The 67,723-nt window shown below is 40.8% G+C and overlaps 1 protein-coding gene across 1 annotated transcript; it reads left to right on the top strand.

The window, feature by feature from the left end:
- The first annotated feature begins 10,360 nt into the window (after positions 1 to 10,360).
- On the top strand, positions 10,361 to 29,605 carry VCF2 (VCP nuclear cofactor family member 2). The gene is made up of 3 exons (XM_074391491.1): positions 10,361 to 10,454; positions 13,570 to 13,666; positions 26,034 to 29,605. The coding sequence occupies exons 1-3, from the start codon at positions 10,435 to 10,437 to the stop codon at positions 26,259 to 26,261; spliced, it is 345 nt and encodes a 114-aa protein (XP_074247592.1). The 5' UTR covers positions 10,361 to 10,434; the 3' UTR covers positions 26,262 to 29,605.
- The last annotated feature ends 38,118 nt before the right edge of the window (positions 29,606 to 67,723 follow it).

The raw sequence follows: 67,723 nt of genomic DNA, 5'->3' as shown, positions 1-67,723 counted from the left end.
ATGATGCACACATAGGCCTCCTCCCCTCATAGGAGGCCTTTCTTTCCCCTCCCAGCACCTTGAATCTCAGCTGCACCCTGATCTTCTTCTCTCTCCTGACCAAGTGTAGGATCCTGACTTTCAGTGGGTGGTTCCCCTTCTTTAGATTCTTCATGACTGGTCTCCTGGGACCAGGAGGAGTGAGAGTGTGCAAATAAAAAGTTTTGTTATTCATACATGTCAATAATATAAATATACAGAATACATAGATATCTCTGATCATAAATAAGTCTAAAGACATTTCTCCAACACTATTCCATATTCTCTCTTTTTCTTCTTCTTTATATGGAGTCTCGATCTATCACCAGGCTGAAGTGCAGTGGCGCGATGTCAGCTCACTGCAACCTCCGACTCCCCAGTTCAAGCAATTCTCCTGCCTCAGCCTCCTGAGTAGCTGGGATTACAGGCACAACACCATGCCCTGCTAATTTTTGTATTTTTAGTAGAGAAGGGGTTTCACCATGTTGGCCAGAAGGGGCTGGATCTCCTGACCTTGTGATCTGCCCCTTGGCCTCCCAAAGTGCTGGGATTACAGGCATGAGCCACCGCGCCCGGCCCACTATTCCATATTCTTAATGCTTCATAAAGTTACTCTTCCCACGGACAGTCTACTCTAAGACAGTTACCCTCAAGGGCTTTGGAAGCCATTTTAACTTATCTTGGTACAGATGTGTGCAATCAGCTATCAATAAGCATGAAAAGGAAGTCATGGGCAAAAACTGGGGAACAGAAGATCATCTATCCAGACAAAACCAGAACATAATCCTCTTGGATTAGTCTGTCCTTCATGAGATGCCATGATTATTTTTTCAGCACGGAAGCCTGATAAAAACTATACTAGTTCAACAACACTATCACAAAAACAACTTTCTGCTAATAAAAAAATGTCGAATCTTAAGACACTCACAAGCAGACACACACTGAGCTCAGAAAGTAGTAAACTTAGTCTTGGTATAGGCCTATATATCTTCCTTGGCACCTCATATTTCACTCTGCAAACAGAATACTGTGATTGGGAAACTGCAATTGAGAGGATAGCTATATTTAAGCACTTCTATGGACAAATGTTAACTTGTAATTTTCTTTTAATTTGGAAAAATGTTGAAATAACTCCCAGGGCAAGTATGTGTGTATGCCTTGTGAATCGTATGCTTGCAAAGCTACTTACGTTGGTCAAGCTAGCACAGCAATGTCTTAAGGCTCCTGGCAAAGATGCAAGAAATTTCCAGTGAGATTTGCTGTCACAACTGAAATCTTCATCATAGAGACATTTAGGAAAATACAGCTAGAAAATTAAAATTTGAGTGACAACGGCTTTTCTCACACACCCATTTGCTAGGCCCATTTGCACCCTAAAATCAAGTTTTGTTGGAATGCAGAGCCCCGCCCATTCGAACCTCCATGGTGGAGTTCAGAAACTGCGACACAGCGCTGGGTGCTCCTCACTGGCCACCTCTGCCGGGCAGTCTACAGAACTCAGGACTGTGGTCACTAGCCCACAATGTTCCAAATTTCTAGGCTCCTTCTTTACCACCCACCTCTTCCCTTCCTATCTCTTCCCACCCACACAGACCCCCCCACCTAGGAGTCTGGCATCTGCCCTCTGTTGGGGGTTCCAGGTGCTTCCAGGACTCAGATACCTCCAACAGCAACCCTAGCACTCGCCCCATCTCCAACTGACCTCCCGTCCACTCCGTGGCCCTCCTTCTTCCCTAGTTGTGGCCCTGCAAACACAAGAAGGCCCGCGGCCGTGGTGCCGCTTGAGAAGGATGATGACCTCCAGGCGGTTTTCCCTCTGAGCGGCGGAACATGCTGCCTGTCCCATTCAGAAGCTTGCTGGCTCCTCACACTCATTTTCATTTCACCTCCTGGTAGGACTGCCCTGTGGACAGACCTACCCGCTACGTTTCAGTAGGGGAGAAAGAGTCCAGAGAGCAGGAAAGAGTCCCTCACATCCTCACAGCTCCACAGCAGCGGCGACGTGCTGCAAAGGGGTCGAGGGAAGAAGCCTAGAAAACAGGCGCACTGAGGCGGCCACCCAAGGAGCATGCGCAGTGAAATCTGAGGGTGTCTTGCGGCCTGAGTTGCCTTTCATTGTCCCGCCATGGCCACTCCTCCGCTTCTTCCCAGGTCCCCACTAAGGATGTTGGAATCCGTCCTCTCTGGGCGGATTCATATCCTTTAAGGACTCAAAGACCTCAAATAGTGTACCCCTTCACAACTCACTCTGTTCAGCTGACCCCCCTCCCCTCTAGGGCCCTCGTTCCTCCCTTGTCTGGGCTCCCCATGATGACAAGGCCATGGCAGTGTCGCCTTTTAGTAGAAGGATGACCACCTCGAAACCCTTTTCCCTATGTGGCCATGAACTCAGTCACCTGATCCACGCAAAGACCACCCGCCCCTCCTCACACTCACTCCCCCTTCAACTTCTGGGAGGACTGATCTGGGGACCTACCAGCTGGATCCTAGTTGGCAAGAATGAAAGAAGTCACTATCTGTCAGGGCTCTGCAGGGACAAGAGACAGACATCAAGGCATATGGGCAACAAAGGACTTGCTCAGCAAGGGGCATGCACGCTGTTAAGTCAGGCACATGCAGGGCCAGACAGGATTTTCCCACTGTCCCCAGACTGTCATCTACCTGGTCTCAGGAACACAAAGAAAGAGACTTGAGAGATCTTTTTTGCTTTGTTTTATCTCTTGCCCAACTATTCTCATGCATCCAGAAACTTTGGAAACAGACAGTCCCACGTTACTCTTAGCGGAGGACGTGTCTCAGAAAGACCTTTTGTGAAAGAAATAAATTATTTTCTTATCTATATTTATAAATGCTTTTCTTCAGACAGGATGTTGCTCTGTCACCCAGGCTGGAGGCCAGTGGCATGACCATACCTCACTGCAACCTCAATCTCCTGGGCTCAAGCAATCCTTAACATGCAGTCCCCCAGTGACTGATACTACAGGTATGGACAGCACTACAACTGGGCAATTTTTTTTTTTTTTTTTTGACAGTGGTCTTACTGTGTTGCTAAGCCTAGTCTTGAACACCTGGGCTCAAGTGATCCTCCCACCTAGGCCAATTTTTATACATGCTTTGATTAATCCGTTTTTATTTGGTTCTGTTTTCTGTCATGCTTGCAATGAATTTAACTAAATAAATTCTAATGCAGACTAAATAAATACACACCTGTTTACTTTTTTAGGTTGTGTCACTGCACAGTTAAGTCTCTGGACTAGTAACAGATTTACCTGAATATATCTGTAGGTCATTCAGGCAGTGTACAGTTCAGAAATCTCCATAGATATTGATGGTAGGATCTAGGCTCAGTCTACCGTGACATGACGCACAGCAGTGGTGACTATGCTCATCATAAACTGTACTCCCCAGATAGCAGCCAAATAACCTGTTCATAAGACAGCTCTGAAATTATTTGCATAACACTGTAAGGAAGAGCACTACCTCAAAAGAGCCACTACTATGTCAGTTGTGGACTGGCTTTAGGTACATTTTTTCTGATTTTGAAATCTAGTGTAAAGTGGGTCTTTTAAAGTCAGGAACAGTTTTGTTAGAATTGGGTAGGAATCATAATGATTTAGGATCAATGGAGCCAACAAGACAAGATTTTTAGGCTAGAGTTTCAAAGAGTTTGGAGATTGAAAAATGTCATTTCACACTTTTTATTGAGGAGTTGATGGATCTTTCAGGCAGTTGCTGAAACGAACGGTAAAGTTCTTTGCAATGTTTATTTTCCTAGGCAAGAGATTCTTGTATTAGAAAACTTATTTTGATGAAGCCAGTGGAGTATAAACTCACATTAACATAGACAGTAAGCTGTGTGCATGATTCCTGTTGATGTGGGAAATAGTATATGAAAAGGAAGCATAGGAAGGGGGCCCTGATCACATGTATCTTTCTGTAAGTAAATTAGGAAATACTGTTGAGCTGACTCCTTTATATTCCATCCAGCTGGGATTCCCTTAAGGAAATACCTTGAGTAGAAAAAGAGAGGTTTCTCAATTTCTCTGTCTCTAAAAAGCAGCTTGAGTCGGAATTGTAGTTCTTCAAGATTTGGGGTTTCTCTTTTAGGAGTAAGAGCAGTCATAATCCTGATCTAATATTTAGTATATCTTTTATCTTTCCTGTACTTTCTTGACAAGGACACTATCGTTACTAAATTTTACTTTCTTTTTTCTTTTATTAATTATAGTTTTTAGTATAGTGCACTCAGAAGTTCTCAAAGAATGGGAGACAGTGATTTCTGAATTTAGACTTTCCATGAGCAACTGATTAGCACATGATCAAAGTCACGGCATCAGATGGCTGACTGGTTGTGCTTCACTGGGACCTGGATTTTAATGATTGCTGAGTAGCCGCACTCCAGCTTCAAAGGGCTGTGTTTAACTTCATACCAAATTTAAGCTTCTTCCCACCATTCTTGTGAGAGATAAACCTTGACCAGCTGGATGAATTCAAAGAATGATAATTTTAAAGAAAGTAGATAAAATAATTAGTAAATAGTGTCCACTGCATACAGAATATACAAATACACTGCACATTCACATCCACATACTTATATTTATTTGTGTGCTGAAGTATATACAAACTGTGTATTTCTCATGTGTCGTAATGAAAGAGTTTGAAGGTCACTACCTTAGAGGTTGTGAGACAAAATGTTTAGAGGCCCTTCCTTTAGCCATCTGTGAAGATGATGGATTAAGACTTGCCCAGAGTAAATTCACTGTTGTCTGTAGCTTTCTACGTAATGCTTTAAGTAGCCCTCAGTGACGTTTAAATTGGTCAGTTTTATTGTGGGCATATAACGCTTAGCGAACTCATTTGTGAACTCATGAGTTGGTGAGAAGAAGTCTGATTAGTGGTGGGGCTTTAGTTCCTAGTTCCTACCATGTCTTTCTGCAGCTGCAGGGTGTTTGAATGTGTGTGCTTCTGCACTCGTCTGATGATGCTTTGATGTGTTCCCTTTCATTTCACCCCTTTATTATTGACTGTCTCTTATGGCTCCTATTAGGTACTTCGTTAGCATCTTGTGACAGTGCCATCTGTGGTATTCAGATTTGATCTATTTTGCACATATTCCAAAATATTTTCAAGCATGAATATTTATTCTTACCAACTTTCCTGTAAGTACCTGGAGGAGTCCAGTGCAATTAAATGTGCATATCTGATGTTACATCTTACTGGGCAATAATTATACTGCATTTCTAAGCAGGCTAACAGTCATTATGCTTGAGGTATATGTCACCATTATGTTTAGATAAATGACACATTGACCAAGACATAGAATGACAAAGTCTGATATATTGAAATTTTTAACAAATCGCCTTGAGAAATACACAATCATGAAATATTTGGAAAAATTCTCCCTTTGAAACTGATGCACGATTTGCCAGCCCCAAAACTGAAGCTTAGCCTGGGAGGGCTCTTGGCTTTGCCCAGGAGAGATTTCAAGTGTGAGCTGGTGGGAGCAGGCAGCAATATTTTACTGAATGGAACTGCTCCTTGCAAAGCAGGGCTAACTCATAGGCACTACACCCAGAGTCAGCAACCTATGGGGTCTTTGCAAATACATTTCTATTCACTTATACCCACTTTCAATTATATGTACATTAAGGGCAGGTTAATGCAAATTGAGGGGAGAAGTATTTAGAACTTTCTATGAAAGAGGTGGTAACTTCCAGGCCATTGCCATGGGAACCTGTTGTAACTTCCAGTTCATTGCCATTGCATTTGTAAACTGTGACGGTGCTGGTGGGAGTCACCCGTGCTAATAAGCAAAGAGGGCAGCCAGGGATCACCTTTGTGGCCATCTGCTGGTTTCTGCCAGTTTCTCCACTTTATTCTGTCTGAATCACATCCTGTTTTAGTCAGCAGGGTTATGACCAGAAACAAGTCCTGCCAGTTTCCTACCTCAGATATATATTTGTGTATTCATCTAAAACCTGGGACAAGTTTCTCAGAGTGGAAACATTGTTTGGTAAAGCTGGATGCTTTTCTGAGGGGATAGGGTAAGATCAGAAAGTAATCCACACTTTTCAATCTTTAGGTAAATAAATTAAATAATGGATGAAAAACGAAAGCCTTAATATGATGCAGAATAGTAGATATTAGATTAATACAGGGTCATGGATTTTTCTTTGATAGGCTTGGCAGTAAAAATTTTAGTCTTTGTGGGCCACATAGATTCTGTGGCATATTGTTGTGTTTTTTTAAAAAAATAAGTGTTTAAAATGTAAAAAAAAAAAAATTATTATCTCAAAGCCTATGCAAAAATGAGCCATGGGCTGGATTCAGCTTGCAAGTCACAGTCAGCTAGCCCCTGGATTATCTTTTAATTCAAATATTTGAATGCTGCATTTTCATACCAGTAGTCAAAATATTAACAAAGGAGAGCTCTACCTCCACATAATATTTAGAAAGGCTCAAGAGAAAGCCACTTTAGCCCTGGAAATAAGAAAAAGCCTAATAATCGATATTATCAATTTCTTAGATCATGAGAGAGCTGAGGTAATAAGGTAGCCACAGGAACTGATATAAGAGGGTGACAAGTCCCTCTGAGGTGAGATGAGACACAAACTGTCACCTCTGGCAGAACATGTGTGCAAAAAGTGGGTAAGAAGAAAACACTCAAAATTAACAAATTCATAAAGTTTAAGCATAGGCTACTGAGAGAGCTGGAATCCCTGGAAGTCTCAGACATAAGTAGAATCCACATTCACAGACAAGTGAGATCCTGTCTCAAAGAAAATAATAGTCAAACTGTATAAGGCTGGATGAAAAATCAAGAACAAAAATAACAGATGCTGGGCAGTTCGTGGAGAAAAGGCAATGTTTATACACTGTTGGTGGAAGTGTAAATTATTTCAACCATTTTGGAAAGGAGTGTGGAAGGGAGGGAGGAAGGGAGGGAGGGAGGGGAAGAAAAAGAAAAATAGGGCTGAACAAATGTGTCTGTCTCTACCCAAACAGGTCTTCATGAAAAGGCACTTTGAGCAACTTACATGAGAAGTAACATAAATCAGAGGATGTATTAGTCCATTTTCGTGCTGCTGATAAAGACATACCTGAGACTGGGAAATTTACAGAGAAAAAAAAAAAAGTTTAATGGAGAGTTCACAGTTCCACATGGCTGGAGGCCTCACAATCATGGCAGAAGGCAAGGAGGAGACTTCCGTTATTCTGTCTGTTGTTTCTCAGCAATTCAAACTTGCCTTGGGCCCCAGTGAATCCACGCATTCTCTTGAAGGGCACTTTTTCCCTGGATTAACAGCGCAGCTGAGAACCAACACAGACTGGTTAGTTTAGGAAGAAAAAGAAAAGAAAAATACAGGAGACCAACATTTCCTCCCCCATGATATTATTGTTCTCTTTTTACTTTTCCCATTCAATCTAGAGAAGGATATTTAAATCCCAAAATTTCTAAGCTGAGAGACCGCTGAAAGATCATCCTATAGAGTATAGCCATTTTCCAAATACTGTTTTAGCAACAGAACACTTTTGTGAAATGAAATTTCATCTAAAACCCTACTGCAGAAAACGGGGCAATAAAGTAATATTTTTTTTTTCATATAAATGTGTCACCTTAGTTTCAAGTTGTCTTTCTATAACGGCTGTCAGTAAATTTGACTGAGGTTCTTTTGAGGCACCTAAAAAATTGTTCTGTGGATTTCTGCAAAACACTTCAGTTCCACATTGACTTCTGCATCTAATTTTTTGGTATTTTTATTGTTATTGTTTTACAGGTGCAAGAAGATCTTGATTTTAACAATATATTGATCACTAATCTGTATCTTGGGGGGAAAAAAAGAACCCCACTTTAAAACTAAACAAGTTGCAAGTAAAGGATGGAAGAAGATATACCCTGCAAATATGAATCACATAAAAATTCAATGTGTCGGCCAGGTGCGGTGGCTCAAGCCTGTAATCCCAGGGCTTTGGGAGGCCGAGGTGGGCAGATCACGAGGTCAAGAGATCGAGACCATCCTGGCCAACATAGTGAAACCCCGTCTCTACTAAAAATACAAAAATTAGCAGGGCGTGCGTCTGTAGTCCTACCTCCTCAGGAGACTGAGGCAGGAGAATTGTTTGAACCCAGGAGGCAGAAGTTGCACTGAGCCAAAATCGCGACACTGCACTCCAGCCTGCATGCCTGGCGACAAAGTGAGACTGTCTCAAAAAAAAAAAAAAAAAAAAAAAAAATTCAATGTGTCAAATTAATACCTCACAAAGCACACTTCGTAATGGGGATTATTACAAGGGACAAAATTGAACATTATATAATAATCATGAGATCTGGTCATTAAAAGTGTGTAGCACCTGCTTCCCCTCCCCCAGCAATGTCTCTTGCTCCTGCCTTTACCATATGAAGTGCTTGCTCCTGCTTCACCTTTTCCCAAGAGCAAAAGCTTCCTGAGGTCTCCCCAGAAGCTGAGCAGAAGCTGTTACCAGAAAGGGATCCCAATCCAGATCCCAAGAGAAGGTTCTTAGATCTCATCCAAGAAAGAATTCAGGGTGAGTATACCGTGCAAAGCAAAAGAAAAGTTTATTAAGAAAGTAAAGTGGTGAAAAGTACAGCTACTCTATAGACAGAGTAGGGTGTTCCCAAAAGTAAGAGAAGGAATGTGTCCACCCTATGTAAAATACTCATTTATATGCAGGATAAAAAAAGATCATGGGGAGATATGCTCTGCTACAAGGGTTTGTGATAAAGGATTAATTTTCTTAATTACTGTATTTTGCAAGAATCAATATTATGATCTTTAAAGCAAATTTAGGAATGTTTCTGTTCTCAAGGTATCAGGATACCAGGACACTCCTAAGTCTGAGTCTGTTCAGTAAATGTTATCAATCTGTTCCCTTAACCATAAACCTCTAGGGGCTAGAAATAATTAACTTTCTGAGAATGCAGCTAAGCAAGTCCCAGCCTCATTTTTCCTACCCCTCACTCAGAATAGAGTTGCTCTGGTTCGAATGCCTCTGACAAAGCCAGCGCCATGCTTTCTGTAGAACCTGCAGAGCCATGAGCGAATTAAAACCTCTTCTCTTTTTAAATTACCCAGACTCAGGTATTTCTTTACAGCAATGCAAGATGGCCTAATACAGGATCTGCATTGCTGAGGAGTCTCATGTTGATTGCAGTGTTTTCAGTGGTTCCTGAAGGAAGGATAACTTATCTCCCAAATCCTGTTGATGATGTTCATTTGCTCACACATGTCTGTGGCTGGTGTAACTTGCATTTTTGTCTCTCTCATCTTGGTCAGAATCTGGTGCTCCTTGGCTGACTCAGCCTTAGCCCATCTGTGCTGGCTTCTGCAGACCCCTCTGAATCTGAGCTTCATCCTCCCTTCCGCCCCTGGCCAGGGTTGTCCACTCCACAGCCTCAGCTGCCGGGTAACCTAGCCCCTATCTGACTGAGGCTTGCTTCATGGTAGCACTCTTGGCTCTTGAATCAGCCACTTTGCATACCCTCCAGCGCCCCCCACCCTCAACCTTCCTCAGATAATTCAGCCCCCTGGGTCTCACCTACCACACAGCAGTAACCACGATCAGCTCTAGAACACAAAATCCCTCATTTCTAACCATCTATTTGCCCACTTTGTAGATGATAGCATGATCCGATAGACATGGAGAACGTGGTGACTGAAATAAAAGGAATAATCATTACAAAAGCTTATTCCTTGAGAATGGTGGAAGGGCATGGGATCCAAGTGAAGGGTGTTAAGGAAAAAAATTATTCATGACATTTATTAAAGAACGGTAAGGCAGACTTTATCCATCAGGATAGGTGTAGGGACCACTGCAATGGGGGGTTATGTAGTGAAGGGAGAGAAACTTGCTTCCACTCCAAATACAACAAGGAAAAGCGAGGATTTATAGCCAAAAAGCAGGGTGGGGAGCAATGGTTGGAAAATTACTAAGAGGAAACACCAAAGGTAAGGGGGTATTCTGGCTAAATTGAACTAACAGGATTCTTGGTGAAGGTGGACTCCGGTGACCAGACATCGCTGGTGGGATGAGGAACCTGAGATATTGAGGATGGAGAATTCTAACTAAACTGACTTAGCAGGATTCTTGTTAAAACTGCACAATGCAGAGACAAACATGGAAGTCTAAAAATCCCCTGTCCAGGGCTGTCTGCTCCGCAGCCTCGGCTGCAGGGTCACTTAGCCCCTCGCCGGGTTAGGCTTCCTTTATAGTATGGATCTTTAGCTTTCGAATCAGCCACTTTCCACATCTGCCCCCAACCCCCAGGGACCTCCCCGGGATCCGTTGCGCAGGCCCAGAGCCCGGCAATCGTAGGCCAGCCCCGCCCTCCGGGCTGCGTTTTTCCGGCGGCGCAGAAACTTCTTGCGCGGTTGCTATGGTTCTGAGGGCAAGACTATGGGAGGCTGCCCTGTACGGTAGGTTCGTCGGGGCCTTTCCGGCCGGTACCAGTCCATTCTCTGGTCCCCACCGTCATCACGCTTTGCTTTCTCAGCCAAGATCTCGGGGCTCGGGGCGGTTACGCAGCGGAGATGTATTTTCCTCCGGGGTTTGTGGCGCTCGGCTCGTAAGACTTAGGGGTAGCAGTGTTGCTCCGCGAAGCGGCCCTGCTCGCCTCAGCCCAGCCCTTCGTACTTGGAAAAAAATGCTGCGAAGCATTCTCTGAAAGAAAATGCTGGTTCTTTGGTGGTCGGTGCCTTACAAGCCCTAGAGGCGGGGGGGCGGGGGGGGGCGGGTGAGGTGGCGAGACGTGGTCCCTTGTGAAAACTCCGTCAGTGGACAATACAATTCTGTTTTTCAAATTGGCATTTCTTCGGTGAGGCTGCTAGGTACCCTGGCAACTAGTATTTCTGTTTCTCTGATTGGTTTTGTCATCTTTCTCCAGGTGATACTTTGGTTCTATGGACCTTTATCAATGTATTATTTCATTACAAACGTCTCTGAATCTTATTGCAGAAAACTTGGTTAGACTGTGAAGTGTAGTAAAGAAAGCCAATCTTACCCACAATCTGATCACCCAGCCGTGACCATTAATCGTATTTTGTGATAAATTTCCTTGAATGTTTTTCATTCATAAAGTTGCATTCTAAACAAATGAGATTAACATTGTATCATGATTTGAACATTCCGCTTTTTAAACTCAGCTTCACACTTTGAGAAACCATTTTCATAGTATTAGTCTGTTTTAAAAACAATGCAAACATATTGTGAGCTCTTGAAAGTTTCAGTAAAACTTGAGCGCAAAATACTCAAAATACCATGATCAAAGACAACCATCACCATGCTCCCTAATGAAGGCGGGAGCTGTGTCTTGTGTTTGTTTTACTCTCTTATCCTGGGCACCCGGAGGAGTGCCTCGCACTTAGTGCATGCTCAGTAAACATTGTGAAATAAAATAATATTTACATCCAGTCATTTTTTTCTATATGTAATCAATCATTTCGTAATGGACTATAATATAGCAAAAGATTTCTACATGATTTTTTATTTGGCATTTTGTAGTCAGCATTTGCCTCTGTCATTAGGATATCTTAAAAATCCGTTTTATTGGCCTCAGCCAGTTCAGTTGACAAAGTGCATTTACTTGGTTGGTAACAGACTCAGGACAGAGGATCTTTCTAGGTTCGAAGCTCTTTCTTTCATTTCATAATAATCTCACTGAGGCTTCCGTAAGATGTAGCCTAGAATTTCCTTGGTAGATGCGGTGCATCTTTTATTGTTGCTCCATGTTTTGATCAGCTGTTAATATATTGCCTATCTTTCAGAAAAAAAAGACCCTACCCTGGATCAATTCGTAGAACTGAGATTCTGGAAGGCATCCCTAAGGTTATTTTCTGAAAGGCATGCTAAGGTTATTTTCTGGAAGGCATCCTAAGGTTATTTAGGCCGGTGGTGAAAAGCTAGTCAACGGAGCCTGCTGCACTGATTAAGATCATGTAATGAGGAGCTTGCAATATAAAGGAAAATACACTAACTATGAATTCAGGGGCCAAATTACCAATATGCTCTTGGAATTAGCGGCACAGACATATGACAGTAAACAGTATATAGGAAGCAAGCCTCATCTGACTACAAAGGTCTTTCCCCAAATCCGACTAACACTGCTTTGGCATGCTTCACACATGTCTGGGAGAAAATCACATTTCCTGCAAAAAAAAAAAAAAAAAGTGCCTTTTTAAACAATGTATTAAACAATGTATACAAATAAGCTGGATTCATTTGTACTGGCAAGTTCCTTATCATAAAGATATTGTTTGATTGGGACATGCAGTTCTTCATTAACTTTTACTTCCTGAAAACTTTTGTGGAGGACCTAGGGCCAAGGCTAAAGAGAACTTTCCTTCCATCCTTAGCTCTACCACCCTTACTCATTTTACTGTCTGAGTAGCTGGGCTTCTCTGGGCCTGCTCTTTCCTCAGTTTTAAGAAGAGTTCAGGCTATGTTAGTGGGTGTCACAGGAAAGCAGATCTAGGGAGAGATGTGGTTAAAGAGCCCCTGTTCCCAGTACAGGAACTCCTTTTTTTCCTATTATGTGTTGCTTTTAGTTTCTTAAAGAAAGTGGTTTAATTTAACAGAGTGTTAGAAATCACTGCACTACATGATCAGTACTCAGCCTCCCAAAGGTGAGAATTGACTAAAGAGTAATGAAATTATAAAAATGGGTAAACTCAGCCATTCTTAGAAGTATCAAAAACTCAAAAGTAGTCTCTAAGCAGATGGCTGGGGAGAATGTCTGATTCATAATAGAGTGCTGTGAAAGTTATATCAAATGCTGCAATCTGATTACTTATTGACAAGGAACTTGAAACTGAAGATGTAATCTTACCAATCATTGAAAACAATTTTGAAAAAAGAATATTTCAAGGAAGTAATTGGCCACAATCTCAAGGAAGTAGTCGGTGACAATCTAGTGGAGTAACTACTATGTCATAATACTAGTTGGTATAGCAACAGTAAGTGCCTAACCACATTCAACATACAAGAAATAGCTCTTCAGTGTCTCTACACCATTACAAGTATAATGACTTGTATTTAGCATGATATAGCTTTAATTGAGCTATAATTACTAGTAAATAGACACTGGCAGTTATACATGTCTTAAGTGTTATCTTATGGAAGGAGTTAAAACATCACTTACCCTGGAATTGTAACTTCATGGAGTCAAGACAATGAAACTAATCAGGTAGATTTTGAAAACTTAGCTATTAAATTCCTCATGTTCTTACTTTATTTTCAAGGGTCACTGAAAGTTATGAACATTATTTCTAGAAATGAAATTTACAGCCTGACTTTACTTACAGTTCTTATATTACATTTTTTATCTTCATGCCTGGTAATGGTGTACTTAAGACTTTTATGTCTTGGGATAGCAGATAGTGACATACTTTTTCAGGCAAGGTCTCATATATATATATATATATATATATATATATATATATATATATATATGTTGTCACTGCTTTACAGTTTAAGCGTCCAAAAGATTAATTGTTAGATGACATATTTTCCTCTCTCTTTGCAATTTATTTTCAGGAAAAGAAGAAATGGCAATAAAGAGGGCAACCATCATTCCCCCCAGCCCAAAAGGAGTAAGAGAAGCCCTGTCTTTCAGGATTCTCGAGATACAGAGGTAGGAAGTATGATTAGGTAACCTCTATTTCATTCATTGCCTACACTAAATTATCCAATTTGTGCTCCCTAATGAAAAGAAGTGTATTATTCCAAGAAACCTTCATGAAAGTGTTCTTGCTTGATTATGGTGGCTTTTGAGCTGGAGCTCTTAATTATTATATATAGTATCTCACAGAAGATGGAAAAGAAGCACAGAAAAACTTTGCTAAACATAATCAGGAGGAATTAGGCCCTGTAATTTTGCCCCTCATATGAGCAGGGAATAGTAGTCTTACTCGCCTTCTTTTCGTATGGAAAACATATTTTCTAGTATGTAGTGGTATGTTATTAGCTGGAAGGTAAGTCTTGCCTTCTCAGTGAAAAAGTGAAAAATCTGGGGCAGTCTCATGATTTTGCAAAACTTTAATGGTGCTGGAAAAAGCTTGAAGTTTTTAATTTTTTATTGATATAGAATAGTTGTACATATTTTGGGGGTACGTGTGATATTTTGATACCTGTATATAATGTGTAATGATCAAATCAGAGTAATTGGGATGTCTGTCACCTCAAACATATATCTTTTTTTGTGTTGGGAACTTATAATTCTTCTTTTCTATTTTGAAATACATAATAAATTATTATTAGCTGTAATTTTCCTACCATACTATTGAATACTATAACTTATTCCTTCTTTGTAACTATTTTTATACCCCTTAGCCAACTTCTTTTCATCTCCCCTTCCTCTTTTCTAACCTTCTGGTAACTACCATTCTAAGGAGCTTGAATTTTAACTTCAAGGTGCTTCACTTTAATGACTTGTATTCATTAGCATAATATAGCTTTAATTGAGATATAATTACTGGTAGAGTGTTAAAGGAGCCTCATAAAGTCTTTCTGAGTTAATCCTTTTAGTTAGTAACTAAGTATGGCTTACTTTTCCCTTTTTTGAGCAAGATGAGAAAAGATTATCAATCCATGTCCTCTTCCTGGTACCTACCTATACACAGGTATGATTATCCGAGATCCTGGGTAGCTACTTGGATCGGTAAAATGTAACTATATTTAACTTACGTAATTTGTTCTCTTAGGTGCTGGGGGATTTTTGTTGGATAAAGACCCAAACATTTCTGTACAAGTGCCTCTTACTTACCAGGAGCATTCATTGTACCTTTTTTTTTCCCTGGTCATCTTTTATTCTTTATTATTTTTTTATGATACTTTAAGTTCTAGGGTACATGTGCAGATTGTTCAGGATTGTTACATAGGTATATGTATGCTATGGTGGTTTGCTCCATCCATCCCCCCATCATCTACATTAGGTAATTCTCCTAATGTTATCCCTCCCCAGTCCCCCCACCCCTTGCTATGCCTCCACTAGCTCTCCCACCCCCCAACAGGCCCTGGTGTATGATGTTTCCCTCCCTGTGTCCATGTGTCCTCATTGTTCAACATCCACTTATGAGTGAGAATATGTGGTGTTTGGTTTTATGTTCTTGTGTCAGTTTGCTGAGAATGATGATTTCCAGCTTCATCCATGTCCCTGCAAAGGACATTAACTTATCCTTTTTTATGGCTGCCTAGTATTCCATGGTGTCTATGTGCCACATTTTCTTTATGCAGTCTATCATTGATGGGCAGTTGGGTTGGTTCCAAGTCTTTGCTATTGTAAACAGTGCCACAATGAATATACGTGTACATGTGTCTTTATAATAGAACAATTTATAATCCTATTTATAATACTTTGGGTATATACCCAGTAATGGGATTGCTGGGTTAAATGGTATTTCTATTTCTAGATACTTGAGGAGTCACCACACTGTCTTCCACAATGGTTGAACTAATTTATACTCCCATCAGTTTACTGAGTAATAGAAGAAATTAAGAGTGGAAAATTATGTAGATATGCACACAAGTGGCTTATCTGGAGCAGATCTCTGCCTTTTTCGCTTCCCTACTGTATAGATTAGGAAAAGATTTTCTGTCCTAATGCTACAATTCCAAGGGGGCAGCAGAAGTAAGACAAATGAGAGAAAAACAGAACCAGGAGGCCCCATATACTTTTAAAATTAAGAGTTCTATGAATCCTATTATTTTTTTAACTGATAGGAAATCTCCCCTTGTCAGATTATTTTAAGTAATATCAATTCAGATGACAACTGAGACTTTTTTTTTTGAGACAGAATCTCACTGGGTCACCCAGACTGAAGGTGCTATGGCATGATCTCCGCTCTCTGCACCCCCCACCTCCTGGGTCAAGTGAGTCTCCCGCCTCAGCCTCCCGAGTAGCTGGGATTACAGGCATGCACCACTGTGCCTGGCTAATTTTTGTGTTTCAGTAGAGATTTTTCCATGTTGGGGTTTTTCCATGTTGGCCAGGCTGGTCTCGAACTACTGGCCTTAAATGATTCTCCTGCCTTGGCCTCCCAAAGTGTTGGGATTACAGGTGTGTGGCACCATGCCCCGTGTTGGTGAAATTTTTTGAAGAACATTTTCTCTTAGGTTCTTTCTCATTTTAAGAAGCCCGGTTATACTAAATATCCCAAGCACTTTCATATTGCAGTTGAATCGTACAATCTCAGTTGTTTTAATGAATTGAAGATGAATATGTCCACATGTTTTTTTCTGCAGGTGAGGATTACCTATTAGTCTTTTTTTTTTTTCATTTCTTTTTGTTTGTTCAAATCCCATTTATTGAATTGAAACAAGATGAGTTGCATAGATTTTTAAATAATTGTATAGATTCTATTATAAATTGAATTTGTAAGCTGAAAAATAACTTACAACTCACTGTCTGTTCTAACTTCATCTTATGAGAGAAGCTGAGCTACAAAAAGCGTAGATTATTTACCCCACCAGCACAGAGAAGTTAACACATGAATATCATTGCCTTGCTAATTTGGAAAGTGGTTGTAATTCAACAACCTAATTCACTTGGTATTTTACGGTTCATAAGATTCCACAATGTTTCTAGTATTAGGGAATGTGGACGTGTCATTATAAATGCACTGGAACTTTAGGAGCACATATTTTAAATGCCCTCTGATGGATTTGGTTAGGATCATCTGTTTTACTTACTCAAGTTTCTACAGGTGCCTTTGAATAAACATCATATTATTATTCCAGGGATAGAATATGTATTAGGAATGAATGTTTCGTTATGGAGGTTCACATAAAGGAAAAGCTCTAAGGCATGGAGGGATAGAATTGAGAGGAAAGCTAAGGTTTGAAAGAAAGTATGCTACCAGGTTCATCTGCTTTTACAATTAAGAAGAGTTATATAATTTTATATCATAAATGCATGCATGAATTTCTGCTGTATTTTTATGAAGATATTCTGTAATTGATATTCCTTCTCATCTCCTCAGTTCTATTTATCTACTGTTTCCTTCATTCGCCTGCTAAGGTTCTCTTTTTACTCCCTAACAAATCTTGCGTCTGGTTTATTTTTCTCTCAAGTACTGTGTCTTTTCTCTCTCTTCTAAATCCAAACTGTAATCTGCATTCACTCCCTTTTATTTCTCACCTCCCTTCGTGCAGCTGCTCACTAAACTTTACCTCCTCCATCCCCTCCCGACTCCTTTGCTATAACATATGTCAGGAAACATCTGAGACTTCCTAAATTTTATTACCAAATATTTACTGAGCACCTACCATTTGGCAAGCATTGTCCTGCGTGCTTGGCATCAACTTAGATGTCTCTGTTATTTCCTCAATGACTCCTTTCTGTTCTACCTCCGCATGTATCAAATGCATCTCTTTCTTTACATTTCCACCATCCTAATTCAGGCTTGCATTGTCTCTTGCTTGATACATTGCAAAATTTCCCAGTGGTTTTTGTGGTCTCATCCACCCCCTATTTGATTCATACATTACAATGCTCTTCTTAAATACAGATCTGAGCATTTATCTTATGCTCAAATACCTATTTGTACAGACTTCTTAGAGTGACATTCAAGGGACCTGATAACCTAGCCATATCTTCTTTTGCATATTTTGGCTGTCACTAACTCCTCTCTGGGAGATATCAGCCACGTCATCTGTGGCTTTGTCTACTCAAAATCTCTTCTTCAGCTTACTTGTGCTCTTACTGTTCCCTCCATTTGTCACACACTTCCTGTTAATATTTTCTGTATCTTTCAAGGCTTAGCCCAGATGCCTTTCATTTTAAGAAGCCTCCTCTATTTCCCCAGTCAACATTCATTGCTCCATTTTTGTCATTGCAATAGCTTGACGCTGTCATTCTCAAAGTATTGTATTTTTCTTGATTAGGCTCAAGAATTCCCTGTTGACTCCCTAAGTAGCCCAAGCAAAGTGCTTCCTTATACATTGTATAATAGACATGCAAATATTTGTTTAGATACTGGTTGGACATCAGAACAATCTGTGCCTACTTGAGAGCCTCTCAGAGGTTGGGCCCCACAGGTTGGGCATGTGAATCAAAGTGTCAGAAAGCCACACAGGTGGTTCTGATGCCTATTCTAAAACAGAATATGTTATGGCAAATCCCTGCTGGCCTCAAAGTTTCTTTTGTTACAGGTAAGTATGCAGATTTCGTTATGGCCCAAACTAACCTAAATCTTGCTTTTTCACACAAACCTGGACTCCAGGGTTTTTGTAAAGTGCCTTTGTGAATTTTGCATAATGAGATACCCTTCTTTAGCGTCTTCATAAATATAATTTTATTTTGCTATGTATGTAAATCTGCAAGGGCTCTGTTCTTCATTTGCCTTGCACAGATACCAGCATTAAATCTATATTGAAAATGCAGAGAAAACAGAATGAGCTTTGGAACTGTCAGATAGAATAAGCATTCCAGTAAGACATTTTTATGAGGAATCAGGAGGATGATGAAAATGTTTTATATATTATGAGTCTTTCCAAACACTGGAGTGCTTAAAAATCTTACTTATTCTCTGATAAAAGAATTTGCAGTTTGCAAGGCTGAGGCAGGAGGATCCCTTGAGCCCAGGAGTTCAAGGCCACAGAGAGCTGGGATTGCAGCAATCCAGCCTGGGTGTTCCAGCGAGAGCCTGTCTCTTAAAAAACAAAGTGTAGTAAGGTTAATGCTTCTGTACTAAGATAGCAGTTTCAAGTGTCAAAACCATATACCATCGAGAAGCAAATTTTCCTCTCAATCATTCTGACAATACAACAATCCATTAAGTGGGATATCTCACATGAAATAGATTCACAGGATAAGTGTAACAAAGCCCAGATTGCATGATATAGGCTATGTTTATTAAATGAACAGCATTATTGGCCTAGAAAATGCTAGGGTATGTGACTTTTTAGATGCTCTTTAGTAGGCTAACGGAGATTAAACCCTCTTCCCAATATCTCCTTTATGGAATCATAGTGCTTTTTTAAGTCTTTGCTTTGAAGTCAGAAGTCACTGAATCCAAAAGCAGATTTTACTTCATTTTGTAGTAGCATTCTTTAGTTTGCTTACTTACAAATAAAATGTTTGTTTTTCACAAAAGAATTATATTTGTAGTAGATGAGTTAGAAAGCGAAGATACAAAACTAAAAGTTAAAAAGAAATATTTAAAGTCCCAACTATATATATGTGAACTCAAAATATCTGAGACAGGTCTCAATCAATTTAGTAAGTTTCTTTTGCCAAGGTTAAGGACACACCCTTGACACAGCCTCAGGGGGTCCTGACAACATGTGCCCAAGGTGGTTGGGGTATAGCTTGCTTTTATACATTTTAGGGAGAGAGAAGACACCAATCAATATGTGTAAGATGTACATTGGTTCAGTCTGGAAAGACAGGACAGTTTGAAGCTGGGGCTTCCAGGTCATAGGTAGGTAAGAGACAAGAGGTTACATTCTTTTGAGTCCTTGATCTGCCTTTCACTCAATATACAATTCAGTCTGGCTCAGTGAATATGCATTTTTACATAAACAATAGGGCAGAGGGAACAATCAGATACACATTTGTCTCAGGTGAGCACAGGGATGACTTTCTGTCTGGCACCTGTGAAGGTAAGTTATCAGTTTACATTACCAGGATAAAATTCAATAGAACTGTTTTAGGGCAAGATCTTAAGGCCCACAAAGGATTTTCTTATTGGCAAATTGTGAGAAAGGTATGTTGCTTTAAAAAAAAATTTTTTGTAGCTATTGGATTTAGGAATAAAATGGGAAGCGGGTTTGCCTGATGTAGTTCTCAGCTTGACTTTTGCCTTGGCGTAATGATTTTAGAGCCCTGAGATTTATTTTCCTTTGCAATTCTCCTACTTTCTTAAATCTTTTGGAGAAAGCATTTTAGAAGAAAATGAGTCTCTGGTCTCAGATTTTGTTTGATCTCTTGTGGCAAGAATGGTTTATTTCTAGATGGGTAGTCACACATTATTAGGAAATCTCATTTCTAGCAGGTTGTAAAGTATCATGTCCTATGAAGTGAAAATAGGGGGAGGAAGAGAGAAGGAATACAACAAACAAACAAGAAGATGGAGAACAATCCTGGAAAATCAATATAGGCCATATTACTCTGAAGTCCATACATCAGTAGGCAGGTATGAAAGTGTTTTATATATGTACATAGGTTCCTGTTATGTTTTCTGAAGCTTAAATTGTCTGGCTTCAGTCCACAGGGCTTTAAGAAAGCACAGGTTAATTTTTAGTGATTTCAAATCAGGAAAAATGGAAAAAAAGGAAATGAAAGAAGTAAAAAAATAAAAACATTGTTTTTGGAGACTTGTAGCCAGGAAAAATTTTAGAATTCCGTCTAAACTAGAAAATAATAAAAATTGAAAAAACATTAGGCAAGACTAGAATCTAACAACAGGTATACTATAGTTCATTTTGAAACGTATTTTTTCTCTCTCCAACCCCCATTTTCACTAAAAACAAATCATACAACAAATTTATGTGTAAAATAAGTGTTCGTTTTATTATACTTGGCCTGAGCATTTGCATAAAGTCAGTAAGAACAGCTATTGGCCATGCAGGCTCTTTTGTTTTTTGAGTTGGCTTTGCTGGAACTTTATTCCACAAGGAATCTCAGATTACACTTCAAAGCCTTTAGCCCAGCCATGGATTTATCTATGCCTGTAAATACCTGTATTAATTGGGTGAATTCCTTTCTGAGTCCCAAGATAATCTGGGACTCTTTGGGCCTATCAGAAAGTGCTGTTACTTACTTACCACAGGTCAGGAACCTGTACAGGAACTGTATAGACAATATATGAGGCCAGCTTTCTCAAGGGGATTTTTTTGGTTCTGTAAGTCAACTTTGATTCCTTAAAACAATCTGTTTGTATCTGAAAGTATACCATCCCAATCAAAGCCTCAGTAAACTAACCAGTGTCTTCAATTATGTCATGTTACAAAAGAAAACAGAGTCTTCAAATTTTTGCAAATAACTATACTATCATAAACTACATGTAATTGCAAATAGTTTTCAAATTTTGGAGAAATCAGGTAAAGAAAAATATGCTTCAGATTTTCTCACAAAACCATAGTTGACCCAGTTGTTAAAAAGCAGTAAAATAGCTCAAAGAGAAACAAAAGGTAGAAAAATAAACAAAGTTAGAAATTCAGAAACAAAAGTTTCTGAGTTTCAAACAATGTTTCAAAGTCACAAAAAGATTCTTTCAGTTTTCCATTGTCTAGTCTATGTAATTAACTCCTGTTCTCAATGTTTATGAACACATTAGCTCTCTATGGGAGTCTTGGAAGTTTTTCCTCTATTATAGTATCACAATCTCCACAGTATCCAAAACCTGCATTCAAGAGCACCTGTCAGATTCCTATACCTGATTGTAAAACCAACTTTTGAAAATGATAAAAGTAAAACAACCATGAATGACAAGAGTTCTAAAATTGTCATAATTAAAGACACAATTGACAAGGAAATTTGGTTACTTCTGTGGCATACAACAATTTTACATAATCATAATTACTACTGACAACACATACCAGGGATTCCCAGTCCCCGGGCTTGCAGACTGGTACTGGTCCATGGCCTCTTAGGAACCAGGCTGCACAGGAGGAGGTGAGTGGTGGGCAAGCGAGCAGTACTGCCTGAGCTCTGCCTCCTGTCAGATTAGTGGCGGCATTAGATTCTTATAGGAGCACGAACTCTATTATAAACTGCACGTGTGAGGGATCTAGGCTGTGTGTTCCTTATGAGAATCTAATGCCTGATGATCTGAGGTAGAACAGTTTAATCCTGAAACCATACCTTCCTTCCCCTATCTGTGGAAAAATTGTCTTCCACAAAACCGGTCCCAAGTGCTAATAAGGTTGGGGACTGCTGACATGTACCAAAACATATCAGTATCACAGGAATTTCATAGAATTTTGAAACGCGTACTAGTAACACATTTATATAAATGTAATCCAAAAAAGGTTAAATGCTGTTTCATACTTGACACTACTTCTTATATGATTTTATTATATCAAATAACCTGAATATGTCTCTTTTGGACTTCAGGGAACCTAATATCAAAAGATTAATGAGGACCAAAGTTAGAATGTTATTTTGGAAAGTTCGTCGACTATAAAGTGTTAAAAATACTTGATATCACAAAATAGAATCAAAGGTCATTGTAAAATAAGTTATTTATTTAGCCAAATGATAACTCAAAGATTTCCCCAAAAAAGACAAAACCCTTTATTTTTTCAGAGAGGAGACTTAATTTCCCAAACAAGAAGCCTTAATAAAGATGGTGTAAATCCCATTAAATCCTCTTTTAAAATTTTATAAACAAATTTATTAAGATTTGGTCATCTTGAGCATAAGATACAATTTCAATAAACTTTTTTTTATAACCCTTATATTTTTTAAATTAAGAAGTGGGTTAATACTCCAAGAGAACCTTGCTACTGTGACTTTGGGGCCCAGATGCTGGTCTTGCATCAGTGTGCCTTCAATGTTAATGATTAATTTATAGAGAAACTGAGCTAATTTATCTCTGAAAATTGGCCATTAGAATCTCATGCACCCACCTCTTCCATGATAGTCCCTGGGCCTTGAGCAATTGAATAGTTTTAATTTCTGACCCTGTGTCTTATGAACAGTTTATTTTTATTGGCATCTTCTACTGGGTCTGAAGATAAGGCTTTAACTACTGTCATTGTTTAAGATTTAGCAGGACTTGGTGTTCTTTTTAATACTCAGGAGTCAAAGCCCTATGACTTAAAGGCACAAGGACTTTAAAAGCAACAAAGTTACGTGGATGTAATAACCTTGATTTAAAAAAACAGTTTAACCTCAGTTTTTTTCTAAGCAAATCAAAACTTAATAACAATGGCATAGGAGTTATTTTGATAAAATGTAAAATTTGTTTGTTAGGCCAGTTGCCAAAAGGCAAAAAAAAAATCCTCTTGCAGTACAATTGCTGTTCCCTGTGGAGAGTCCATTTAAGTAACCTGCAAATCAAACTAATGGAAAGGATACTTGAATTATTTAGACATAGGGAGAGTCTTTCCTGGGTAATTAGTGAAAATTTTGGGATTTATAGAATTCAAAGCCAAGAGCACAGAGTGTTATGTTGGAAGAAAACATTTTCTTTAGACCTTTAAGATAAAACATTTTTAGCATCAGGCCATGGCAAACAGTTAGAACCTGAGGAGAAAAATTACGGAAGCTGAAAATGAGTTGAAGGAGATGGTTATTATCTAAGGCTTTTCAAAGTGGAGACAAAGCTGAAAACAGCAAGATAATAAAAGTTAAAAATTCGGTTAAAAAAATTAAAATCCCTTGTAAAACAGTACCTTAAGAAAATTTTGTTGTTCTAACCAATTCTTTAGTGTATAGGTGTTTTTTTTTTTAATCAAAACCTAGTCTCTAAAAAGACTATAATAAATAATTTTCCTTTAATTATAGACAACTTGATACAAATCATTAATGAGATGCTTGGACTTCCTGTGTTATCTTAGACATCTCTCTTTCTTAAATAACCAGTTATTTTAGGACAGAAATTTACCATACAAGATTCTTTCTCATATAAAATTATTTTCCCTTTAACCTTTCTTGCCAAAAATACCTTTATATTTATAGAGGTGAATATATAGTATGTAAAGAAAGCAATATTTCTTTACATTGTTCTTATTTACTGGTTACTTTCACCTTGTTTCACAAATAACTTTGAAATAACCTTTGAATTAGACAAAAATTATTTTCTTTTAAATAACAAAACATTTATTAGAAAAATATTTTCCTATATTTTTTTAAAAATCGGAAATGATCCAGAACTTTAATGAGTATTTATTATTTAACTTATTATAACTTTAGATTTTAAATTATATGATAAGTTTATTTATAGGCATTTATTTCATTACATTTCCCTAATTAATTAATTTTTAAATGGTTTACCCAGATGAAAGCTGTGAAAGTCATTTTTTAGTTATTTCTGTTAACTATGTTTATAGCCTATAAATACAGGTTTTTTAAGAACTTGAAATGCAAAGACTTCTGATATAGAATGATATATTATTATTGTTAATGGCTGATGAGATTCTGTTGTATGACTGCATGTACTATAACTTAACTGCTTTGTTTTTAAATATTTCGTTGTTTCTGATTTTTAGCTATTAAAAATATTGATAGTATACAAATGTGTTAATGAGCATTCCTATTTATATGTGTACACAATTAAGTTTAAAAACTTTTTAAATGAAGCAAATTAAAGGTAGATCTATTTTTTCTTAAATTATTCTAAAGAAATATTTTTTCTTAATTATTCTAAAGAAATCCCTTCTAGCCTATGAATTATTATTCTAAAGAAATACACTAAAATTAACTCCAGATGGATTAAAGACTTAAACATAAGACCTAACACCATAAAAACCCTAGAAGAAAATCTAGTCAAAACCATTCAAGACATAGGCGTAGGCAAGGACTTCATGACCAAAACACTGAAAGCATTGGCAATAAAAGCCAAAATAGACAAATGGGACCTAATCAAACTCCACAGCTTCTGCACGGCAAAAGAAACAGTCATTAGAGTGAATCAGCAACCAACAGAATGGGAAAAAATTTTTGCAGTTTACCCATCAGACAAAGGGCTGATATCCAGAATTTACAAAAAACTAAAGCAGATTTACAAGAAAAAAAACAAGCCCATTCAAAAGTGGGCGAAGGATATGAACAGATACTTTACAAAAGAAAACATACATGAGGCCAACAAACATGAAAAAATGCTCATCATCATTGGTCATCAGAGAAATGCAAATCAAAACTACATTGAGATACCATCTCACACCAGTTAGAATGGCGATCATTAAAAAATCTGGAGACAACAGATGCTGGAGAGGATGTGGAGAAATAGGAACACTTTTACACTGTTAGTGGGAATGTAAATTAGTTCAACCATTGTGGAAGACAGTGTGGCGATTCCTCAAGGACCTAGAAATAGAAATTCCATTTGACCCAGCAATCCCATTACTGGGTATATATCCAAAGGATTATAAATCGTTCTACTATAAGGACACATGCACACGAATGTTCATTGTGGCACTGTTTACAATAGCAAAGACCTGGAATCAACCCAAAATGCCCATTGATGATAGACTGGACAGGGAAAATGTGGCACATACACACCATGGAATATTATGCAGCCACCAAAAACGATGAGTTCATGTCCTTTGTAGGGACATGGATGAACCTGGAAACCATCATTCTGAGCAAACTGACACAAGAGCAGAAAATCAAACACCGTATATTCTCACTCATAGGTGGGTGTTGAACAATGAGAACATATGGACACACCCTATTAAATCCATAAATATAGAAGAACAATGAATGCTAGTCATAAAATGCTAATAAGTAACATGTAACTTTGACTATAAGTAGGTCAAATGCCTTTCAAGATATGTATGTAATATTGAATTGATATAGGAGGACCATACATGTCCACTATCAGGATATGTGTACGAAATCATTGTTTATTTGTATCTATGTGTGTATGCATGTATGTGTCTTATTTGCTTCATTGTAACTTTTGCCCATAGTCCATCTTACTTGTTATGGTCATTATTTCTACTACATCCTTAATATTAATTGATACTTCAGGTGGAGGATAAGTATTTACTTCTCTGATATAGTTACTGGAATAAATGGTACAAGCAAGGGTAGGGAGTGTGTGAAGAGATTTGGAATTGGAGGCCTGTGTTTGAATGCTCACCCTGCCACTTCCTAGCTCTGTGATTTTGGACAAGACAGTGATCTGATTCCTCATCTGTAAAATGGGGGCTGTTAATCCCAACTTAATTGAAGGATTGTTGTGAGGATAGAATGAACTATCTTAAATGGCTGTACTTTATAAAAACTGTTAAGCCCAGTATAGAGTTTTTATGCTACTATTCTCCAAGCCAAGTAGAAAAAATATTGTAATAGCATAATAGCAATCCCCTTTCTGTCTTTTTCCTTCCAGTTTTCATGCAGTGATAAGGAAAGGAGCAGCAACTACATTAATATGCCTGAGAGAGGAAATGGACCAGAAGGCAACTTAAACCAGATTGTTACTGAACCCAATACAAACATTCCCCAGTTCTTGCACGAGGGGTATGTACTATGCCAAGGTCTTTATTCCCACATCAACCAGATCTTGAAGGAGGCTCACTTCAACAGCCTGCAGCAGCGAGGACAAGCTCCAGCATGATGAACTAGGACTTCCTTATTCCCACCTAACCTGTGTTTATAAAAGCAATTGCATACACACCAAAAAACGTCTATTGGTTTTTAAGTCTATATTTTAAATAACAAGTTAATGAGCAATTACTTAATTGGAGTTTCACTGAACTATTGCAATTTTAAATGGGCCATGAAGAAATTTTATGGGGTTGTTTTCAAGTTGGGTATCAAATTCATGTTGAGGTAGCAATATGAGAAAACTTACCCTGTGCATTGAAGCCATAGTATGTCCAATCCAGATTGATTTCCAGATCTGTCAGTTAGAACCTCTATGTTAAACACCTTTTTAAAATACAAGTAAGTCATCATTTTAAAAAATGCAATGACAATAGCCTAGTAAAGTGTATGTAGCTTTCATTTAAAAAACAAAAAATCCACACTCAAAAACCGTAAGTTAGTATTCCCAAATATGCAAAGCCAGATTCAGTCTTGCACTGAAATGAACTGCCATACTGCCCCTCAGAAAGTAGCTGTTCTATTGAAATTGCTCTCTAGTTGTAATGGCAACAATTAGACCCAGTTTAGACTGTGAACATGAAAACCTCCCTCTAATAACTGTCTCTACTCTTTGTATTTCCAGGGAGAATGTTTCTAAGGCTCTTGAATACTCAGATACCTTCTGTATCATTTCTCCTCTAGAGTGTGCACTTCAGACCTAGTAGGAAGCACTGTACAATTCTGTCAGACAAGAAATATGTAATAACATTTTGTCTTACACAAAAATTTATTACATTAGCACATGTGATCTCATAATTCCATCTATTACGTCTAGAGTTAATGCTAATACAGTGTAAGGTACTAAACTGATGTGTCAAGTAACAAGAATTGTGGAAGTGGGTTGGACAACTATATACTTTATGCTTCAAGGACCCTTTCACAGAGAGTAGGGAGCTAGCTTACATTATTAAAATTGCAAAGATTTCTATGGCTTATAAACAATGAGCTGATATGTCATTAGAAGAAACACGCAGTACTATTTATTTAGAGATGAGTGTGTCCCCATGTTTTAGTCATACTAAAGAGCCAACCAAATTTGAATAGGGAATTCATAGATGTGCTTCCTCAGTGGTGAGCTGTGTGAACAAGGAACCAGGATACATCAGGTTATCTGCCCTGGAGTATGCAAACCTGTTGCTAGATTTAAACAAAAATGCTTTAGAGTCTTAACAGTCCTCTCTTCCCTGGTCACATTCTCTTTTCCACTGTATTTGGAGGTCCACACAGTAGAACCTAGCAGATCTGAGCACTATAGATAGCTCTGCAAAGAGGTGTTTGCCAATTGGCAAGGTTTGGAAAAGACGTAAGGTTACAGGTTTACTGAAAGGAGAATGAGATTTTATTAAATGACAAAATTAACATATGGAAATGAACACTGTCCTAGGAAAAGAATACACACACACATGCACACACATTTTCATGTTTGTTTTCTTGAATATGGATAGGATTTTAAGGAAGATACTTGTAGTGGAATTTTAGTGTTATGGGAAAAAATTATAGCACCACACTGGCCCTGAACTTAGGGAGTAGGCATGAGTCAGTTATTTCTCAATGAGATGGTTTGAGTAAGAACATTTTCTCTATGGCCATTGCTTCCAAAGTCAATATCAGATGTGTGCTGAGAAGAAATTTGAATTCTAAAAGGCTTTGTAGCAGAATAGAGAAAGGATACATGGCTACCAGTTTCTCTAACAATAAAGTGAGCAACTAAATACTAAAGGAAATGAGATGTTTGAACTTTCAACCCACACGTACACAACAGGATTCAGAAATATCCAAGAAGAATTTTGCAGGCTTAAATACACAACATCCTACTGAAAGAAAGTATTAAAAACACAGTATAGTTGAAAAGCTGAGAAAGCAAATTTCCATTCATTCTCCCACCTATTTAAATATATGAAAGATAAAACTATCACCATGACAAAGCATTATTTTTTCAAAGTAAAAAAATATATATAATAAAGCAATTACATATACACAGAAAAAGTCTGTTGGCTTTTCAGTCTATATAAGACTTTTCAGTACTTAGTTGAACTAAGTACATACAATCTTATTCCAAAGTGGTCAGTGTAAATCTCTTGTCCTAGTAAATACAATATGCAATCTCTGTCCTGTCTTTTACAGATGGTCTAAACCTGTTTATGTCATAAACCAGTTTATGTCCTTTGGTCCTGAAATGAAGCTCAATATTTCACAGCAGGGAAGGAACCAAGCTGTTTAATTATCTTTGCTATGAAGGAGAAGTATTTTCAAGGAATATCAGAAGAAAGTAGAAAGGACTACTCTGGCTTTTTTTTTTTTTTCCAAAATTAGGAATTTGAAAAAAGGGACCCAGATTAGTTTAAGAGGTGAAATTGGACCCTGATATATTTTTTTAAATGAGAGTATAAAGCAAGGGCAGAATGCCGAACCAATACTGAGGTGGGGTGGTGGTTGGGGAAAGGAACTACCCTTAAATTCAAACCCACCCTTGTGCCACACTCTGTGTGAGTTATTCATAACTCCTGAGGTAGTTGGTGTGGGCTCTCCACTTCATAGGTGAGGAGAGGGAGGCTGACAGTAAGTTATCCCTATGACTACATGCGATCCTGAGAAAACAGAGTGGTTAATGATTTGCTAAAAGGAACACAGTGGCCAAGCAGCAGTGCCAGGGCATCTCTGCTTTTATAGTGAAGACCAGGGCTGCCAGGCCACCTTTTCTTCTAGGGAACAATTCCCTGTTTATATAACCAAAGAAACAGTAGAATGAAACATAGTTTAAGCTCTTCATCAGAGTCTACATGTTGAATGATTTTCTAAATGCATTCCTTTTTATATAGCAGCATTTTCCCCATTTTCAAATGAATACTCTGTAATATTGTCACTTAAGTCCCTACAGAGTGAGTCAGATCTTAAAAGCTGACACGGATACCAGACTCTGTCTCCTCCTAGATTTCTTGTTCCTTCTGGCTGGAGGCTTTAGTCAAAGTATAACCTACATCATCTGAATGGAACAACTAATTGAATATATGAACTGAGGCTGGGAAAAACAGGCAAATATTCTGACCAGGAAGCCATTCAGATCTATTTTATATTTTGTTTAAACTAATACAGTTATCTTGAGACCAACAGTACAAAGATGGTGTACCTACCTAAATCACATGTGGGATTCTACACTGGTGCACATTTGACTGGTTGGTAATTTCCATGCATCTTCTGGCCACAATGTTGTTATAATAAGTAACAATTTTCTGGGTACCAGCAAAACTACAAATTCAGTTGCCAATTATTAAGATATTGATGGACACTATAGGGAAAATGATATTTATCTTGAAGCACAGAAAATACATAGCCTTCTCCAGAAAGTCATTCATTCATTCTCATCTGATGAAAAGGAAAAAAATCCAACTTTTTGGTCTATAAAATCTAATTGAAATGAATAGAAAAGATTTTATATCTGTGCTGTTTCTTAGGGACCAAGTGAAAGTAATTGTATGGAATTAAGGTTGCTCTTCCCTTACTACTAAAAGACTTTTTTGAAGTAGGCAAGAGTGTAACATAATAAAATAAATTGATGATTAACTCATCAACATGGAAAGTATAAATTTACACATCACTCACTTTGACAATCCCGAGACTCCAGATTTGGTATTCCATTAGACTAAGGCAGGCATCCCCAAACTACGGCCCGTGGGCCGCATGCAGCCCCCTGAGGCCATTTATCTGGCCCCCCGCCACACTTCAGGAAGGGGCACCTCTTTCATTGGTGGTCAGTGAGAGGAGCACAGTATGTGGCGGCCCTCCAATGGTCTGAGGGACAGTGAACTGGCCCCCTGTGTAAAAAGTTTGGGGACACCTGGACTAAGGAGTAGGTCTTTAACTTCCTGTCACTTGGATTAAGTAGGATCAATTTCTTCCATGTTTCATTGGCCCTGGTTCTTTTTTTCATATTTCCTGTGGTTTATCTGAGCTCCTTGAGATGCCCCAAATGCATTTCTTTAGATGGTGTATTAGTCTGTTCTCACCCTGCTGTAAAGAAATACCCAAGACTGGGTAATTTATAAAGGAAAGAGGTTTAATTGACTCACAGCTCTGCATGGCCAGGGAGGCCTCAGGAAACTTACAGTCATGGAAGAAGGGAAATGGCAGAAAGGGACTGGCAGAAGGGGAAGCAGGCACCTTCTCCACAAAGCAGCAGGAGAGAATGTGAGTATGTGGAAGAGGAAATGTCAAACACTCATAAAACCATCAGATCTCATGAGAACTCACTATCAGGAGAACAGCATGAGGGAAACTGCCCCCATGATCCAGTCACCTCCAACCAGATCCCTCTCTAGACACATAGGGATTACAAGGATTACAATTCAATGGGAGATTTGGGTAGGGACACAGCCAAACCATATCATTCTGCCCCGGCCCCTCCCAAATCTCATTCTCAGTGCCTCACATTTCTTTCTTTTTTTTTTTTCTTTTCTTTTTTTTTTTTTTTTTTGAGACAGTCTTACCTCGTCACCCAGGCTGGAGTGCAGTGGCACAATCTCAGCTCACTGCAACCTCTGCCTCCCGGTTTCAAGTGATTCTCCTGCCTCAGCTTCTCAAGTAGTTGGGACTACAGGCACCTGCCACCACACCTGGCTCATTTTTGTATTTTTAGTAGATATGGGGTTTCGCCACATTGGCCAGGCTGGTCTCAAACTCCTGACCGCAAGTGATCCACCTGCCTCAGCCTCCCAAAGTGCTGGGATTACAGATGTGAGCCGCTGTGTCTGTCCTCAGGTTTCAAAACACAATCATTCCTTCCCAGCAGTCCCCCAAAGTCTTACTTCAGCAATAACCCAAAAGTCCAAGTCCAAAGTCTCATCCAAAACAAGGCAAGTCCCTTCCACCTAGGAGCCTGTAAAATTAAAAGCAAGTTAGCTGTTTCCAACATACAATGGGGGACACAATAATTGGATAAATGCTTCCATTTCAAACGGGAGAAATTGGCGAAAACAAAGGGGCTACAGGCTCCATGCAAGTCCAAAATTCAACAGGGTGGTCATTAAATCTTAAAGCTCAAAAATAATCTCCCTTGACTCCATGTCTCACATCCAGGGCACACTGATGCTAAGGGTGGGCTCTCATGACCTTGGGCAGATCCACCCCTGTGCTTTGCAGGATACAGTCCCCCGCTCTGGCTGCTTTCACAGCTGGCATTGAGTGTCTGTGGCTTTTCCAGTGTACTATGCAAGCTGTCAGTACATCTACCATTGTGGGGTCTGGAGGACAGTTGCCCTCTTCTCATAGCTCCACTAGGCAGTTTCCTAGTGGGGACTCTGTGTGGGGGCTCCAGCCCCTCATTTCCCCTGCACACTACCCTAGCAGAGGTCCTCCATGAGGGCTTCACCCCTGCAGCAAACTTGTCCCTGGGCATCCAGGCATTTCCATACTTCCTCTGAAATCTAGGCAGAGATTCCCAAACCTCAATTCTTGACTTCTGTGCACCTACAGGTCCAACACCACATGAAAGCCACCAAGGCTTGGGGCTTGCACCCTCTGAAGCAACAGCCTGAGCTGTACCTTGCCCCTTTTAGCCAAAACTGGAGCTGAAGTAGCTGGGACACAGGGCACCAAGTCCTGAGGCTGCACAGAGCAGGGAGACCCTGGGACTGGCCCATAAAACCATTTTTCCTTCCTAGGCCTTCAGGCCTGTGATGGGAGGGGCTGCTGCCAAGATCTCTGAAATACCCTGGAGACATTTTCCCCCTTGTCTTGGCAATTCACATTTGGCTCCTAATTACTTATGCAAATTTCTTCAACTGGCTTTAATTTCTCCCCAGAAAATGGGGTTTTATTTTCTAGCACATCGTAGGCTACAAATTTTTCAAACTTTTAGGCTCTGTTTTCCTTTTAAACATAAGTTCCAATTTCATAACAACTATCTCAAGTTCAAAGTTCTACAGATCTCTAGGGCAGGAAAAACAAACCACCAGTCCCTTTGCTAAAGCATAGCAAGAGTGACCTTTGCTCCAATTCCCAGTGAGTTCCTCATTCTCCATCTGAGACTACCTCAGCCTGGACTTCGTGGTCCATATCATTATCAGCATTTTGGCCAAAACCATTCAACAAATCTCTAGAAAGTTCCAAACTTTCCCACATCTTTCTGTCTTCCCACTGAGCCCTCCTAACTGTTCCAGCCTCTGCCTATTACCCAGTTCCAAAGTTGCTTCCACATTTTTAGCTATCTTGAGAGCAGTGCCTGCCCCACTCTCCACAGGACCAATTTCCTGTATTAGACCATTCTCACACTGATATGAAGAAGTACCTGAGGCTGGGTAATTTATACAGGAAAGAGGTTTAATTGACTTACAGCTCCATGTGGCTGTGTAGGCCTCAGGGAAGTTACAACCGTGGCAAAAGGGGAAACAGGCACCTTCTTCACAAGGCAACAGGAGAGTATGAGTGCATGAAGGAGAAAATGCTGAACACTTATAAAACAATCAGATCTCATGAGAACCTACTCATTTTTTTCTGTTGCATTTTAGGTTTTGGGGTACATGTGAAGAACATGCAGGATTGTTGCATAGGTACACACATGGCAGTGTGGTTTGCTGCCTTCCTTCCCCTCACCTGTATCTGTCATTTCTCCCCATGCTATCTCTTCCCACCTCCCCACCCCCCGTCCCTCCCCCATTTCCCCCCAACGGACCCCAGTGTGTAGTGCTCCCCTCCATGTGTCCATGTGGAGAACCCACTCATTATTATGAGAACAGCATGGGAGAACCACTCCCATGATCAAATCACCTCCCACTGGGTCCCTCCCTCAACACATGGGAATGATGAGGATTACAATTCAAGATGAGATTTGGGTGAGGGCACAGCCAAACCATTATCAGATGAGAACACTGTTTCCCCAGTGACTGGCAGCATCTGACCGTGGAAAGAACTACGGGCACTTCAATATGGTTATGGACATCTTGTCATCCTTGCATAATCTCTTCAAAGCACCGCATTTCCGTCCACATGCAGTACAAGATGTGCTTGATGAATGGGAGTGATTCTGGAGCAGCATTTCCTGCACAGTCCTAGTGGCTACAGATCTGTCAATGGCAGAGTTTTTTTTTTCTTTTTTTCTTTTCAATTTTTTTATTTCATTTTAGTTTTTGGGGTACATGTGAAGAACATGCAAGATTGTTGCATAGGTACACACATGGCAGAGTTTTTAACCTGGGTAGTGAGGGCCTCCTTGTGTTGGGAGGAGTCATCAGAGGGAAGGCAAGTCAGAAAGTTATCCAGTTTAACCTTCAACATAAAATCTAGGGTTGAAGGGAAGCTCTGCTCACAAGGACTAACAGCTGAGCATTAGTGGAGAAGCCACTTTTGGCAAGTAGACCCTGCCTTGTCATATTGACCCGGGTAGCATTAGAAGGCAGGTCTTGAGAATTCTCAAACTGGAGAAAGAAAGATATGCTTGATCTGCTTATTTAGGTCTGTTTATTTGAAGTAGAATTGCTGGCTCCGGTGTCAAGAACCTGCAAAGATAAAACCAGGAGCTCTTTGAACAGAGCTACTGGAGAACGAGTCTTGGCATCCTTTTATCAGAGCCTGAAAGAATATTAGAGAAAAATTCTCAGATAAGTCTTTCAATGAGGTCTCAAGTCACTCTTTTTCCTAGCAGCCAGAATTCCCCCATTCCACACTGAGAAGGATAGAATGGTTTTGGTAGAGAAAAAAAAGAGACCAATAGTAATGGATGTGGGCTTATTCCCAAACAACTAAGTTGGCCCTTTTCTAAGACTGATTTTTCCAGAACACAGTTCTTGGAGTAAACCGATTTGCTGAGGACAAATGACTCCTCAAGAATAGAGCTGCACTGAGCCTTAGAACCCTAGGAAGCCCCATTCACATTTCATTCTATGTGAACAGTGCCCTCTGGAGTTGTGTAACAGAGACTCTTTTAACATCCCTGGCACTTCTCTTATCTAACACAATGACAACTTCATCAATACTCAGCTTTTGAGAGAGGGCAAAAGCTCTCTCTTTTTTTTTTTTTTTTTTTGTTGTTGTTGTTGTTATTTATTATTTATTTATTTTGTGATTGGTTTGGTTGGTTGCATTTTGCCCCCAAATCGGAAACTGCAGGGGCAAGTGATGAGTAATGAACAAAAGCTGGGCGACGTTCTGCTTCTTTACTATGCACGAGAGGGGAGCCGGCGGCCTGGACGGGATGCTCTGGAATGAGTCCTGGTTTGGCCATCCGGGGCTGGGTGATCTTGGACAGATGTCCTTACTTCTCTGAGCCTCGCTTTCCTCTGCTTTGACTGCACCACTAGTTCCTTCCCTCGAAAGATGCTAATGGTGACAAGGCACCAAGGGGCAATGTAAATGTGACACCCTAAAATCATCCTCACCTGCACACACAAACGAGAGGCAAAGCCCACCGTCGCCTGGCGCGCAGCCCTTCAGAGTCTGCAATATGCTTCTCCTTCCCAACAGCGCCCTGGCTCCTCTGAGTAGTCTCAAAAGGCAGGCAGGACAGGGATTCTTATCCCCACTGCACAGATGAGGACCCTGAGGGCAGAGAGGACCAGGAGGACTACACAGAGATGAGGGGAACATCGTAGCTAGGTTCTGCCAAAGCCCTGCCCACTTTTTTTTTTTTTTTTTTTTTTTTTTTTTTTTTTTTTTTTTTTTTGAGATGGAGATTCGCTGTGTCTCCAGGCTGGATTGAAGTGGAGTAATCTTGGCTCACTGCAACATCCACCCCCTGGGTTCAAGTGATCCTCCCACCTCAGCCTCCTGACTAGCTGGGATTATAGGTTCCCGCCACCATGCCGGACTAATTTTTGTATTTTTAGTACAGACAGGGTTTCACCATGTTGACCAGGCTGGTCTTGAGCTCCTGACCTCAGGTGATCCACTCACCTGTCTCGGCCTTCCAAAGTGCTGAGATCATAGGCGTGAGGCACCACGCCTGGCCTCAAGGTTTCTAAAGTAAGTAAGTAGGTATCAGTGGGACCTGGGATAATTATGATTTGGGTTTGGGATGAATTCCGAGTTTGAAGTGCCTGTGGGAGGGAACACAGATAAGCAATTGGAAACACTTACAAGCCTGGGGAGGAAAGTTGGGGTTAGATGGAGCATCACAGGAGTCTGGGGCTGGGGGAGCCGGGGCAGAATCCTGTACGGGATGAGGGAAAACTTCCCTTTGCTCTCTGAAGATTTGCTGAAAAAGTGACAAAAGGCAGATTAATAAGCAAATTAATAGAGAAGGCATACAGATACCTTAGTACGCACAGCAGTCTTACAAAATGTAAGATCTCAAAGAAATGATCAAATAGTTGACACCTTTATACCATTTTGAGGGGGCTCAGAGCAGGGCCCAGAATAGTTTATGGTGGTGAATCAGGAAATGGTGGCAAGACAGGTGGTGAGAGGGAGAGAAGAGAAGTCCTGGCCAGTAAAGAGGGTCTCAGGATGTAAATGAAATGTCACATGTAGCAGCCATCAGAAGAGATAAATGTTTCCATCAGACCTTTAAAGGTGTCAGACTTGGCTGGGCATGATGGCTCACACCTGTAATTCTAGAATTTTGGGAGGCCAAGGCAGGAGGATTGCTTGAACTCAGGGGTTGGAGACCAGCCTGGCAAACCCCGGCACCACTATAAACAGCTGGGAGTGGTGGTGCGCACCTGTGATCCCAGCTACTGGGGAGGCTGAGGCATGAGAATCACTGGGAGGCAGAGTCTGTAGTGAGCCAAGATCACGCCACTGCACTCCAGTCTGAGTGACAAAACTGTCTCAAAAAAAAAAAATTTCCATCTTAAAGGTGTCAGACTCAGACTCAGTTAATCTTTTCTAGATCTGGACAAGGGAGGGCTCAGAGAAGGCCTGGCTGCATCCAAGTAGTGTTTTTGTTGTTTGTTTGTTTGTTTTGAGAGGCAGTCTCTCTCGTTGCCGAGGGAAAAAAAAAAAAAGAGAGAGAGGGACATAGGTAAGGGTATTGAGGAAACAGACATCAGAAAGTCGCATCCTAGTTTAAGGGCAAAGGAACCTTGGAGTTAGATTATGCTACCGCATCTCTCTCACAAAATGATTACATGGCTTTGTCATCCCATTCTGTTTTCTTCGTGCCATTTCCTTTTCCTTTTCAGTCAATATAACCAAATCCTCCATCTGACTTTTGAATTGTAGAGTTCTCCAGGGCACACTCCTTGATCCTCTTCTCATCAGGGATGTCATTCATTTTCACGGCCTCAAGTAATAGTCCTATGCTGAGAGAACCCAAATGTGTATTGCCAGGCCTGAGCTTTCGTTTCTCTCTTTGAGACCCATACAATCCCCTAGCCTGTTCCTCCTCTCTATTTGAGAGTCTCAGCCCCCTCAAACTTGACATTTTCATGTGTAATCTTACCATCTTACCCTTCTGACTATACAGTTTCCTCATGAACTCTGACACCTCCTTTCCCACACCCTCCACAGGCATTACTAAATCCTCTCCTCAGAACTAAACCTACAATTGGTTCAGTTAGCTTCGTCTTCACTGCTAACACTAATCCAGTCCATGATCACCTCTCACATGGATTAAGGTAAGAGCTTTGCTGTGACCTCCCAACATCTACTGCAGCCCCACTGTGATCCACTATCACATGAATGTAAAATTAAATTTTGACTTTTACATTAAAATTTAAGTTAAAATTGCAGTTTTGATTATGTTACTCTCCTCCGTTTGGAGAACAACTGTGAAAATAGTTGTTTAATTGTGATAAATGTCGCTAAATACAAAATAAGATATTCTGGGGATATATAGTGAGGGATCTCTAAGGGCCTGGATGGCTAGGGAAGGCTACCCATTGCGTTTAGGACAGTGTGCAAGACACTTACTCTGGCCCACAAAGCTTTGCTTGATCTAGCCAGGCACAATCTCTATTTCTCCAGGCTCATCTCATGCCACTTCTTCTCTCTGTGCACAACTCTCAACCTCACTGACTCTTTCACGTCCTCAAATACACCAACATCCTCCTTGACTCAGGCCGTTAAACACACTCTTCCTTTTGCCTGGAATTTCTTTCCTTGTCTTATTCACCTGTATAACTCTTATTCATCCTTCAGGCTGAAGTTTAGACGTCACTTCCACGGGAAAGCCTTCTCGGACCCTCTAAGCTTGGTGATGTCTCTCTGCTGTATGTTTCTAAGGTAGATTATAAATTTGTTTTATGGCAGTCATCAATATTGATATACTTATTTGTGAGTGAAACATCTGCCTCCCCTCCAGACTAAGACCTCTATGAAAAAGGATCCATATGGGTCTGGTTCATTGCTATATTTCCAGAACACACAGTATACACACCCTCAGTAACTGCTGGTTGAATGAACCAGAAAACAAACATGAGTTAGGGCTTCCACCTGTAGGATGGCCTCCAGAATGGATTCGAGCAACTCACAACAGGGACAGATCCAGCAGTAGGCCTTTTGACTAAGTGTTGAAAAGAGTTTGATTCAAGTGGTGGCCACCAATTAATCTAGTAAACAAAGCTGAGTCTTGATACCTTGAGTCTTGTTGGTAATTAATTGAATGACTGCTTTTCTGGCCAACAGTAAGTCTGATATGACTTAGCAAGGAGAACTCTCTTCTAACAGCATGATAGAACATGGGGCCTGAACTGCAGCTTGGTCAGATACAGCTCAACATTTGAGAAGTACATAACTTGCTTTCATTCAAAATTGCTTCCCTAAAGAGGACCAGTAAAAGGATATGCTGGATGATAAAGGCAGGCCAGGGTATGATGAAGGTCATAGGAGAAGGACCTTGGTATGTCACAAAAGAAGGCACATACCACAGAACTATTGTGCTAAAGAGTGACTGTCATCAGAAATCTTTAGGCTACACCCACTCCTGGAAGTGGTTGGCTCCTGCCACCTGCTGGATGGACATATGGAATGCGAGTGGAACGGAAAGGATGGTAATGAACTAGAACACAGAGGAGCAGGCCGTGAAAGTTGGCAGCACAGCAGACACGGAGATAGGGAGAAGAAATGATCCAGCTCCAGATTGTTTCAAGAATTTCTGATTGTAAGTTGATCCGGTGGCCCAGCTATGGAACTTGTTTCATGGCTGCACGGAAAGGCAACGAATGATGTCAGAAGAAGAAAGGAAAGCAATGCCCTATCTCTGCATCTTTGGTGAGCAATTTCGGGCTATTTTTGTGTGATGACTTTGCATTAAGTTTCCTAATTCTCAGCGTGGAAGGTCAGTATGACTGAATGATGGCTGACATTACAGCCGTGCTATAAAATTCCACTGTTTATTTTCTACTGCTTGATAGCACCTTCCTTCACTCCCATGGAGAAGCAATCTTAATTTGATCAGCTCACGTGCTAGTTAACAAATATGGTAGAAGCCTTTTCTCAGTTTTTTTTCTTTCAGCTCTCCACAGCCTGGAGCCTTATTAACCGTCACTCCTGGAAGCTTTCTCCTACCCTTCTCTGATATTCTGCCTTACTACTTTTTCTCTTGTCTCTTTGAATACACCATGAAATTCTTTGCAAGTTGTTTCACTTTGCCACATCCCCACTGCAATGGACTGAATGTTGTGTCCCCTCAAAATTCATGTATTGAAACTCTGATCCCAATGTGATGGTATTAGGAGGTGGGGCCTTTAGGAAATAATTAGGTCATGAGAGTGGAGCCCTCATGAACAAAATTAGAGCCCTTATAAGAAGTCAGAGAGCTAGCTAGCCTTCTATTCACCACCTGGGAGTACAACAAGAAGCCAACAGTCTGCAACCCTAGAGGAACCCTTCCAGAACTCTGACCTCAGACTCCCAGCCTCCAAAACTGTGAGAAATATATTTCTATTGTTTATAAGCCACCCAGCCTATTACCTGTTACAGTAGGCAGCCAAACTGATGAAGACACACACCCTATCACATATTTCTTGAATTCAGTCCTCAGGCCTCTACTCATTTTAGTCTGTCCTCTCTGCCTCAGGATTCTCTTTCCTCAAACATTACTTCTAAGCACATGACTACTACTAGATCTCTGTTGTCCTCACCACTGCCTTAAATTCCGGATATGCATTCCCTTCTCCATGCTGAACATTTGCTCCTGTAAGTGTCTCCGTCAACTCATGATCAGTATAGCTAAATCAAAATTCATCAAGACTACCCAAAATGTAGCTTACATTCCTTCATATCTCAATGTATCCCACCACCATGCCCCTAGATGTTCTAGGCCCTTCTTGGCCTTCCAATTGTTCCTTGGATGTCTCTTCCCTATAATTTTTCAATTTACTACTCCCAGGTCTCAAATTTAGATCACAATCATCTCACATTTAGATTAATCCAATAACAGTCTAGGGGCAGTTTTCTTTCTCTGTGTCTTCTTGTCTTTCCTTTCTTTGCTGCCAGATTAACCTGATGCAGATGCCATTTGGGTCATATTATCAGTTCTAAAAGGACCCCACTGCTTTATATCTTACTTGGTGGTCACAGCTTTCCTGGCCCCAATGAACCCTTCAGCTATATTTCCCATTACCCTCTTCCTTCTAGGAACCCTCAAATCAAAAGCATGAACTGAAAGCTATCAGGCTTCACCTTATTTTGCAAATTGCACAAAGACTTTTCTACCATAAATGTGACACCACTGACACTGCATAACCTTGTCTCAGTCCATCCATTCATTTGTCTGTCCATCTCTCTGTCTATGCATGCATGAAACTATGATTCCATCCCTATACCTGTCCAAAAAACATTTGGAGAGTCTCCATAGGCCATGAACTAAACCGAAGTGCGCACCCTATTAAAAGCTCCAATATCATCCTATGAGGCAGGGCAAGGGATCCCCTGAAGGGATCTTCCTCTTAATTTCAAAACTGGTCCTCTGTTGTCTCTTCTGAGCCCAGCCACCAACTTTGGACACTCTGTGACATGTTTGTACCACGATCTACCTCATAAAAAAAAGTTGTCATATGCAACCATGTTTTCATGCATCTTACTGGATGCTGGAGCATGGAGTTCTTCCCACTGCCAATACCAAACACTACAAAATCCCGAAATGACTTAAGTACTATACATCCACTTAAGTGGTGCTTCTCAACTCACATGCATCCTGGAACAGGAAGTACAACATCTAAACCCTTGTTCAAAGTTGTACAGCTTTTGAAGTCAAATCTTCATATCTTGGTTAAACCTCCCTCTCTCCAGACATGGAGATAGGGAGAAGAAACGACCCAGCTCCAGATTGTTTTCAAGAATTTCTGATTGTAAGTTGATCCGGTGGCCCAGCTATGCTATGGAACTTGTTTCATGGCTGCACAGAAAGGCAATGAATGATGTCAGAAGACGAAAGAAAAGCAATGCCATTTCACTGCATCTTTAGCGAGCAATTTCGGGCTATTTTTGTGTGATGACTTTGCATTAAGTTTCCTAATTCTCAGCATGGAAGGCCAGTATGATTGAATGACAGCTAACCAGCTGTGCCATAAAATTCCACTGTTTATTTTCTACTGCTTGATAGCACCTTCCTTCACTCCCATGGAGAAACAATCTTAATTTGATCAGCTCACGTGCTAGTTAATAAATATGGCAGATGCCTTTTCTCAGTTTTTTTCTTTCAGTTCTCAACAGCATGAAGCCTTATTAACCATCCCTCCTCCTGTAAGCTTTCTCCTTCCAGGAGTGAGCTTCTCCCATGATGAAGGTCATGGGAGAAGGAACTTGGTGTGTCAGAAAAGAAGACACACACAACGGAACTATTGTGCTAAAGGGTGATCGTCATCAGAAATCTTTAAGCTACACCCACTCCTGGACGTGGTTGGCTCCTGCCACCTGCTGGACAGATATATGGAATGCGATCGGAAAGGAAAGGATGGTAATGAACTAGAACACAGAAGGAGCAATTTGGGGCTAGAACACAGAAGGAGCAACATGTTGTAAAACCATGTCTCCAACCATTTCTGCATACAATTTGTCTGTAAGTATTTATTCAGCACCCAATTACCTGCCTTCTGATTTGTCTGGACCATGTTAGAGACCCATGGGACTTCAGTTTGCTAAAAACAAAACCAAGTATACTTAATCCACGAGGTCATGCATATCATGGAAAAAAATGAAGCTCTCCATTTCTCTCTTAAAAGCATTGTGCTGGGTGCCCACTGGGGCATGAGGATCAAGAAGACCTGTAATAAAGCTATTGCTCACAAGCAGAGCCTGTGGATCTGATACAAAGGAGCCTGTGGTGCAGTGTTACTGGGCACAAAACTGTCTTGGTCAGTTTTTCCCTTCTGGAAAGACAGATGGTCAATTTCCGCTTTGTGAAAGTCTTGAGCATGTGGCTAATGTTATAAATATATGAAAATACATCCCATGCCTTGGACTCTCTCCATATGTGATGGGCGTGGAAGGCCCAACCAGGATACTTCTTTGTGTGGGAGCCAAGCAAGACCACTAGAATCTCCCATTGGCGTTCTCCATGTAGGTTCTTGCAAGATGCTCTCACCCACAGAGTCCCTAGCAAGATGTGTGGTTGCTGAGATAATTTCTAGCTCTTCATCTTTGTTCCATGGTAGCTCTTCCTATATGGGATAAAATGCCCATATGGGGTGTCTCTTCCTTCTTAAAATAGACTTTTCCAATCAAGTTATTTGGTTTCCATCTGAAAGATTGTGTCAAAAGAGCTGGAAACACCACGATGTTGTGAGAAAATTCTCCTATTGGCCATTTCTATGTTTAACAGTGTCCCAGAACAGCTGCAAGGTCCTTATGTAGAAAGCTCTCACTAGACTTGTTCTGTACCCTGGAGAGTGGCCTCATTTCCATCGATCCTTGGTCAGATGAGAACATATCATAGTGGAAGCCTGAAGTATGTTCATTCTCCTGTGCTGGACATGTCTGAAAAACTTGGCTACTATATGTCTCTTTCTGTCTCTTGAGCACCTGTGCTCAATAATGGAACCAATCTCAGGGACTGAAGGGACAAAGATATTGGGGAAATCAACCAGAGAAAGATCCAGGCCTGACAAGCCCATGACTAACATTGTGTATGTGTGTGTTTGCGTGTGTGTGTGTGTGAGAGAGAGAGAGAGAGAGCGCATTAACAAGAGATAGAGCCAGTTCTGACAGTTCTGATCATTGTGCAGTAATCTAGGGACCATTTCTGAGATAAGTGCTCAAATCAAATGGCACTTACCAATGTCCAGAATGTCATATCCTAGAACAAAAACCGAAGAAATACTCAGGTCCAGGAGGGAAGAAGACAGCAGGACCACAAAGCAGGGCTGAGACTTTTGGTGGAGTGTTAGTGCAAGTTGAATTGAACTCAACTATGATTGGGAAATTGCAAGAAGTTTCACAGGCTGATCTATCTGAATAAGAGAGCCGGCCATGCCTTTTTCTTCCCCAGGTGTCCTAAATAAAAAAACAATCTAGTGAAATAACTTCTTTCTCTGGATTTCAGGTTCTTTCTGCATTATGTTAAGCTGGTTAACATAACCATCACCTCAAATATTTGACATTTTTTGAACATTAGAAATTTACTCTCTTAGTGATATTAAAAAGTACAGAACACAATTGTCAGTTATATTTGCCATACTGTGCAATTGATCCAAACAATCCAGCTTATTCCTCCTGTCTAACTGAGGCTTTGTACCCTTTGACAATCATAGCCCTATTTCTCCCACCCACCAGCCTTTAGTAACTACCACTCTGCTCTTTGCTTCTATGAGTTCAACTGTTTTAGCTTACACATGTAAGTGAGAACATGCAGCATTTGTTTTTCTGTGTTTAGCTTATGTCACTTAGCATAATGTCCTCCTATTTTATCCATGTTGTTTGAAGTTGACAGAATGTCTTCATTTCTGAAGGATTAACACCATACCATTGTGTATATATACACTACATTTTCCTTATCCATTTATCCCAAGACTTGCCAAAATTACAACTGCCATAGGTCTCTACATGGGCCATTCCCTCCTGGGGCTTTTAGGTAGAATGGCTGGCCTTCTTTCCAAATAGCACAGTCATCGATCAATGCATCCACCCACCCAAAAATTACTTAGGAGTGCTTTCTATGAATAAACACTTACAACTCACATGCCGCAAAAAGCTGTGGCCCTGTGTTGTTAAAAAAAAAAAAAAAAAGAAAAGAAAAGAAAAGAAAGAAAGAAAAAAGAGGTAAACATGTTATTTTGCTCAAACTCATCTGCCTCTTGTCATCAGAGGCCTTATTGCCTCTTTGCTGATGTAAGCGTTTTTGTAACATACATCCACCAACCCATCGGGAAAAAAACTTCTTCAGTTGTACCTGCATGTACCCTTGCTACATGTCTTGCCACCAAATATATTGTTCTTGCCCTTCTCTGTGACTAGTATTAGTGAGTAGACAATTAAATAATTGTTTAATGCTTATAAGACTGTTTCTTCTTATGTTTTCTGCCCCCAACACATTTGAAGGATAAGGATCTTCCACGTAAGTAACAGTGGCCCATCAATACAGTTCTTCTGGTTGGTATATGAACAGCACTCCATGAGTTTATAAGTTAGAATCCCAGTGGGGAAGGGGACGTTCATAGAAATGATATTTGATAAAGCCCCTCTGCCCCAGTCTTTCCCAAGTCAGGTCTCATAACTAGAAAAAATATGACGTGATTATTTAAGACTGAAGGGAATGCAGGTGTTACATGAAGTGCTGGAGAAGGGAGCTTGTTGCCACAGGTACGAAACAGTCTAATACTGTGGAAGATAGAATACAGCCGAAGGAGGCATGATTGATTCCAGACTCCACCTCGATTGGAAATCCATGTGGTGCTCCCTCAGTTCTGATTATTAGAGCTTCCTACCCTTTCAGCTCCCATTAGCAGGTCTTGTCCCCTGTATTCCCAGGTGCTCATTTCAGAAACCCCCGCAGTCAGCACTGTGTATAAGGGAAGACTAATCAGGAAATTGGATGGAGATGACGGACTGGGTTTGTGCGTATGCGTGTCTGCATGTGTTAGATATGGATATGTCACAATTGGGACTGAAAATAAAATGGCCCATGAATTAGGGGGAATTTCTGAACATCAGAATGCTTCAGAAATGAGATTAAATGAAAGCAATCACCACCCAATCCTGAAAAGGAGAGGATGTCTTCCAGAGTTAAGAGTTGCTCAAAGAGTGTTCTGAGGTTTAAGTTGCAGGATGGAATTATAAACGGAGTGAGAATACAGTCACCTCCCTGGTTGAGATGCTGTGGTAGGGCCGGCAGTCAGACTAGCTAGGCAGGGAATTCCCATCCTCCAGTGCAAGAAGCAAAGAGATGCAGAGTCCTCTGCCCACAGCATGAGTTCCTGCAGGTTGGTGCTGGTGTCCCAGGCTTAGAGGCTCCAGGCTTCCTTGTTGTCCGGTATCCCTCATGTGGTCCGTATGAATGTCACTCCCATGCCTTCTGCAGGAGACAAATAATATCAATGTATTGGCATGCATTTTGTATTTTACGTTTTCATGGCATAACGAAAGATACTACTTTTTCTTTTACAGAGTTAAATGATAGATAACCTGTGTTCGGTGATAGCATTTTTCAACTTATTGAGGTATAATGGACAAACAGCTATGCATTAGTTCTCCAGAACTTGTTCATCTTATAACTGAAAGTTTGTACACTTTGACCAACATCTTTTCATTTTCCCCACCCTAGACCTCTGGGAACCACTATTCTAGGAAATGCAATCAGTACCTTGAATAGATGTCTGCCTTGCCATGTTCATTGCAGGATTATTCAAAACAGCCAAGATATGGAACCAACGTTAAGTGTCCATTGATGAATGAACAATAAGGAAATTGTGATAATTGCAGTATATGGGTATAAATGTGAATATTATTCAGCCTTAAAAATGGAGGCAATCTTGTCATTTAGGACAACATGTATGCACTTGGAGGATACTATGCTGAGTGAAATAAACCAGATACATACAGAAAGAAAAGCACTGCATTATCTCATTTATATGCAGAATCTAAACAAAGCTATAACGTTTCCATGATGAACAAGTAAGTTCTTCCCTGTGGCTGCATGCATTTTGATGTAGTTTGTGGAGCTGAGTTTCAAAAAAAAAAGTCATCAACAGTTTTTCCCTCAGATTTGACTTCAAACATATGAGCAAAAGATTCCACACCAGACAGTTTGGGAGTTAAAATGACTTTGCAACATTTGTTCTCAAAATCAAAATTTAAAAAAAAAAGGAAGAAAGAAAAGGATTGCTATCTGTGTAGTTCACAGACCCAACATTGAACAAGAGGATGGGAGTTAGGCAGTGCATGTGTGAGGAAAGCAGTGGAGGATCTGATCGTAATAGCTGAGGTGTGCTGACTGCATCCTGTGTATATAGCAGTGTGTGCATTATTTCACCTATTTGACCTGTTTGACCTCAGTCAATCAGTCACAAAAGTCCTATAATTTTGCTGCTATCATTATCTTCAATTTATTGAAGGGAAAAACCAAGATCAGAGAATTGAGAACTTTGTACAAGTTTAAAGAACTTGGATCTTGCCAAGATGGGATAGGAATCCGGGGAGTCTGACTTCAGTCTCATTTTTAATGACCATAGTCCTGATGAATGTCAAGGGTTAAGAGTTAAGTTCAATATGTCAATGTTATACCTGCAAACACCAATATTTACATTTTTAACTCATAAAATCACCACTGTAAAATTATGGGTATGAGCATGTAATTATGCCCATTTGCAGAGAGGTCTCACAGAGAGTCCCATTGTGCAATAAAGATGCAAGCTCTGGGCAGATGAGGAGTTGAGTAATATATAGATGATGGACAGGTTGTGATGTGGTGGAAAAAACCATGCCCTTGGAAGAACAGCCTTCCTCGTCTCCTTGATGGTGGACCTCAGACTTTCTGTTCACTGCTGGCATCCTGAGACAGAATTAAAGAGGAGTAGATACAATTTTCTCAACATAAAGCTCATGATGCTGACCTCTATGAGAGTTGTGGTCAAGTGAGGGATTCTAGGGTGCCCACACAGAAGGCAGATTTCTTTTATCCATAAAATATCAGGGTATAACACCTAGAAGCAATTGCAGGAGAAGAAAAGTGTCTATTCTGTGAAGGCAATGGTCAATTTCTTTAAGGTGTTGAAGCAACCTGGGTAATAAATAAGAACTTCTTGCAAGGAAACCAGGGGAAAGGAGGGAGAAGAGAATTTTGCTTACTTCTTAGGTGCAAATCCCTCAAAGTCCCTATCCTTCCAGCCTGGGAGAGACTCCAGGCCTCACAGAGAATCCCAACAGTCAAGCAACCCCATTAATATTAATGACATTCTGAGCTCAAAAAAAAGCACTTTCTCCATGTTAGCGGTATTTATCTGATTGGGTTCTTTTCCTGACACCCAATGAAGGGCTCCTCCTCTCGGCAGAGTGACTAGCACAACCATCTTAGAGGCAGGTGTTCTCCTCAATGTCCATCCAATTCATAGCTGCCTTTTGGTCCAAAATTTTGGAAGACAAAATTAAACTTTGGAGACTGGATCCTCCAGTCCCTCTCTTCTCCCTTTTGATTCTTGCATGTATGTTCTCTCTTATGGAGAGACAGCCCAATAAGTTATTTACTTGACTAGGTAAAATGCAAGAGGGAACCCCAAATTTCAGGATGAAAAACTCATCCATTGCCAGAGGTGGGTCGCCAACAGGCCATTTGGGATTTCTATGTCAGTGTGTGGTGTTATTACTGGTCACTGGACCTTTGCCACTTCCATGCTTGCCTAGGGTGTGAGATCTCATAGGGCAAGCAGCAGTCTTCGAACTGTGTTCCTCACATTCACGGGAACTTGGGAATGCACAAAGTCTTTCCAAGATGCGGTGAGACCAGGTGGCTTCAAAAATTCCATTTCCAAGTCTTCAGACATCCATAAATGCTAGACCAGGCGTCCCCAAACTACGGCCCATGGGCCGCATGCAGCCCCCTGAGGCCATTTATCCGGCCTCCCGCCACACTTCAGGAAGGGGCACCTCTTTCATTGGTGGTCAGTGAGAGGAGCACAGTATGTGGCGGCCCTCCAACAGTCTGAGGGACAGTGAACTGGCCCCCTGTGTAAAAAGTCTGGGGACGCCTGTGCTAGACTCATCTGCTGGAGAATGGTTTATGGGTTACACTTTTTCACTTTCCCTTTTCATAACCCTCCTCTTCATGCTTTACAAAAAAGAACTCTACTTCTGGCCCATCCATAATGGTGTAATGCAGGATTGGCCTCAGACTTTAAAATCTCCAGGCACCAAAGGAAGAATTTGAATGTTGATGTTAGCAAACATCCTTTGATTCAAACACCCCTGTCGTAAGCCTACGCCATCCATCTCATTAAGATATTCATTCCCAATGAAAAAACATATAGCTAACATATATGATATCTAGAACACACATCTAGGATATGTCATATATATCTTACATGTAATATTTAAAACAATAAGTACATATATGTGTATATATGTCTATATATATTCTCAAAATATTTGTGTTGTTATACATATGTATGATGCATATGCCTTATGTACATATTATGTCACATGAATAAAGCACATAAAAACAGGAAAATTAGATAATAGGCCTCTTTTTCTTTTTTAATGTAAAATAAGTATGCTATTTTTATGCCCAGACTGATAGAGTCTATTTGTTACCAAATTTTTCCATTAGTTCTTAGTGCATCTTGAGATACTCCTCAATCATTTTTTTTAATTGCATTTTAGGTTTGGGGGTACATGTGAAGAACATTCAAGATTGTTGCATAGGTACACACATGGCAGTGTGATTTGCTGTCTTCTTCCCCATCACCTATATCTGGCATTTCTCCCCATGCTATCTCTCCCCAACTCCCCACCCCCCGCTGTCCCTCCCCCATTTCCCCCCACCAGACCCCAGTGTGTAGTGCTCCCCTCCCTGTGTCCATGTGTTCTCATTGTTCAACACCCACCTATGAATGAGAACATACGGTGTTTGATGTTCTGCTCTTGTGTCAGTTTGCTGAGAATGATGGTTTCCAGGTTCATCCATGTCCCTACAAAGGATACGAACTCATCATTTTTGATGGCTGCATAATATTCCATGGTGTATATGTGCCACATTTTCCCTGTCCAGTCTATCATTGATGGGCAATTGGGTTGGAATCATTTGTTAAATGATTCTTTACTATTGAAAAAATTTAAATTCTCATACATATCGTTGTTGATTACCATGTGATTTACAGTGCTGCCTATACATATTTCTTACCCTTAAGATGCTTAGAACTTCTATATTGCCTACTCTACCAAATAGTCTTGATTTTGCCTTTCCTTGACTTTCAGGCCTAACCCATTCTGTGCTTTCCTAAAATGGCCTTAAAAGAACACAGTGATTTGTTCCTTTGCCCTAGAAAAGGAAAGACAATGAGATTAATTAGGCATATCTAAAATTCTGCAAATGATAATTAATTCCAAAATAATGGCAATCTCTTTTTTTACCAACATCACAGGAAAACACTAAAAATGAAAATGTCTCTTCCTATGTTAATTTTCCACAAGTAAAGTATCCTAATAAAATAGATTTCAAAGACTGTATACATTTTAGGTTAAAAGAAGTATATGCAAGTTGAAGCACAAAGACTGATATAGTAACTATCTATGAAGAGAATTCTTTTTAGAAGTCTGGGTTCACAAATTCTTTTTATATTTTGTCCATTAAAATTAAAAGTGTCCAAAACCACTAAAGGTCCTTTTAAGAATACATAGGAATTGTAAGAGGCCAATTACTTATTTCAGTCTTTTACTAGATCTGGAAGCCAAGGCATGTCTATCTACCTTGTCTAAAACCAGTAGCATTAAGAACCAAAGGTGTAAAAACTGTAGCTAATTTAGTTCTTGGGTCTCCACTAAACTCACCGGTTCCCCTGTTGCAAGATTTCAGAGACTGGAAAGACCGTTGAGGTTACAGAAGGAGTTTATTTTAGGTGTACACCGGCCCGGCTGGTTCCCTAACCGGGAACAAAATGGCTGAGCCCTTAACAAAGGCAGGGCTTAACTTTTTATACATGAAGTACACAGTGGCGCTAAAACAAGTTTGCAGGTGTAGAACAAAGGCAATTCATTGAGCAATGATAGGCACCTAACTTAGGCTTACATATGACTATTGGTATGCGACCCATATGTTTGCTACCTGTAGAGCTCAAGGATTCTAGCACCGGCCTTATCTATTGCCTTCTGCTACAGTGCCCGGAAGGCTGAAGTCCTGCCTGCTTGGGCATTTCTTGTGACCTTCGCTGTGTTACAGAAACTTACAGTTATCAGCTATAGAGAACAAGAATACAAGAATTTATAAACTTATTAAGCTTACAAAGGAAGATACAATCCCACGGGAGGGGGAAGGACTCAGGAAAGTTTGCTTATAAAAGAAAATTTTAATTTCTGCTTCTCTTTCATGCATTAATTTTGTTTTTATTTATTTTTCCTCTTCACCCCAAGCTGTGTAGAATATTCTACAGACAGAAAATCCTCAGCACTTCTTGGCTAGTCACCTACCCTCCTATGAAACATCATCTCTTTCCCCTTAACACATCCCTGTGCGTTACTGAAACTTCCTCCTTTGCCTGATGAAGAGAAGTATATGATTTCTTAACTGTGTTAGGCAATTATCCATATCCTGCACAGACCTTCTAAAGATATCCTTGGTTTTATTCTGTTGGTGGTTCGTACTGAAAAAGAAAAGCTAATAACTGGCAAGTGGGTTCTGCTATCCCAGACTGGAATTTACCCTTAAAATGTAAGTTTCTCTCAGAAATTAAATCTGTTCATTTGGTTAAGTTACTTGCCCTTGTCTGGTCCTGCCATGTGACAAAATTTGAATGAGCAAATATTTATGCTGGTCACAGGTGTGGTTTAGGTTTAGTCCATAACTTTGAAATGTTATAAAAACAGAGTTTTATCTCTATATACATTAGAGAGATAAATAAACCAGATATGCTTGCTAATTAACTTAAAGAGATTGCCATCATAAAAATGGAGTTTAGAAAAATTATTTTAGGTATTACAATAGCAAAGATGATTTGGCAATTAATAGAATCAACATTTATGGGATAATTTTGCAATTATTGCTACACACTCAAATGATGCCTCCAGCTTTGCTACCAACATGTACAAGCTGCATTTCCAAAACACACACCTAAGCAGCCTCTGCATGACCTAATATCTAGAGATCTGGTCTTCTGGAAAAACATGATTGAGGAAGCATTGCCCTTAGGCCTCAGTGGAAAAGACCTTATCAGGTACTGTTAACAGCACCATTCTGTCCAAAGGAAGACAATTTCTGTTCAAGACACCATTTGTTGTCCAATTCATTGGCACCTATTTTTTCCCTTTAACAATTAAAATTGTTTATCCTGGTGTTAGAGTAGGTCGTTAGGCAGACATGAGCAGGGCAGGAGAGCCCCCGCCCCCCAGGAATGTCAGGTAACGATCAGGTGGGTAAAGTTTGCCGAGTTCCTTTTACTTTTTTAAATCTTTCCTAGATGCATGCCTGTGTCGGATTAACAGTTTAGTTACTGGGTAAATTAAGTTGTAGTGTATAATAACTGGGCTGTTAACTAACAGTAGTTGTTTCGGTCAGGCAGTTAAACTATTTTTATAAAACAATAATTGGGCACAGCTGGTGCCAGGGAAAGACAGTCTCTCCTAATAGATAGAAAACACCTGGAACTGGTGATCAGCAGCTTCCAGATAAGATCTCAGGAGTCGGGTGAGTGGGTTCAAGCCTGTGCACTAAGAAACAAAATGGCAAAATGTAACCACGATATGACCTTCCTATGTGAACGCTGGACTGGTAAGGGAATAATGCCTCAAGTGAGTATGCACTCCATTTCAGTAAACACACAGTGCATGTGGTCCCTCCCAAGTGCTGGCAGGCCACTATGCATGTGGACAGTCCTCCAGAAGGGAAAAATCAAGGGAGAAGAAATGCAAACCCAGAGCCATGCCAATATATAAGCCTAAGTCAAGGGCTGAAAAGGGTACTTGGATGTCTCAAGTCATCCACTTGGCCCTCTTCCAAATGTACTTTGCTTCCTTTTATTCCTGCTTACTCCTGCTCTGAAACTTGCTTTGGTCTCTCCCTCCGCCTCCACCTACTTCTGCACCTCGGCTGAATTCTTTCCTCTGAGGAGGCAAGGATCAAGTTGCTGCAGGTCCATACGGATTTGCTGCTAGCAGCAACGGTAAAAACAAGTGACTGCAGCTTTCCTTCCAACTAAATCTTTGACCATGGTTCCATCTTTGCACCTTGGAGATAAAAAATTTAAAGATGAGGTAAACAAAAATTAAAATTCCAACCCCAATCCCCACCTAAATGGACCCCTTCTTGGCCAAGGGGACCCTAAAAATACTTTAAAACTGTAACTGAAAAGCCGGTTATTTGCTTGCTGCATGTAGAGTTTAATTAACAAGAGCAAGGCCTAATACCAAAAAAAAAAAAAAAAGAAAAAAGAAAGAATTTATTCTGAAGCTAGCTTGGGGGAAGAGGCACAAAGCATCCTGCCTTTAAATGTGCCACTTCACATTTGGAGCTGAAAGTGGGCATTTTTATGAGGTGGGAGGGGAGTGAGTTCCCCTGCTAGCTTGGCATCTTATCTATGGAACAAGTGAGCTGATGCCTTCCTGGGCAGAAGTCATAAAAGTGGCTAAGTGGGCATGCTTTCAATAAGCCCTCCTGGTGGATGACCAAGGCAATCCCTGGAAGATGGAAGTTCCAAGGCTACCCTCTGGAGGTAAAAGTTCCATCGCGCTTTGGTCTGCAAACCGACCATCAGCTCTGGAGGAGAGATCTGTCTTGGAGCACAGTTAGAAGACCTTGTCCTGTAGGGAATGTCTGGTGAGAGGGAGGTGAAAGGTTATATTTGTATTTCTGAAGGACTAGGTAGGAAAAGGAGAGCTGGGGAAATGAGAAAAGAGAGAGAGAGGAAAACAAATTAAACAACCTCTAGAAAATTGAAAGTACTCAGTTACAAAGCTGCGTTCCTGGCCATGAAGGGAAGGGAAGTCAGACATGCCCCATTAAACCCCTCTCCCTTTTATGGTTAAGACACAGCATCTTCCCAGCATTAATGTTAAGACAGAGATCATAAGACTGACAGGATGGACTCTTTGTGGCAACAAGATACCAAACTATAAACAAGACCTAAGGCCATGCCAGACAAGAGTAATAAACTCTGTTCTAACTGCCACAAGGTGTTTATTTTTCTCTAGCAGCTAAATGAACACTGGCCTGGTGATAAGCAATACTAAAACAATTGTAGCTCATCACCAGACACTGACTGACCTTCTGTTTCACAAGCCATAACAACAACTTTGATCGGACAAGAGACTGATTTCAGTAACTTTCTCCAGATAAGACCACCAATGGTAGACTGGTTCTGGTCAGGTTACAGAGGCTTCACACTTGAGTGCCTTTGCATCCTGAAAAGACCTTTTCACATATAGGGCTTAATTGTAATACGTTTCAATTTAAATGTTAAGTCTGCACCTCAAGGTGAACATGTGTCATATGTTATACACGTTTGTTCAGTAAGCATGCATCAGGACCACCTTAATGAATATTCATAGTTTCTCCTGTAACCTGACGAATATGTATATTTAGCCAACTTGTTCAGAATAAAGCACCTTACCCCAAGCCCTCCTCCTCTGAAGTCCCTCTCTCTGATATATGCCAGATGCTATGCTTCCCAGCCTGTGAGAAGGCCACCTTGCAGGCTGTAACCGCTTATAAGAAATAGTCTCCTTTTTCCAAATTTATAATCCTGTGATTTTTTTACATTAACAATACTTAATCACAGAATTATCCCCCACTTCCTGACAGCGTTCAATTAGAGAAAAGCCCCACTTTTTGAGTCCTCCTGCAAATCACCTAACATAAGCCCAAGTCCTATAGAAAAGCCTCTAAGAAGTACATTCTAGCACCATACTAATGAGATGCCCAGTGTGTTCCACAGTGTGTATGTTTTCTCCCTCCTTGAGATTCTGTTCAGTTACAGAGGTGTTCCTCATGTTCTTTGACTGGAGGGTACCAGCAGAAGATACGTGGCAGGTTTAGATAGCACAAATAATTAAACGTCCCATAACTTGTGCCTATTTGGCACTTTATTTTAAAATATTTTATAGGATCATTTTGTTTTATGCCAAGAGATTTTTCTAAAATTAAGTATGGCATCATCATAAAACAGTATGGCTAAAGTGCAGGGAAAGCAGCAACTGTCAAAGTGACTCCTGAATTGCAGGGTTCTAGGAAATGCTATCATAACTCACACTCTGCTAAGAATTATGTCAGTTTCTGTGTAGAGTTCATGGAAAAGTGAATCAGGTTCTCATCTTCATCCTTGAATCCTACAGCTGGCTAGAAGTGTTTGCAGGATAACATAAATATACAAACTCTGGATTGGAATGGGAGGATTGAAGGGAGGTTTCTGTCAGTCTTACTTCCAAGTAAAGTTAATTAATTCAATAAGCAGGAATTCAGTGACCTTTACCATCCAGCCAACTGATGCTGGATCTGCAAAGCCCAATTAAATATAGTTCTTGCTCTCAAGGTGTTATAGGAGGCAGAAAGAAATTATTTTGGTAGACAAAATAAAGTGAGTCCCTGGCGGGAAACTCCTTTTAACAAAAAACAGCTCAAAAATAGCTCCTTTTCTAACCTCCTGCAGTTCAAAGAAATCACTTCTAACAACAAGCAGCCTGAAAGGGCAGACAGTAAAACACAGATAAGACAGCTCCCACACAGAAGGAGGTAGGGGAAGTCTGCTAGGTAATTACCGAACTTCACACTTATACAATGGACCCCAGTAAAACAGTGGGCCTTAATAAGCACATTCCTTTCCTTTTAGGCACGCTAAAATAGGGACGTTAAAAACACACTCGGGGGGTTGCCTGCAGCTGCAAGAAGTGCGGGAACAGACACAGAAACTCTCCCTCCCAGATAAGTAGGACAAAGAAACACAAACTAACAGTTGGCCTATGTGGTCAGGGAATGGGAAAAGAGCTGATTAAAAAAACAAAACAAAACAAAACAAAAAAACTCTGTGCTGTACAGATACCACACCTGGTCCCAACTAAACCATCAGGCCCTAGGAGTATAAGACAGCCCCTCCTCACAACTCCCCTCCTCACTAGCCCATTTATAAAAACCCTGGAATTGTGGAAGACAGTGTGGTGATTTCTCAAGGATCTAGAAATAGAAATTCCATTTGACCCAGCAATACCCTTACTGGGTATATACCCAAAGGATTATAAATCGTTCTACCATAAAGACACATGCACACGTATGTTCATTGCAGCCCTGTGTACAATAACAAAGACCTGGAACCAACCCAAATGTCCATCAATGATAGACTGGACAAAGAAAATGTGGTACATATACACCATGGAATACTATGCAGCCATAAAAAATGATGAGTTCGTGTCCTTTGTAGGGACTTGGATGAATCTGGAAACCATCATTCTGAGCAAACTGGCACAAGAACAGAAAACCAAACACTGCATGTTCTCACTCATAGGTGGGCATTGAACAATGAGAGCTCGTGGACTCAAGGAGAGGAGCATCACACAGTGGGGGCAGTTGCAGAGGGGTAGGGGAGAGACAGCATGGGGTGGGGAGGGTGGGAAGGGATAACATGGGAAGAAATGCTGAATATAGTATACACCACATTTTTACTACAATTTGGCAACCCACTTGGGACTCCTCTCTGTGATGGAGAGCTGTTCTTTCCTTTTGCCTATTAAACTCCTGCTCAAAACTCACCCTGTCTGTGTGTGTGTCCACAACCTCCATCTCCTTGGCCATGAGACCAAGAACCTTGGTATTTAGCCCAGACAATGAGGGAGGCTGCTTCAAAGGGTCTCACAGTCTCCTGGGAGAATAGCCCCATTAATTCAATCCAGAGTTACCTGTGATGGTCTATGGTATGCTGGGCACTGTGCTAGCTGCGGTGCATACAATAGTGATCAAAAAAGACAGAGGAATCCACCCTCGAGGAGTGTACATTCTCTGTATAGTCGTTTTAGGGGAGTGACTGACAATTTACGAGCATTGAAAGACATTAATAAGCAATGGCTCTACTAATCCAAACTTGATTCTGTCTCTGTAAGTAGCTTTGAGAAGTCCCAAATGCTACAAATTCCATTATGCTCCATTTTCATTATTCCCTACTCTCACGTGCCCACACCAGAGTCACTGAGCTGAGTGGGACACACCATGATGCGACTGTGATTACATATCCACCAAAAAACATCCCTGATCGGACAAGAGAACACAACAGCTCTGTACATGTTACACGATGAGGCCAGGTTGCGGAGAACTTGTTATTTAGGGGAGCCCTTGCAGTAGCTTCCTCCAGTGAGCAGCAAACCCCTACGACTACCCTTAAGCTATACTAGCTTGTCTCTGGATTCATTCTCATTTTCTTTGGAAACTCCCAGGAATGTTTTATTCTTTTCTAACTGCTTTTAAGATGTAAACAGGAAACCTACAATAATCATACAATCATAGCCACAGAAATCCACATAGCTGAAATTTTTTTTAAACACTAAGTATCCCGAGACTCAAAAGAGACATTTTGCTGAAAGATACGAAATACTTTATTTGGGAGGATATCTGGGGAATAATGCTCCAAGTAGTAGAGTCTACTGCTGCAGACTCTATGGGGATAACATGTTCCTAATGTGTAAGTCCCAGACTCTTCAAAAACTACTCTAACCCTGGATAAAATAGCAAAAGGGTGAGCTTCCAGTTTAATAGGAGTGCAGAAACAGATAATTATGCAAGTAATTACAACAAACTGATGTGCTCTACCTAACACTTTAAGAGAATGAGGGTAAGCTAAAAGAGAATTTGGCAGGGAAAACTACCCTAATGGAGGGGTGGCAAAGAAAGCTTGCCTGAGGAAGTGCTCTGCAAGCTGAAATAACCAGGAGATCCTCAGAGGAAGGCAGACTGTGTGTTTGGGGAGAACGTTAGAGGGAACAACATGGCTAAGGTTTTGTGAGCCAAAGACAACACAGATAACCTGGTGGCCTTGATTGTCTCAACCCTTTCTCTACAGGGGCCACGTTCTACCTCCTGGATATGACCTGAAGATCTCATGGCCCACCTAGAGTTTTCAATACATTCCAGTGTATGGATGTGTATCAGTGTTTTCAAGCAACTTCCTTCTGATGGGCATTTAGGTCATTTGAAGTTTTCTGCTCCTGCCAAGAAAACTAGGGTGATAACATTGTTCAAAAATCTTTGTATGCCTGTGTTATTATTTCCTAGGAATAAATAAATTTTTTTGAGACAAGGTCTTGCTCTGTCACTCAGGCTGGAGTACAGTGGCACAATCTCAGCTCACTGCAACCTCTACCTCCCAGGTTTAAATTATCCTCTCCCTTCAGCCTCCTGAGTAACTGGGACTACAGGCACATGCCACCATTCCTAGGTAATTTTTATATTTTTTGTAGAGATGGAGTTTCACCATGTTGCCCAGGCTGGTCTCAAATTCCTGGGCTCAAGCAATCAAGATGTAAACCAAGTGACAGGACGCGGGGGCTCAGCTCCCTCCCCAATCAGATGTGCTTAGGTTCTTGACCTCACTTGCCCCAGGAATGGGGAAAGGGCCCTGGAAGCACGGTGAGCTTACCGTTCAAAGAAGTATCAGACCCAAAGAGTTTAGCAGAAAATGATTTATTAGGCAAAGAGTTTGCAGAGAGCGATTTATTAGGCAGAGAGAGAAAGAAAGAGAGTTCCCACGTTGCCATGGGAGGGGATCCAGAGAAGAGTCCATATAGGGAGAGAGGGAGAGACAGCACCTTCAAGAAACAGGATCCTAAAGCTTGTTTAACAACTGGCTGTCCTGGCCCTACGCTCTTCTACGTCCGTGTATAATCATTCTATTATTGCTGACCTTCGGGCCTCTCATCTTTAACCTTCTTGTCACATTCATTTCTTCTAGAATTAAAGCCATAAGGCCACAAATGATCCTGCAAATGGAATCCCGGAGGTCCTTGGCTGATAAGTTCTATCGTGGACCTCAGGATCAACCTGCACCCCTGAAGTCTCCCCTCTGGAGGAAACCTTAACTGCAGGGCCCCTTCTATGCCCCAATTCATCAGGAAGTAATTAAAGAGCGATTGACGCCCTTGTCACAACAGCAGTTGGACTTCCCTGTTCAGAGTGGGAACTGAGGAACTGTATTAAGGAAGACTGCCAGTGTTACAAAGGCAGGAATTTCCCAGCACCATACCTCCATCCACACCCCCATCCAGGAACGTAAAGTTCTTTGTGTAAGTTTCGCACGGGCTAGGTAAAATTCCAGGTGAGCTTCTTTTGTTCAGAAAGCCCGCCAAACGCTCTGGGAGGAGGGGCTGTTGTGGGCCTAAGCAACCAATTCAGGATCAGAGTCAAAGATCAATCACTCCAGAGGAAGTCTGAAAGAACTCCTCTCATTGGACAAGAACATGAATGAGGCAGGGGTAACTCCAGGGTTAAAATCCCCCTGATCCCTTACCTATATGGATTTCCCTCTCTGGGATCCCCTCCCACAACAGTGTAGGACCTGTCTGTCCCTCTCTCTCTGTACGGACTCCTTCTCTGGATCCTCTCCCAGAGCCTGGGAGCTCTCTCTTTCTCTTTCTCTTTCTCTCTCTCTCTCTCTCTCTCTCTCTCTCTCTCTCTCTGCCTAATAAATAACTCTCTGCAAACTCTTTGCCTAATAAATCATTTTCTGCTAAACTCTTTGGGTCCAATATTTATTGGAATGGTAAGTTCACTGCACCTCCAGGGCCCTTTCCCCATTCCTGGGGCAAGTGAGGTCAAGAACCTGAGCACATCCGATTGGGGAGGGAGCTGAACCCCTGCATCCCGTCACCCAGTTACACACCTGCCTAGGCCTCCCAAAGTACTGGGATTATGGGCATAACCCACGGCCCCAGGTTGGAATAAATAATTTGAAGGAAAGTTACTGTATCTGAGGGTTTTTGTGTTTATACTATTGGTGCTTATTCCCAGCCTGTACACTCCTACCTGCAAGGAAGCTAATGCTGGCTCACCACATCCTCACTGTGGTGGGTATTCTCTAAAGATGGCCACTATCAAGAACTTCCTTCCCTCTCGGCACTCGCTGATTGTCATGCTATGAGATGGAGTCTAACTCTCTTCCCCTTGAATACGGACTGTGTTGGAGCAACAGGACATGGCAGAAGTGATGCATGCTTCTTCCAAGTCTAGGTGATAAGAAGACTTAATTCCGGCCGGGCGCAGTGGCTCAAGCCTGTAATCCCAGCACTTTGGGAGGCTGAGGCGGGTGGATCACGAGGTCAAGAGATCGAGACCATCCTGGTCAACATGGTGAAACCCCGTCTCTACTAAAAATACCAAAAAAAAAAAAAAAAAATTAGCTGGGCATGGTTGGGCGTGCCTGTAATCCCAGCTACTCAGGAGGCTGAGGCAGGAGAATTGCCTGAACCCAGGAGGTGGAGATTGCAGTGAGCCGAGATCGCGGCATTGCACTCCAGCTTGGGTAACAAGAGCGAAACTCCGTCTCCAAAAAAATAAAATAAAAAGAAGACTTAATTCCACCATGTCTCCTAAAACTCTCACTCTTGGGGTTTTCCCTCTGAGAACACAAACATCATGCTAAGAGAATCCAAAAGATAGGGAGAGGCCAGGTGGAGCCTACAAAGTTGTAAACCTCAAATAAGCCAACAGTCAGCATGAAAAGCCAGTCATGTAAGTGAGTCTACTTGGAAGTCCAGGACAGTAGAACCTTTGGAACACCATAGTTGCCACTCATAACTGACTACAACTGCTCAAAAGACCCCAAGTGAGCTGATACCCACCAACCCATAGAACTGTGTAGGACACAGACACATTTTTTGCTTTAAGCCACCAAGTGGTGAAGCATTTTTTAAAATGTAGCAACAGATAACTGGATCATTCACCATCACTCTTTCTCTTTAATTATCTTCCACTGTGAGTAGGTATAAGGAGGATGATCATATTTTACCCATATGTAGAGTATCTTTTATGCCCTTGTTTAATTCAGAAGGTGTCATTGTCCAGGACCTCAGGACCAAACACTGAAACCTTCTGACATATTTTACTATTCCTTGAGGTAAGACCTTAGAGCACAGGGATTAATAAAACTGACTTTGAAATGAAGCAGATCTGAGCTCCAGCACTTACGACTTGTGTGAACTCCGGCAAGTTACTGTGATTCTGTGGGCCTCCATTTCCTGATTAACTGGAATGATGGGAACAGTTAAAAGATAAGTGAAGGCACATCTTTTGATGTTGTGTCTAGTACATAAGAAGGAGTAAGTAAATGAGAACTGTTATTGTTATTATTATTATTATTAGTAGTAGTAGTAGTAGTAGTAGTAGTAGCAGCGGCAGCAGCAGTAACAATAGCAGTAGCAGCAACAGTATTGTGATTTATTAAATGCCCAATATATTCTAGGTATTGTTATCATTATATAAGCATTTTTTTAGTCAAAAGCAATTTGAATCTCCTTTTGTCTGCCTGAAATATGGCATCAAATCTAGATCCGTATCACCCTCTTCCACTCTTCCTTGATCAGGGAAGATACAGCTTTTCTCTGCAGGATGACTTGTGGGAAGCCAGCCCTGGTTATAGCCTCCATGAGTCTTGTCTGGGTGAGGCCCTGAGACCTAATTCCCTTTCTCCTGCTCTCCTTAAGGCGGGAAACATGGAGACCCAGACAGCCCAGCCATGGCCTGGGAAAAGTCATTCACACTGTGCCTGGGTAATCCACATATCAGCATGAAGAACTATGCCAGGACACCTGGGTTTCTAGTCTATCCTTCATCCAGAAAAAGGGCATTGAGTGTAGGGGCAAGATTTATGTCATTTTTTCATTTCCTTTTTTTCTGCAGACCCTACCACTCTTAACTGTGCTGTGCTGAGAGGAATTAAAACGACAATAACTGTGAGTGAAGACCTCATGGACAGATTTCACAGATACGTCCAGAGAAACTGGCACCATTTCTTCTATGGGTTTGTGGGACCTTTTGTAAGTGCCAGTGGGATGGGTGAGGCCTCTTTAAAGTTCTGAAAGGCATCCGAGAAGCCAGCAGGCAGCTGATTGGTAACTCAGAGTGAAAAGAAAACAAGTCCCCCTGGCACAGTAAGAATCTCAGATAGGCCACTTTCTTGTGCCGGAATAGGACATCTTGATGAAAACAGTTTAAATAATTATGGCAAATACTATCTCATGTAACAACACATCCATGAATAGGGTTTCTAAGACTTTAAATCATGGTTTCCATGACATCACAATCACTGCTGTTCTTTTTCACTGCACAGTTTCAGGATACATTGTCAAAAACAGTAATGTGAAGTGGAAAATACGGCGCTGACTCTTAACCATATGTTTCCTACTAAGAGCAAAGAGTCTTTCCTAGAAACAACCAGACACTGTTTCCACTGAGCTAATTCTGAAACTGAATAATATCTTAGTCCAGTTGTGCAATGCATAGATTTTATTCAGTTAAAGTTTCATATCCTTCCCCTTTGCTTTCTCGTTTAGGTATAACCATCACTGGAAGGTTAGAAAACTGATGTTTGTTTTCACATCTGCCCACTGTCCCCATGTTAACATCTGATCTTCAACTGTGATATAGTTTATTCAAAACCAGGTGCCAGGTACTGTGCTAGTCTCTTGGAATTTAGGGCTTTTTCACTCATGGAGCTCACAAACTGTTGGAGAATGTGTGTGTGTGTGTGTGTGTGAGAGAGAGAGAGAGAGAGAGAGAGTGTGTGTGTGTGTGTGTGCGCACACACACACACATGCATATGTTTGCATGTACATGTGTGGTTCAATAAAGGTAGCAATGACAACAACCTGAGAAGAGGTCTCTATCACAGGGTCATTCATTCAGTGGGTTCTGAGAGCTCATAGCCAGGGAAAGTCACCCAAGGCCAGTAAAAGTTCGGCAGGTGAAAAAAGAGGGGAGAGTGGAGTCGTGTTTAATTGGCAGGTTCCTGTGATTGATTGGATATGTTGGGATGGTGAGAGCAGTAGAGCAGTCTGAGATAGTGCATACAGGTAGATAGATGTCTTTCACAGAATTGCTGACACCAGAGAAGGTATGCTTCTGCAAGTTGCTGGAGAGCATCAGTGAATTCAGGTTTGTGCACATAGAGTGTCAAGTGTCTATGACACTTGCCATCAGAAAGAAGTGTCTAGGAGGTGAGTGGGTACCTAGGTATTGTCACCAAGGAGAGAGAATAAGCTGAAGATGTGGGTCTGGGAGTCATCAGCAAATGACAGCACAGTGTAATGGGTAAGATCCAGATGGGTTTGACTTTAGGCTCTAACCCTTATGACACGTGTTACTTTGTGTAGCATACATAAGCCTTCTGTATCTCCGTTTCATAATCTAAACAATGAGGATGATGATAATCATCATCATCACTTTTGATGATGAACATTATTTTATGCTAAATGATTACAGCAGACAAAAGCATAAGAATTGCTTTTGTCTGCCGTAATCATTTAGCATAAAATAATGTTCCATTTTGCAAAATTCAAATGGCTGTTCAATTCCCTTGGCAAAGGGGAATTCCCTTTTTATGTATCTGCTTGAGTATGCATACAAGATGCATTGAGTATTTTAACACAGATGTATGTTCCTGTTAGAAACAGATGTAAACAATTGAGCATAAATTTATTCTTTGATGTATACTCTAAAAGAAATAAAATCTCCAGCCAGTCACACAAAAATGCCCACCTCCTTTAAATCTCTCAATTCATGATTTCCTCCTGCCTGGACCTTCCCCCACCACACCAACACCCACCACCAGAAGGTTGGAGTTTATGACCTATCTCTCTATCACTCCACTGTTACATCACCTCTGGGGCCTTGGAAACTTTTTTTTTGTCATCAAGAGTCATGTGTCAAAGCAAATAACCAGAACCTGGGGGAGGGTCCCTCTAGTGCTGCCACACTGTCCTGTGAGGGGTGGGGGGTGGGGAGTGTGTTGGTTTCTGGGGTCTCAAGCGGGAGTAGTGCTTTATTTCACATGAAAATGAAGAAAGAAGTCTAACCAGCTTGTCATACCAAGAAGCTCATCACCATTTACATGCTGGAACTTCCTCCTTCAGTCTCTCTAGACCTATAAGGTGAGAATTTAGGACACTGTGTATCTGATTTGTCCCCTCTCTGTAAGGAAAGCTCCATTCTTCTAGAGAGTCCTGCTTTTCTCAAGAATTGCTTGCCACATTCAATCACTTCTCCCTGAGGGACAGCTGCTGGAGGACGCAGCTTCTCTAGGATCTCAGAAGGACTTCTTCTCTGGGTGATCTAATGCCTATCTTTTCTAAGGGCAGCTCTTCATCTTGTGGCCAGAAGATTTGAGGCACCACTTGGTACTGAGACGGCACAGAGGTGATCCAGACAGAGAAACAGCATCTCCTAAACACAGGTCAGGTATGAGTTACTGTTTCTATAACACCATGCACAAATGTAACCTTTATTGCTAACCATAAGTGGGACTTCCTAACTAAACAATTGTATTCCTCAGATGCCCTATCTCCAGTATCACAGCTTTTACGACTCTGTGTATGGAATATTTTGTCTTTTTCTGGTTGGAGAAACCGAATCTTTAGAATTTATATGGCACTGAAGAGCTAACTGGGCTTGAATCAGTGTCAGAGATCGTTCTTTCCTTGGCTTCTTGCTGGACAGCTTGCCACCACCTTACAGAAAAGATAATAATAATTTAAGTGTTTATGTGTGGGGTGGGTAGAATTCTACAGATATTCTGCCCAGATTGCCATACCCTGGCTATTCCATTAAGCGCATGTCTAGGTATACTGCTGGGAAGGGACTTTCTGCCATAATTCAGTTGACTTTAGGATAGGGAGATTATCCTAGATTTTGTGAGTGGGTCCATTGTAATCATATGAGCTCTTAAAAGCAGAGGAGGGGCCGGGTGCGGTGGCTCACGCCTGTAATACCAGCACTTTGGGAGGCTGAGGTGGGCGGATCACAAGGTCAGGAAATCGAGACCGTCCTGGTCAACATGGTGAAACCCCGTCTCTACTAAAAATACAAAAATTAGCTGGGCGCGGTGGCGCGCACCTGAAGTCCCAGCTACTCGGGAGGCTGAGGCAGGAGAATTGCTTGAACCTGGGAGGCGGAGGTTGCGGTGAGCCAAGATCACGCCATTTCACTCCAGCCTGGGCAACAAGAGCAAAATTCTGTCTCAAAAAAAAAAAAAAAAAAAAGCAGAAGCGGAAGTCAGAGAGAGATTCTGCATGAGAGGGAGAGAGGATCAAGCTGTTGTTGCTGGAGAAGGTCATAGAGAGAACATGAAAAGGAATTCAGGCAGCCTCTAGAAGCAAAAACCCACCCTCAGCTGAGAGGCAGCAAGGGAATGGGGATCTGGGGACCTCACTCTTAAGGCTGCAAGAAACTGAATTCTGCAAACAATCTAAAAAAAACAGGTTCTTCCTCAGAGCCTCCATTAAAGAATGCAGCTCTGGGGACATCCTGACTTTGGCCTTTTAAGACCCTTAGCAGAGGACCCAATCAACCTCACCCAGACTTCTAACATACAGAGCCAGAAGTGAGATAGTAAATTTCTGTCATTTAAAGCCATGGGGTTTGTGAAAAATTGTTATGGCAGCAATGGAAGGTTAATATGGAAACACATTTCTCATATTGAAGTAAGCAGAGAATCTCATTCTGGAATATATGAGGTATCATTAGACATATTTTTAATGTTTTTGGTCTCCAGCATTAGCTTATACTTCTTTAAACAAGTTTGTCAGGAATATCTAGTGAGTGGATGATTCCTGAGATAACCAGTTTGCCTGTGGGGAGCAGATATTGGGCATCAGAGTTATACTGTTATTGGAAATTTGGTCATATGACTAATATGTCAAACCATCAAGTATTCATGGCTTTCCTTGGCTCTATTGCTCCAAGAAAAATAAGAAAGAATTTCCATATGGCAATGAGCAGTATTTATTAACAATGCTCAATAACTAGTGTGCATAAATGTGGAAAATCCAAGAGGTGTTATCTCCTGCATGGGAACTTCTGGTCTTTGATAAAATCCACTATTGTCGGATGTTGTCAATAGCTTTGGAGGGGAGCAGTGGGTTTCCAATTGATCACTGCATATGGATAGCATTTTTAATTTGTGTTTGATACTCAGCGTAGCAGGCTGGTTAATACTTTGGCAGCAGTGATTCATTCATTTTTCATTAACCCACTCTGTGGATGGAGAATGAGTTAAAGTTTAACGTTTTAGTAACAATCCAGCCTATAAAAGAAGAAAGGCCTCATGTAACTAAAAGTTGTCTTTATTATACTTAGCAAATTCGAAGAATGTAAAGGAATGAATCAAGATAAGGAGGAAGTATGGGTGGGCGGGTGGATCACAAGGTCAAGGGATCGAGACCATCCTGGTCAACATGGTGAAACCCCCGTCTCTACTAAAAATACAAAAAATTAGCTGGGCATGGTGACGCGTGCCTGTAATCCCAGCTACTCAGGAGGCTGAGGCAGGAGAATTGCCTAAACCCAGGAGGCATAGGTTGCGGTGAGCCAAGATCGCGCCATTGCAGTCCAGCCTGGGTAACAAGAGCGAAACTCCGTCTTAAAAAATAAAAATAAATAAATAAAAATAAACAGATGACCATATCATGATGGGAAGATTAGTAACATTCACAATGCAAAGGACTTTGCATTTCAAGAGACTTAGGTTGAAAATGTGTTCCACCACTTGAGTTCCTTAGCCTCTCTGATCCTCAGTTACCTCATCTGCACGTGGGGGATGATAATATTATATATCATAGCATGTCCTGAGAGAAGCTGTTCCTGACCACTTGGGCTAAGGGGTCAGGAACGCTTCTGTGTTCTGAGCCTCCCCTGTCTCATGCCTACCATGGTTTTCATCCCTTATTTTGTCATTATCATCAGTATGGCTCCCTGTCCCCACCAACTGTGAGCTCTTTCAGGTCTGTTATCCTGCAGAAAACATGGATGTGTGAGAAAAGTCCACCAAAGCACAGATCCTGGAGCCTGGTGCTGACAGATGCTCTGACACATTTATGTATGAGTGATGATGACCCATGCTACTCATTCAGTACAGTGTAGCTATTGTTATACAACTAACAAAAATCAGTTTGCGTACTGGAAATAATATACTATACATGACTGAATACAGCAAATCTCTCAGCTCAATTTTCTATTAATCCAGAGGGTTTATGTGCCTTTTATCCTCACACTTTGTTCAGAAACTTACCATAGCAGTATAAAAAATGCATTTTCCCTTTCATAGTACATCCTGGACAGTGCAGGTTGGGGCTGCTGTAGTATTTTTTTGGAGCTTTCCTGTATGCAATGAATTGATATAGCAGAGTGGGACTGCAATAAATACTTGTTGGAAGAATGCAACATTCCTAAGTCTGTTATTTTTACTTTGTAGATGGGAGGCATATATACAATTTAGGCTTATCTCAGCAGGTTCAAGAACATGAACCCAGTAATTAAGGGACTTGTAAAGTCCAGGTAACCTTTTCCACTTCTACAGAAAGGCCACTCTGCTTATTTTCTTCCTGCCTCTTTGGTCACTCATTCACAGTCTGTTTCTTTGAACCTCTCTCCCTGCCATTACGTGTGTGTGTGTGTGTGTGTGTGTGTGTGTGTGTGTGTATATATATATACATACACACATATATATGTGTATATATATATACATATATATATGCCATTACGTGTGTGTGTGTATGTGTGTGTATTGTATGTATGTGTGTATATAAATATACACAGATACACACACACGTAGTGGCATATATATGTGTATATTTGTATATATATACATATATATGTGTGTATATATACATATCCATATATGTGTATATATATACAAACATATACACACATACATACACACACACATATAGAGAGAGAGAGAGAGTCAGATCAGATGTCACAGTATTCTCTAGAGGTCTTACCTTACAGTGTATCAATCGTGTCATGCTCCTTATGATCATCAGTGGTACTAAAAATACAAAAGTGCAACATAACCATTCTAGCAATGATTTTCAGAAATGTCCTGTTCCCATGCCACCTGGATGTGAATCCAGATGGTGGCCAGAGAAGAGGTTCTGGCCTTTGGCTCCAGGGATAAGTCTCAGAACATGCCAGAATAGAGATTTACCTTTGAATCATAATTATACTGCAAAATAAGGAAGAGGAGCCTTAGACCTGAGAAGTTACAGGCAATTCCTAAATCAGATTGACTGAGAAATCCCAAGCAAACACTGAAGAGGCATAGGAAAAGAGAGCTGTGAAAGTACACAGTAACTCAAGGGGGAATTCCAAATGTGAACTGAGTTAACAGTCAGGTCAGAAGTTGGGATACTGAAGAAGAAACAGCATTGGAGGCATGTGAACCTTCCACTTTCACGTTAGTGCTGGTGTCCTTTGATTAGATGTCCCATGTTTCTTTCTCTGTGCGGTGCCTACTATGTGATGACTATCAACAGCACTGTTATGACTCTAGCATGGTACCCAGAGCACCACTGTGCCATTTCACACTGGTATGAAGTTTAAGATGTGGGTCCTGCTTTTTAGGACGTGTAAAGGGTTAAATCTGTTTTCCTCATAGTGCCCTCTGGAAAGTACCTAGCCAGTCACAACGACAGACTCCCCATTAGAAAATAATTAATACTCTGGGAAAATCTGTATGTGATGACATATATCCAAGAGTCTGTGGCAGCAAAAAAAACAACTTCTTGTGTACCCAGAAAAGACTTCTGAAGAGGTAAGTTCATGTGAATTCAGTTTCTCTGTTGGGAGCTTAACAGACAGTTTGGGAATTAAAGTGACCCTGAATGGTTTTTCCTCTGTCTCATGGAGAGATGGGGAAGGTTAATAATGTATCTACTCCTAACTCATAGGCCAAAATTTGAGCAGAGGACTCAGGCTGCATGTATGCTGTGGGGAGATGTTATTGATCATGATATGTTGCCCTAAGCTGAAGTGTAGCAATTTTGTCCTGCATGCCAGGCACTTCACAGAGTATTTCACATGCTTTATCTCATTTAATAATCTCCAATAATTCTAAAAGGTAGTATCAATCATTATCCCCAGTTGACAAATGAGATTCTGGGGCTCAGAGTGGTCACACAACTTGCTCAAAGACACAGTTTGTGAATGTGTGATCTGGGATATAAACCCAGGCTGTGGCTCCAGAGCTTGCATTCCTGATGGCTTTCCCCACTGCCTCTAAGGAATGGAAGCTAAGGGCTAAGAGACAGTTTCATGAGTTGGGGTTATACTTGCAAGCACCAACACTCAATTCCTTATATCATAATCCTCAACATAAGAGGTGTGAGTGTATAAATATGCTTACATTTAAGAAAGCTCTCAAGATAGAATTGTGGGAGAGCTGAGACTGAGGCTCTGGATTG

Source organism: Saimiri boliviensis, chromosome X (genome assembly GCF_048565385.1).
Source record: "Saimiri boliviensis isolate mSaiBol1 chromosome X, mSaiBol1.pri, whole genome shotgun sequence".
Lineage (NCBI taxonomy): Eukaryota > Metazoa > Chordata > Mammalia > Primates > Cebidae > Saimiri > Saimiri boliviensis.
This window is presented reverse-complemented; position numbering and strand designations above follow the sequence as displayed.

Coding starts and splice junctions, on each gene's coding strand:
- VCF2 (XM_074391491.1), top strand. CDS start 10,435: ATGGGAGGCTGCCCTGTACG. Junction 10,455..13,569: donor ATGGGAGGCTGCCCTGTACG/GTAGGTTCGTCG, acceptor ATTTATTTTCAG/GAAAAGAAGAAATGGCAATA. Junction 13,667..26,033: donor AGGATTCTCGAGATACAGAG/GTAGGAAGTATG, acceptor TTTTCCTTCCAG/TTTTCATGCAGTGATAAGGA.